Genomic DNA, 72089 nt, shown 5'->3' with positions numbered 1-72089 from the left:
CTGGTCAGGCTGGGATTTGAGAACAGAGGCTCCTCTGGTCTCAAGCACCAATGCTTTACCACTAGGACCATCACTTCCCACCTCATCCTCTTGAGCTCCTCTCTGTCTCCACTCCTGAATGCAGCCTTCTTCCTCTTCAGTGTCATCTTGATGTCCTTGGTCACCCACAGTTTGTTGTGGGGTAATGGCACACACAGTTATGTCAGTTTGTAATATTCGTCCAGTGCAGTCTATAAAATCTGCCAGAATATCTTCAAATAAGAGACTGTTCTGTGCCTTTCCGTCGTAAAGGCTTTTAGTCAGTCAGCTTTTCTCTGTGAAAGCCATGGACTCAGTGGAATGCTCTCCCGGACAGCATCTAACAGCAACAGCAACTCTGATTCTATTTGAAGCTTCAAGAACAAACTGAATAATTTACTGAAAGATACTCAATTCTGTAACCACTGATTTTAGAAATATTGTGTAAATATGAGTGTGGTGAATGTGTTTGTGTGGATGTGAGTGTACAGTGAGGAAATAAGTATTTGAACACCCTGCGATTTTGCAAGTTCTCCCACTTAGAAATCATGGAGGGGTCTGAAATTTTCATCTTAGGTGCATGTCCACTGTGAAAGACATATCTAAAAAAAAAAAAAAAAAAAAAAAATATATATATATATATATATATATATATATATATATATATATATATATATATATATATCCAGAAATCACAATGTATGATTTTTTTTAATAATTATTTGTATGTTACTGCTGCAAATAAGTATTTGAACACCTGTGAAAGCAATGTTAATATTTGTACAGTAGCCTTGTTTGCAATTACAGAGGTGAAATGTTTCCTGTAGTTTTTCACCAGGTTTTCACACACTGCAGCAGGGATTTTGGTCCACTCCTCCATACAGATCTTCTCTAGATCTTTCAGGTTTGGAGTTTCAGCTCCCTCAAGATTTTCTATTGAGTTGAGGTCTGGAGACTGGCCAGGCCACTCCAGGACCTTGAAATGTTTCTTACGGAGCTCCTCCTTAGGTTGCCCTGGCTGTGTGTTTGGGGTCATTGTCGTGCTGGAAGACCCAGCCATGATCTTCAATGCTCTTACTGAGGGAAGGAGGTTGTTTGCCAAAATCTCGCAGTACATGACCCCATCCATCCTCCCTTCAATACGGCGCAGGCGTCCTGTCCCCTTTGCAGAAGAGCACCCCCAGAAGTATGATGTTTCCACCCCCATACTTCACAGTTGGGATGGTTTTCTTGGGGTTGTTCTCATCCTCTAAACATGGTAAGTGGATTTGATTCCAAAAAGCTCTATTCTGGTCTCATTTGACCACATGACCTTCTCCCATGCCTCCTCTGGATCACCCAGATGGTCACTGGTGAACTTCAAACGGGCCTGGACTTGTGCTGGGACTTTGCTGCCCCTGCAGGATTTTAAACATGACAGCATCATGTGTTACTAATGTAGTCTTTGTGACTGTGGTCCCAGCTCTCCTTCAGGTCATTTGACCAGGTCCTCCTGTGTAGTTCTGAGCTTTCTCAGAATCATCCTTACCCCACAAAGTGAGATCTTGCATGGAATCCCAGACCGAGGGAGACTGACAGTCATCTTGTGTTTCTTCCACTTTCTAATAAATAATCATAACAGTTGTTGTCTTCTATCAAGCTGCTTTCCTGTTGTCCTGTAGTCCAGGGGTGTCCAAACATTTTGCTGACCAATTCAGCCTGACATTCTTTGAACCATTAATATTAAACACACATTAACTATTTTATGGAATTTTTATTGCGAATGGCATACTTTTCATTTCTTCACACACAGCACAAATAATTCTACATAAGTTTTTAACCAAAATGACTCTGCTTTTCAGATTTGAAGTCCACATAAAATGAAGAAAAAGTCTGTCTCCAAAAAAAAAAAAAAAAAAAAATCTGTCAGGAAGATTAAACATTTCTCGGTTTGATTTGAACATTACACTACATTTACTAATAAATTCTCACTGCAAACTTCGAAATTCAAAACATGAACAGGAAAATAATGCTAACAGTTGTCTTATTCAGAAGTACAAAACACTGAGGGCCATTTTGTATTCTTTTGGTTTTCAACTGACCATCAAAAATAAAAAATAAAAAATATGCTATGCTATCTGATTACAAATCAGATATCAAAAACAAAAAGGCTGTGTTTTTCATTATTTCAATTTTAGACGCAGCTCAAAAATATGAAATGGAAAAACAGGCTGCTCGCCCCGAATTTGATTTTAATATTTAATTTGTCGGGTTTACAGGACCCGCTTTGATTGTCAATGGCATGACTCAGTGCATATTCATGACTGTGGTTTTGATAATCACACACACACACAAAAAATCAGTTTCGCTGAGATTTTAGAATTATTCACATCAGAAGACTACAATAACTTGTCTTACCTGCTCTAATGTGACGGGTGATGCTGAGATCTGGACTGCAGTAAATAGGCCAGGTCTGGCTCAAAAACAGTGGTTTTGATGCGCAAGATGTCATGCAGGTGAGAGTCACTTAGCCTCATCCCTCAGGGCGGTTTTTGTTAATGTTCATAATCGAGAATGTCTTCTCGCACAAGTATGTCGAGCCAAACAAGCTCAGCATTTTCTTTGCAAATTTTTGAATCTCTTGGAACCTGGAACCTTTATCCAACTGGCGGTAAAAGTTCACAAGCGTGAGCTGTTGGGGCCGACTGCGACACTCTGCATCACACTGCAGCTCAATGAGCTCCAGCTGCAGGTGGTCCGGAGCGTCATCGGGGTCCACGGAGAAAGGAGAGGAAAAAAGTGTGATCTCCTTTTCTATAGCGGCAAAATCCCGAAAGCGCTGTTGAAACTCCTCAGCCAGAGATGAGATGTCTGCTACATCCCTCCTCATTTGCCCACTGATATTGTTCTGTGGAAAATTGGTCATTATTTCCTGCAGTGATGGGAAATGTGTGGTATTGGGCTGTATTTGTGACTGGTACCTTTTGAAAAGGTGTAACTTGGTCCCAAAGGCTTTGATGTGTGAATTACAGTTGGCTTACGACTGCATTTTGCCCCTGAAGGCTCATGTTCAGCACGTTCAGATGTCATGTTATGTCAACTAAAAATCCAAAATCAAACAGCCAAACAGGATCAGATAGTTCTGGCATTGGTTGTCCCTTTTTTGCCAAGAATTGTCTGATTTCCTCCCTAAGACAGTAGAAGCGCTGCAGTGCAGACCCCCGACTGAGCCATCTTACATTGTTGTGATACACAACATCTCTGTATTCAGCCTGGATGTCGAATAGAAACTGTTGAAACTGGTGGTGGCACAGGGCTTTGGAGCGAATATAATTAACTGCCGTTATCACCGGTTTCATAACATGATCATATTTCAGATGTTTGGCACAGAGAACTTGTTGGTGAATAATACAGTGGCGTTTTATAGCTTTGCGTCCTTCTTCGCTGACCATCAGTAATAATCCCAGTGACTTTATTCCACGGTAATTTCATGTCATCTACAGCGGAGCAAACACAAGCAAATAACTCTGTTCCTCTGTGCCTCCTTAAGGCTCTGGAGGTCAAGAAACTCTTCACTCATGTTCATTTCATTGTCCACTTCTCATTCATTCGTTCATTTCATTGCCCAGTCTCTAGGGGCGGGCGTTGGAGTTTAACCGCTCGGGGCAGTCGTTTGCCATATGCTCACTCGAGCCACAAACATAACAAGCTCCGTGGGCCCACCTCCTTTGTGCTCCAGGTGCCCTAAATGTTGCCCTGCTCGTGTCCATAGCTTCGTCAGCAGGGGGAGCCATAGGCGCACGGAGCGCAGGAACAGAGGAGCGTGGGGAGGGCGGAGCTCGATCGGACCCGGAAGGGAGAGGGACGACGCGTGCCTGGCCACGCCCTTTGCCTCGTTCCCGACGGCGTTCTTCTAACCGGTTGTCGAGTCGTATGACTAGATCGATAAGCCCATCTAAATCCCGCGGTTCGTCCTTAGCCACCAGGTGCTCTTTTAGGACCAGTGACAGTCCGTTTATAAAGGCAGCGCGGAGGGCAGTGCTATTCCAGCCGGATCTCGCCGCCGCGATGCGGAAGGCGACTGCATAGGCAGCTGCGCTCCGGCGTCCCTGTCGAATGGACAGTAGTGCGGTTGAAGCGGACTCTCCTCTATTGGGATGATCGAACACCGTTCTGAGCTCCCGTACAAACCCATCGTATGTATGAAGGAGCCGTGAGTTCTGCTCCCAGAGCACTGTAGCCCAAGCGCGTGCCTCCCCACGAAGCAGATTTATCACATAAGCTACTCTGCTAGCGTCAGTCGCGTACATCACGGGACGCTGAGCGAAGACGAGCGAACACTGCATAAGAAAGTCCGCGCACGTCTCCACACAGCCTCCGTACGGTTCTGGAGGGCTTATGTAAGCTTCTGGGGACGGAGGAAGGGACCGTTGAACGACCAGTGGAACGTCACTTTCACGCGCAGGGTCCTCGGGAGGGAGAGCCGCAGCGGCGCCCGAAGGGCGTGCCTCCACTTGTGCGGCGAGAGCCTCCACCCTGCGGTTTAGGAGAACGTGCTGCTCGGTCATTAAATCGATCCGAGAGGTGAAAGCGGTGAGGATCCGCTGCAACTCACCGATTACCCCTCCCGAAGCCACCGCTGCGCCTTGGTCTTCCATTGGCCGTTCAACAGCCGGTTGACGCCCCTCGGGATCCATGACGCGGGCCGAGATATCCTGTTGTGAAAGTGTAGGAACACGGACCCACAACAGGGGGCGCAATGAATGGACAATGGAGGAAGTAAAAAACAAGATTTACTACTGAAACAAGCACGAGTAGTATAACAAACACAATGTTTAGGGTCGAATCCGCTGGTGTCGTGTGGGCAGGCTCGAAGATAGGAGACGTCCGTCTCAGTCGAACCGGAACCACCCAGATCTCCACTGCCACCGAACCCCGGAAATACTGGAACCGCCAAGTCCCGAATTCCCAGGTGGCCACTGCCTCCGCTCGTCGGATCCGGTACTGCTGGCAGGAGAGAGCAAGAACACACAGGAGTGGATGAACGCACCCAGTACAGAGAGGGGAGAAGCCGCCTCCACCTCTTGGCAAAGTTCAGCAGGAAGGTGAGTACTTATCCAAAGAAGGAGGGTCTCAGTAGTCACCAGTCCTGAAAGGTTTAACAAGTTTATCAATCACAGAATATGCTGCAGAGAATGTTACCTTGGTCTTAGGCGATATCTCGGCACTGAGGTGGAGACGCCGTCCTCCTGATATACCTCGGTGCTGAGTAGAAACAGCTGTGTTTGGTGATGGGTGACAGCTGTCACCCAGATTACTCCCATGATGCGGTAGCGCCCTCTGGTGCCTGGAGCCCGCACTCCAGGCAGGGCGCCCTCTGGTGGTGGTGGGCCAGCAGTACCTCCTCTTCAGCGGCCCACACAACAGGACCCCCCCCTCAACGGGCGCCTCCTGGCGCACGACCGGGCTTGTCCGGATGGCGTCGGTAGAAGTCGGCCAGGAGGGCCGGGTCCAGGATGAAGCCCTTCTTCACCCAGGAGCGCTCCTCGGGGCCGTACCCCTCCCAGTCCACCAGATACTGAAAACCCCGGCCCATCCGACGGACGTCAAGGAGCCGGCGGACAGTCCAAGCCGGTGCTCCGTCGATGATCCGGGCAGGAGGCGGTGCCGGACCCAGGGTGCAGAGGGGTGAGGTGTGAAGAGGCTTGATCCGGGAAACATGGAAAACTGGATGGATCCGCAGTGAGGCCGGAAGCTGGAGCCTCACTGCGGCGGGTTGATGACCTTGAGGATTTTATACGGTCCGATGTATCGTTCTTGCAGTTTAGGTGAGTCAACCTGTAGGGGAATGTCCTTGGTGGATAACCAGACCTCCTGCCCAGGACGATACTTGGGGGCCGGGGCTCGTCGCCGGTCTGCATGTTTCTTCGCCCTCGTCCGGGCCTGCAACAAGGCAGAGCGGGCGGCCCGCCACACCCGACGGCACTTCCGTAGGTGGGCCTGGACCGAGGGCACGCCGACCTCTCCCTCAACCACCGGAAACAAGGGGGGCTGATACCCCAAGCACACCTCAAACGGGGAGAGGCCGGTGGCTGATGACACTTGACTGTTGTGGGCGTACTCGATCCAGGCCAGGTGGGTACTCCAGGCCGTCGGGTGCGTGGCTGTCACACAGCGAAGTGTCTGCTCCAGTTCTTGATTCGCCCGCTCTGCCTGCCCGTTGGTCTGGGGATGGTACCCAGACGAGAGGCTGACCGTGGCCCCCAGTTCCCGGCAGAAGCTCCTCCAGACATGCGAGGTGAACTGGGGACCGCGATCGGAGACGATGTCTGATGGTATGCCATGCAGACGGACGACGTGGTGGACCAGGAGGTCCGCTGTCTCCTGGGCCGTAGGGAGCTTCGGGAGGGCCACGAAGTGGGCCGCCTTGGAGAAACGGTCCACTATCGTGAAGATAACAGTGTTTCCCTGGGACGGCGGGAGACCCGTGACGAAATCCAGGCCGATGTGGGACCAGGGGCGATGAGGCACAGGCAATGGCTGTAGTTGCCCTGAGGTCTTTCTATGATCGGCCTTGCCCCTGGCGCAGGTGGTACAGGCCTGGACGTAGTCCCGGACGTCGGTCTCCAGGGATGCCCACCAGAAGCGTTGCCGGACGACTGCCACGGTCCTTCGCACCCCTGGGTGACAGGAGAGCTTAGAACCGTGACAGAAGTCCAGGACTGTGGCCCTAGCTTCTGGTGGGACGTACAGTCTGTTCTTTGGTCCGTTTCCGGGGTCCGGGACACGGGTCAGGGCCTCCCGGACGGTCTTCTCCACGTCCCAGGTGAGGGCGGCCACGATAGCGGACTCCGGGATGATGGGATCCGGGGGATCCGACGGTTCCGTTTTGACCTCATCTTCGTGCACCCGGGACAATGCATCCGATCTCTGATTCTTGGTCCCGGGGCGGTAGGTAATCCGGAAGTCAAAACGGCCAAAGAACAGTGACCAGCGGGCTTGCCTGGGGTTCAGACGCTTGGCGGTTCTGATGTACTCCAGGTTCCGATGGTCAGTGAAAACCGTGAATGGCACGGCTGTTCCCTCCAACAGATGTCTCCACTCTTCGAGGGCCTCTTTCACAGCAAGGAGTTCCCGATTGCCGACGTCATAATTCCGTTCAGCGGGGGTCAACATGCGAGAAAAATAGGCACACGGGTGAAGGACCTTATCGGTCTTCCCGCTCTGGGAGAGCACCGCTCCTATCCCTGAGTCCGAGGCATCCACTTCAACCACTAACTGGCGGCTAGGATCGGGCTGCACCAGAACTGGTGCAGACGAGAAGCGCCGTTTCAACTCCTTGAACGCGGCCTCGCACCGGTCCGACCAGGTGAAGGGAACTTTTGGAGAGGTCAGGGCTGTCAGGGGGCTAACTACCTGACTGTAGCCCTTGATGAACCTCCTATAGAAATTAGCAAAACCGAGGAACTGTTGCAGCTTCCTACGGCTTGTTGGTTGGGGTCAATCTCTCACCGCCGCAACCTTGGCCGGGTCCGGGGCGACGGAGTTGGAGGAGATGATAAACCCCAGGAAGGACAAAGAAGTGCGGTGGAACTCACACTTCTCGCCCTTCACAAACAGACGGTTCTCCAACAACCGCTGCAGAACCTGAAGGACATGCCGGACATGAGTCTCAGGATCCGGGGAAAAGATGAGTATATCGTCTAGATATACGAAGACGAACCGGTGCAGGAAGTCCCGCAAGACATCGTTTACCAACGCTTGAAAAGTCGCGGGAGCATTAGTGAGACAGAACGGCATGACCAGGTACTCAAAATGACCTAAGGGGGTGTTAAATGCCGTCTTCCATTCGTCTCCCTTCCGAATCCGAACCAAATGATACGCATTTCTAAGATCCAGCTTGGTGAAGATTTTGGCTCCATGCAAGGGAGTGAACACTGAATCCAACAAGGGCAACGGGTATCGGTTGCGAACCGTGATCTCGTTCAACCCCCTGTAATCAATGCATGGACGAAGCCCGCCATCTTTTTTACCCACAAAAAAAGAAACCTGCGCCCATCGGTGAGGTGGAATTCCGGATCAATCCGGCAGCTAATGAGTCCCGGATATAGGTCTCCATTGATTCGCGTTCCGGCCGTGAGAGGTTGTACAGCCTACGGGACGGGAACTCACTGCCTGGAACCAAATCAATGGCACAATCGTACGGACGGTGGGGAGGAAGCGCGAGAGCCAGATCCTTGCTGAACACGTCAGCGAGGTCATGATACTCCGCTGGCACCGCCTTCAGATTGGGCGGGACTCGGACCTCCTCCTTAGCTTGGGAGCCGGGAGGAACCGAGGAACCGAGACACTCCCGATGGCAGGTTTCGCTCCACTGAACCACTACCCCGGACGGCCAATCAATCCGGGGATTGTGCTTAAGCATCCATGGAAACCCTAAAACCACACGGGAGGTGGCCTGAGTCACAAAGAACTCGATCACCTCCCGGTGGTTACCTGACACCACCAGAGTTACTGGAGGTGTCTTGTGCGTGATTGGTGGGAGTAGGGAGCCATCTAGTGCCCGAACCTGCACAGGCGAGGTAAGAGCCACCAGAGGGAGCCCTATCTCCCTGGCCCATCTACTGTCAAGCAGATTCCCCTCAGAGCCCGTGTCCACCAGTGCTGGGGCCTTCAGGGTTGAGTCCTCGAACAGGATCGTGACTGGGAGTCGTGTAGCAATGTGGGTGTCTCCCACGTCGAATGTTTTTGCCCACCCCTGGCCCAGTCTCTAGGGGTGGGCGTTGGAGTTTAACCGCTCGGGGCAGTCGTTTGCCATATGCTCACTCGAGCCACAAACATAACAAGCTCCGTGGGCCCGCCTCCTTTGTGCTCCATGTGCCCTAAATGTTGCCCTGCTCGTGTCCATAGCTTCGTCAGCAGGGGGAGCCATAGGCGCACGGAGCGCAGGAACAGAGGAGCGTGGGGAGGGCGGAGCTCGATCGGACCCGGAAGGGAGAGGGACGACGCGTGCCTGGCCACGCCCTTCGCCTCGTTCCCGACGGCGTTCTTCTAACCGGTTGTCGAGTCGTATGACTAGATCGATAAGCCCATCTAAATCCCGCGGTTCGTCCTTAGCCACCAGGTGCTCTTTTAGGACCAGTGACAGTCCGTTTATAAAGGCAGCGCGGAGGGCAGTGCTATTCCAGCCGGATCTCGCCGCCGCGATGCGGAAGGCGACTGCATAGGCAGCTGCGCTCCGGCGTCCCTGTCGAATGGACAGTAGTGCGGTTGAAGCGGACTCTCCTCTATTGGGATGATCGAACACCATTCTGAGCTCCCGTACAAACCCATCGTATGTATGAAGGAGCCGTGAGTTCTGCTCCCAGAGCGCTGTAGCCCAAGCGCGTGCCTCCCCACGAAGCAGATTTATCACATAAGCTACTCTGCTAGCGTCAGTCGCGTACATCACGGGACGCTGAGCGAAGACGAGCGAACACTGCATAAGAAAGTCCGCGCACGTCTCCACACAGCCTCCGTACGGTTCTGGAGGGCTTATGTAAGCTTCTGGGGACGGAGGAAGGGACCGTTGAATGACCAGTGGAACGTCACTTTCACGCGCAGGGTCCTCGGGAGGGAGAGCCGCAGCGGCGCCCGAAGGGCGCGCCTCCACTTGTGCGGCGAGAGCCTCCACCCTGCGGTTTAGGAGAACGTGCTGCTCGGTCATTAAATCGATCCGAGAGGTGAAAGCGGTGAGGATCCGCTGCAACTCACCGATTACCCCTCCCGAAGCCTCCGCTGCGCCTTGGTCTTCCATTGGCCGTTCAACAGCCGGTTGACGCCCCTCGGGATCCATGACGCGGGCCGAGATATCCTGTTGTGAAAGTGTAGGAACACGGACCCACAACAGGGGGCGCAATGAATGGACAATGGAGGAAGTAAAAAACAAGATTTACTACTGAAACAAGCACGAGTAGTATAACAAACACAATGTTTAGGGTCGAATCCGCTGGTGTCGTGTGGGCAGGCTCGAAGATAGGAGACGTCCGTCTCAGTCGAACCGGAACCACCCAGATCTCCACTGCCACCGAACCCCGGAAATACTGGAACCGCCAAGTCCCGAATTCCCAGGTGGCCACTGCCTCCGCTCGTCGGATCCGGTACTGCTGGCAGGAGAGAGCAAGAACACACAGGAGTGGATGAACGCACCCAGTACAGAGAGGGGAGAAGCCGCCTCCACCTCTTGGCAAAGTTCAGCAGGAAGGTGAGTACTTATCCAAAGAAGGAGGGTCTCAGTAGTCACCAGTCCTGAAAGGTTTAACAAGTTTATCAATCACAGAATATGCTGCAGAGAATGTTACCTTGGTCTTAGGCGATATCTCGGCACTGAGGTGGAGACGCCGTCCTCCTGATATACCTCGGTGCTGAGTAGAAACAGCTGTGTTTGGTGATGGGTGACAGCTGTCACCCAGATTACTCCCATGATGCGGTAGCGCCCTCTGGTGCCTGGATCCCGCACTCCAGGCAGGGCGCCCTCTGGTGGTGGTGGGCCAGCAGTACCTCCTCTTCAGCGGCCCACACAACACATGGGCTCTTGCTGTGCTATTAAAACAGCTTCCAGTTGCTTCAGTTTTTGTGCGCGTTTGTTCACAGTTAGCTTGTCGTAGTTAGTATGTTTTGTATGGTAGTGCCTCTTGATATTGAATTCCTTAAAAACAGCCACAGTCTCTTGGCAAATTAGACAGACACAGGTGTTTTGTATTTCAGTGAAAAAATACTCCAATTTCCACTTGTCCTGGAAGCGGCGGCCCTCGCTGTCAACCTTCCTTTTTTTACTCACACTCACCATTTTTGAAGTGGGCAGGAAAGGATCACGCCAAGGGTCACTCAGCGAGAGTGCAGCCACAGGTCTACTGCCATCTTCTGGTGAAATATAAAATAGCTTTTTTGTGCACGTGTATTTTATACTGTGGTCGACAGTGCTATATATTGTTGATTTTAGGACAGAGGCTGCGGGCCAGTGGAAATTTAAACACGGGCCGGATTTGGCGCCCGGGCCGGACTTTGAACATGTCTGCTGTAGTCCATCCCAGCCTTGTGCAGGTCTACAGTTTTGTCCCTGGTGTCCTTAGACAGCTCTTTGGTCTTGGCTATGGTGGACAGGTTAAAGTGTGATTGATTGAGTGTGTGAACAGGTGTGTTTTATACAGGTAACAAGTTCAAACAGGTGCAATTAATACAGGTAAAGAGTGCAGAATAAGAGGGCTTCTTAAAGAAAAATAAACAGGTCTGTGAGAGACAGAATTCTTGCTGGTTGGCAGGTGTTCAAATACTTATTTGCAGCAGTAACATACAAATAAATTATTAAAAAAACATACATTGTGATTTCCGGATTTTTTTTTTTTTTTTTGGATTATGTCTCATGCCCACATATAGAGGGGGTTCAGGTTCAGGTCCCCCCCCGAGAATTATGCTGATTTTTTTCTGATCTGGATATCAACGTTATGTATTTTCTTTTCATTGATAATAAGCATCAAGCACTAACTGTTACACAGCTATTATCACACACCCTCAAGTTTCAATTTCCTCTGCCAGAGTAATCCCTTAAGTGATGAAAGGGGAAACTGCTAGATAAACTTTTCCCATAGGGGTTGAGAATTTTTGCTCCCTGGTCCCTATCCTCTGATATCAAACAGATTAGTAGGCTTGTAAATACCCATGTAGACACACAATTACACTTATCTGCTTTGTAAAAAACATGTTTGTATGTATAAGCTGAGAAATAAAGGGAGCTTCTCCTTCCTGTCGCAAATACTTTAAAGGTGCAAATATTCGCGTGGGATTTATTATGCAGATTTCGCAAGTTAAACAAGGTCGCCAAATTAAATACCGCTATTTTAATACATAACGTACATATACGTACATATTCATAATGTAAACACGAATATTAATACCACTAAATACGACCTTTTTATTTTTTGCAAAAACTATATGGATTTGAATCATGTGCGCTTGCATCAGCCAAGCTTGAACCTTCGTGTGCATGCGTGAGTTTTTTCACACGCAACTGACAGGCAGGTATAAAGTTTCCATTAATGTTATCTTGGTTCTTCCTGGGTGGTTCTTATGGCAACTGATCCAATCCCAAGCAAGGACTATTTGTATATAAAAATGTATTTCCTAAAATGATACATTTTGGGTTTCAAATGAAATTTAAGTAGCTTTTTACCACTCGAAATCCTCAAAAAGCTTCTGCTTCGGGGGGCTTCACCCCCCTGAGCCCCCCCACAAGGGCGTTGCCCCTCGACCCCACCAGGGACCCTGCGGCCCACTGGACCCCCAACTCAAGGATTTGAACCCCCCCTTTCACATTCCTATATACAGCCCTGTGTCTCTCACAGTGGACATGCACCTAAGATGAAAATTTCAGACCCCTCCATGATTTCTAAGTGGGAGAACTTGCAAAATTACAGGGTGTTCAAATACTTATTTTCCTCACTGTATATGTCTTTGTGGGTGATTTACAGCTCTGCAGCTTTGAGCTTATGTTTTTGTGATGTTTTATTATTTATGTTTTAATCGTGACCTACCAAGGGACTGTAGATGTAAATTAGCTTTAAGCTAACTCTGGTACACTGCATCAAATGGAAACATTTATATTCTTTATTGTACATGGTCCCTTTACAAAAAAAATGAATTTAAAAAGATTTGCTGGACATACAGCTTTTCACTGATGCAAGGCAATCTTCTAAGGATTTTATGTGGACGATATAACCAGCAGTTATTGGCATGCATAACTGAGTATCATCAGTATAGCAATGAAAGGCAATCCCAAAATGCCACAAGATGTGCCCAAGGGATGTTATATAAAGAGAAAAACGAGGGCTTAAGACAGACCCCTGTTGAACCTCAAATTTCATATCATGAAGGTTAGAGGTAGTGATGACAGGTTGCTGTCACACTGCAGGAATGTCGATTGTCCAATGCTACGGTCTCCTTTGCCGAGTGGGGGGAGGCCTGTGGTGCTGTATTAGTATACAGCAGGTTTATAGTCTGACTGTCTCTTGTTTTACAATCGACAAACTGCTTGAAAGTGGGAAGGGATGTCAAAAGGGTAACATGGTTAAAATCCCCAGAGATAGCAATAAAAGCACTGTGATGCAGCGTCTGCAGCCTCCCTGTCATGGAGGTGATGATGTCACTGGCCTGCAACGCATCTGCCATCGGTGGGATGTAAGCAATAAGGACACTGGTGTCAGAAAACTCCCTCAGCAAATAATAAGGGGGATGACTCACTGCCAACAGCTTAATGTCTGGGTTACACACACGCTCCTTCACCATAATGCGTCTAGGATTGCACCACTTATTGTTCACGTAGACAGAAACTCCCCTGCCTCTCTTTTGGCCACTGTCAGTGCAGCTCTGGTCCCCCTATACCAACTGAAAGCTGGAAAAACTCACTACAGAGTGTATATGTTGTCGTGCAGCCTTGTCTCCATGAAGCACAAGACTGAGCCCTCAAGAAACACACTGTCGCTCCTCACGAGTGATGATGATTCATCCATTTTGTTTGCCAATGATCTTACGTTCCCTCCCCATCACAGTGGAAAGAAGATACGGCCAACATCTCCTTTTCTTTTGTCACCATCATCTCCCAGCTCTACAGTCCCAGTGTGTATACGAGGTCTATTAGAAAAGTATCCGACCTTATTATTTTTTTCAAAAACCATATGGTGTGATTGCGTCAGCCAAGCTTGAACCTTTGTGCGCATGCGTGAGTTTTTTCACACCTGTCGGTTGCGTCAATCGCCTGTGAGCAGGCTTTGAGTGAGGAGTGTCTTCTCTACAAGAACAGTTGGTGGCAGTAATGTACCGTATTGGTTTGCAAACTGCCAGTAAACTCGAACGAAGAAGAAGACGACAACTGGGCACATTCAAAGGAGAAGAGACGTAAAGTTGACAACAAAATTAGAAGATTTAATAATGACTGGCCTGGTAAATATGTGCATGTAGAAAATGCCGAAGGCAATCCTATGTGCCTGCTGTGTTCTGACTGTTGCTCGGTGAATAAGGAATATAACATGCGGAGGCACTTCACTCCTGTTTTGACAATGAATATCCACCGGGTTCTGATGCTCATCAAATAAAAATAAAAGGACTTAATCTGAACTACAAGCGAAGCACTGCAATCTTCTCCCATAGCTGCACTCTGCAACAGAAGACAACTGCAGCATCCCTGCGTGTTGCGGGTTCTTGCTAAAAAGAAAATGCCGTTCACTGACTCCGAAACAGTGAAAGAATGTATATTAGCTGCCGTCGACGAGCTGGTAGCGCACAAGCTAAAACAGCAGGTAATGACTTCAATCAAGTCAATCCCTCTGTCAGATACAACAGCTGCAAGACGACTGGATGTTTTAGCCACAGATGTTTTCGAGACTCTTCTAAGTCAGTTGAAGAAAGCTGAATTCATGTCGCTGGCTGTGGATGAGTCAACTGACAGCTCTGATACAGCACAACTTTGTATGTGCGGTTTTTCAACGGTGACTGTTTGAAGGAGGATCTGTTGGGCCTAATTCCAATGGAAGGACAAACAACAGGGGAAATAATTTTCCAAAAGATTATTGCTCTTTTTTTAAGACAATGGACTGGACCTGGAGCGTATTAACCTGCTGGTTACAGATGGAGCTCCCTCAATGGCAGGAAGGGTCAAAGGACTGTCTGCACGACCATCTGCTGTTGCACCAAAACTACAGTCTGTCCACTGTCTCGTTCACCAGAGTGTCCTCTGCTCTCAGCTTAGTGCTGAGTTGAAAAGTACCATGGACTCTGTGATTGCTGCAGTGAACTTTATCAGAGCAACATCCAGTCTTCAGCACAGGTTGTTTCGCACACGACTTGTTGGTTTGTCAGCTGAGCACTCTGACCTACTGTTACACAACGTCAGGTGGTCTGTGAACTGAGGGAGGAAATGATCACCTTTCTACACTCAACAAAAATATAAACGCAACACTTTTGGTTTTGCTCCCATTTTGTATGAGATGAACTCAGGGGTGGTGGCCAAGTGGTTAATGCGCTTGGTTTCAGTTCAGAAGGTTCCGGGTTCAAATCCCACCCCTACCACATTTCTCCATGTAATGTGGAGTTGCGTCAGGAAGGGCATCCGGCGTAAAACTTGTGCCAATTCAACATGCAGATCCACCTTGGATTTGCTGTGGCGACCCCAAGTGCAAACAAGGGAGCAGCCGAAGGGACTTACTATTTTGTATGAGATGAACTCAAAGATCTAAAACTTTTTCCACATACACAATATCACCATTTCCCTCAAATATTGTTCACAAACCAGTCTAAATCTGTGATAGTGAGCACTTCCCCTTTGCTGAGATAATCCATCCCACCTCACAGGTGTGCCATATCAAGATGCTGATTAGACACCATGATTAGTGCACAGGTGTGCCTTAGACTGCCCACAATAAAAGGCCACTCTGAAAGGTGTAGTTTTGTTTTATTGGGGGGGATACCAGTTAGTATCTGGTGTGACCACCATCTGCCTCATGCAGTGCAACACATCTCCTTCGCATAGAGTTGATCAGGTTGTCAATTGTGGCCTGTGGAATGTTGGTCCACTCCTCTTCAATGGCTGTGTGAAGTTGCTGGATATTGGCAGGAACTTGTACACGCTGTCGTATACGCCGGTCCAGAGCATCCCAAACATGCTCAATGGGTGACATGCAAGAACTGGGACATTTACAGCTTCCAAGAATTGTGTACAGATCCTTGCAACATGGGGCCGTGCATTATCCTGCTGCAACATGAGGTGATGTTCTTGGATGTATGGCACAACAATGGGCCTCAGGATCTCGTCACGGTATCTCTGTGCATTCAAAATGCCATCAATAAAATGCACCTGTGTTCTTTGTCCATAACAGACGCCTGCCCATACCATAACCCCACCGCCACCATGGGCCACTCGATCCACTCACCCACACGACGCCACACACGCTGTCTGCCATCTGACCTGAACAGTGTGAACCGGGATTCATCCGTGAAGAGAACACCTCTCCAACATGCCAAACGCCAGCGAATGTGAGCATTTGCCCACTCAAGTCGGTTACGACGACGAACTGGAGTCAGGTCGAGACCCCGATGAGGACGATGAGCATGCAGATGAGCTCCCTGAGACGGTTTCTGACAGTTTGTGCAGAAATTCTTTGGTTATGCAAACCAATTGTTTCAGCAGCTGTCCGAGTGGCTGGTCTCAGACGATCTTGGAGGTGAACATGCTGGATGTGGAGGTCCTGGGCTGGTGTGGTTACACGTGGTCTGCAGTTGTGAGGCTGGTTGGATGTACTGCCAAATTCTCTGAAATGCCTTTGGAGACGGCTTATGGTAGAGAAATGAACATTCAATACACGAGCAACATCTCTGGTTGACATTCCTGCTGTCAGCATGCCAATTGCACGCTCCCTCAAATCTTGCGACATCTGTGGCATTGTGCTGTGTGATAAAACTGCACCTTTCAGAGTGGCCTTTTATTGTGGGCAGTCTAAGGCACACCTGTGCACTAATCATGGTGTCTAATCAGCATCTTGATATGGCACACCTGTGAGGTGGGATGGATTATCTCAGCAAAGGAGAAGTGCTCACTATCACAGATTTAGACTGGTTTGTGAACAATATTTGAGGGAAATGGTGATATTGTGTATGTGGAAAAAGTTGTAGATCTTTGAGTTCATCTCATACAAAATGGGAGCAAAACCAAAAGTGTTGCGTTTATATTTTTGTTGAGTGTATGTATATATATATATATATATATATATATATGTCTTGCTGACATTCAGCAGGTTGTTGTTTCTGCACCACGTGGTCAGAAGGTTGTCCTCTTCCCTGTAGTGAGTTTCATCGCCCTTGGTGATGAGCCCGAGAGTTGTGTCATCCGCAAACTTCACTGTGTGGTTTGTGCTGTGGGCTGTTGTGCAGTCATGTGTCAGTAATGTGAAGAGCAGTGGACTGAGCATGCAGCCTTGGGGAGCCCCTGTGTTCAATACAATGCTGCTTGAGGTGTTGTTGCCAACACGGACTGCTTGTGGCCTCTGGGTGAGGAATCCAACAGCCAGCTGAAAAGGCAAGTGCTGAGCCCCAGCTTGTCCAGTTTGCAGATGAGCTGTTAAGGTGTTATGGTGTTGAACTGAACTGAAATCTATGAACAGCATTCTCACATACGAGTCCTTCTTGTCCAGATGGGTGAGGGCTGGGTGCAGGGCTGAGCAGATTGCGTCCTCTGTAGATTGCTTGGCTCTGTATGTGAACTGGGAGGTGTCTAGGGTGGGGGGGGGGGATGGATTTGATGTGTGACATGACTAGCCATTCAAAGCACTTCATGATGATGGGTGTCAGTGCCACCGGACGTTTATCATTGAAGCAGGATAGAGCTGATTTTTTTTGACGCAGGTATGATGGTGGCAGCTTTGAAGCATGATGGAACAACAGTTTGCTTCAGGGAAGTGTCAAAGATGTCTGTGAAGACATCCTTAAGCTCCTCTGCCCAGTCCTTCAACACGCAACCAGGGATGTTGTCCGGACCTGTTGCTTTGCGGGTGTTGATGGCCACCAGTGTCTTCTTCATGCTGGCGACCGAGAGGCACAGGGTCTGGTCGTGGGGAGGGGGTGGGGTCTTCAATGGCTGTGTGGTGTTCAGTGCTTCAAAGCATGCAAAGAAGCGGTTCAGGTTGTTGAGCAGAAAGGTGTTGCTATCACAGTTCTGTGGTGCTAGCTTGTAGTCAGTGACGGCCTGAATGCCTGGCCATAGGCTCTGTGCGTCCTTATGTCTTTGAAGTGGACATTATCTTTTGTGTGTCGTCCTTTTTTGCCTCCCTGATGCCACGGGACAGGTCGGCTCTCGCTGTTCTCAAGCCACATTCATCCCCGGCTCTATGAATTTGCTCTTACAGAATATCTCAGGATGGAAAACCTGATGTGAAGAAAAAAATCCTAAGAAGGCTAAATAAAAACAGATAAATTGAGACTTATGAAAGTAAAACTGAAGTCATTACTTTACACAATATAGCCTGACACAAGAATAAATCATTTTCTAACCTTTATTCAGCAATTTTAATCATTTCCCCAAATCATTTATATTACATACTCGTATAATAGACACTTATGAAAGCTCACTCCACAATTTATTAGTTATATATTTATTTAACCTTTATTTAACCAGTCACTGCACCCAAACACTGCACAAAACAGCATTTTGAGATCACTTTAACTCAAGTTTAAGTCAGCACATCATAGATGTCTATTTAATCTAAGGGCCCTGTCCCACTGTCGTTTAGGAGGATTTGCATATGGATTGCGCACAAAATTGGCCCATATTCGCCAAAAATCCGCAATATCCATGTAACATGCCTGTATGAGTCGGCCGTCATCCGATCACGCAGGATCAATCCGCATCCAGGATTTTTGAGCTACTCAAAAATCCTGGATGTGGATGACATCCGCCTTACATACTCCATACATACTCAATTCATACACAATACATACTCACTCTATGCGCTGTATATCTGTCGTTAACCGCTGATATCCGCAACTGACGGGGATTTGCTTGGCTTGGCAGCGGACTGGGACAGTGTGTAAAACAGATATATATTGTGCCCATCATGTCCACATCACAAACTAAAATATGTTGTAGCGAATGCATACAGATTGGCCATGAATAAAGTGTTTTTATTACATCTGCTTTGCAGCTGATTTGCAGACAATCTGTGAATGCATAACAAACACGTCACGTAAACCCAAAGTACTATATGTGGCAGAAAGTGACATACCTGCCAGTCAGTGCCGGTCCAGCTGTGTAGATCCACAAAGACGTAGCTGCTGCAATCCAGGACTTTTATTTAACACCAACAAAAGGAAGAGTTGCTGTTTAGCCACAACTCACGCTGAAGTCTGTTTTCTGTGACACACTCAAAAAAAAAAGAAAAAAAAAAACACCGTCTCACACCCCGAGCGGCTTCCTCCTCCCGCTCCCCAAACTCATGAACCCTCGCATGACAAAATGAACATTAACTCTGTGATCAACTTGTCCAAGTCCAGCAAATGCTCCAGAGGCTGTATTGTTGGTGTGAATAGTGATGCCGAAAGGAGCGAGTGCCCTTCTTTTATGACCGCAATGCAGATGCCGTGCACGCGCAACATGTGCGCGATGCATTCATAATACACCCGTAATGCTGCCGTGATAATCTCAATGTGTCGGATCAGTTTCCTCACTACATGCATTATATAACTGTGACTGTTCATCATATATTCACTATATATTATTAATATATCCGTAATTCATACTGGGACATTTGTCATTTTTGGCCATTTTTGTTGCGGACGACAACGAACACCCGCAATTTGTGTACTCAATTCATGTGCAATTAATCCTCTCCCCAGTGGGACAGGGCCCTAATGTCTGACGACATGTAATGTCGTTTTACATGTAATGTAAAAACACTAAGCAAGATGGCGGCTGCCTGGCAACAGCTCAAAGGCTGCATCTGCCATCTATTGGATTAAACAGAAATCGATGGCCGTAACAGACGCATACACCACAGAGCTAACTTAAAGAAATAATTGAAGCAATGCAAAGGTAAACAGGTTGAGTAATGCTGGGGTAACGCACTGCAAATTGGCACTTTCAATGGCGGTGCTGTGCACTTGGTAGCACATGATGATGAGTCAGCCCTCGAGTTCTTCTGTTTGTATGTTCTTTGTGTGCAGCCTTTTAAGCCCCCTCAGGCAGAGGACGTGAGCATCATGTTGTTGTGAAAGTGTCGTGACACGGACCAACAACAGGGGGCGTTAATGAACGGACAGTGGAATAGCCAAAAGGTAACAATTTAATGTTGTGAATCACACAACGATGTACAGACAATAACAATACAGTGACTGTCAATCATACACCAGGTGACGTGTGGGCAGGCTCGACGATAGAAGACGCCTGGCGAGAGAAAAGCCGGATCCACACAGCTTCCACCGCCAACGGAGCTGAAGAACACCGGAGCTGCCAAGCCCTGCGCCCCAGGTGGCCACTGTCTTCAGCAGTCAGACCCGGTACTGCTGGCAGAGAACAGAGACAGTCCAGATGAGTGTGAGGTCGCACTGATTATATTATGGACTGTACATGATGGAATCCCTAAATTCCTTGCAATTGAACATTGAGAAACTGTGTTCTTAAACTGTTCAAGTATTTTTTCACACAGTTGTTCACAAAGTTGTGATCCTCACCCCATCTTTGCTTGTGAATGGCTAAGCCTTTTGGGGATGCGCCTTTTATACCCAATCATGACACTCACCTGTTTCCAATTAGGTGTTCTTTGAGCATTCATCAACATTCCCAGTCTTTTGTTGCTCCGTCCCAACTTTTTTAAAATGTGTTGCAGGCATCCATTTCAAAATCAGCAAATATTTGCACAAAAACAATAAAGTTTATCAGTTTGAACATTAAATATCTTGTCTTTGTGGTGTATTCAGTTGAATATAGGTTGAAGAGGATTTGCAAATCATTGTAGGTAGAGTAGGTAGATAGATAGAGCAGAATAGAATAGCTGTTTGTTGTCATTGTACACTGGGGATACAACAAAATTAGCATCTTCCTTCCAGTACAAGATTAAAACACTTCTAGAACAGAATAAATAAAATAGAATATATATATATATATATATATATATATATATATATATATATATATATATATATATATATACCATGTCAGTGAAATAAAAAAATATATACAAACATGTCAGTGAAAGACATCACAATGTTAAGTATAAATATTGCAGTTGGTTGAATTGTTCTTTGGATTTGGAACCCATGGGGGTCACATTTCTGCATTCAAGAGACTGTTCACCCACGGGTAAAAGCGGTCTTTGAGACGATTTGTCTGGTACCTGTGGCTTCTGAATCTTTTGTCAGAGGGTCAGAGACAGAAGAGATCCTAGACCAGATGTGACTGATCCGAGCTGATATTTGCTGAGGCCATGGGAGATGGCAGTATCTTCCAAGAAGGGCAGAGGGCAGCCGATGATATTCTGGGCTGCTTTATTTACTCACTGCAGCGTTCTCCTGTCCTCTGTGCAGCTTGCAAACCACACCGTGCTGCAGTATAACAAGGTGCCTTCCTCTTGGCACTTCCTCTTTGTTTGATCTATGGTGTTGCTAAGATTTACTTTCACTGGAGTTTTAAAGGGAACAATTTTAGAAATTTTTGGACCAAGCATGATTTTTTTAAAATAAGATGACATCAAAAAATAATTGTGTTAAAGCTCAAGGGGATGAAAATGTTTTCCGAGCATGACGTTTGATTTGCAAAAGAAGTATTTTACGTTGCTCCTGTGCAGCTGAAATATAACTTTAAGTAGCAATGTTAAATAATAATATATATTTTCATCAGTCACCGTCTGACAATTATCCTATCATCTGATATTCCTCTTATAAAAGTAAAGAAACTGCAGTCATTTAATGGAGCGATCAACAAAAATCGCGAGCTTTACTGTTTGCATCTTGCAAAGACAGTCTGCTGAATGACATGTTCAGGTTCAGGTTATAGCCCAGTCACACGGCACTGAACAAAGGGCAACGAAGCCCAAATGAAACAAGAAATCTGGACTTTCGTTGACATTGTTTAACTTTCACGCAGCTTCGTTCTTGCAGCTGGTGCTTCGTTTTTCGCTTTGTTCAGGAATCGTCGTATGCCATGTGACTGGACCTTTACTTCTTTGAGCAGACTGGCAGATTTTGTTTGCAGTTAAAAAAAAAAGTCCACTGACATAATAAACATCACAGACAGCAGATCCTGCAGGATGAAAACACACCAAAGTGTCATGTGTGTGCTTTTTCAGCTTCTTTTAAAACAAGGCCTGACTCTGACTGAAAGAATGGTTTATTTGTTTGGCTGGTTGTGTTCACAGATTGTTTGCAGTCGGTTCGCTACACTGCAGATAGATGAAGGATACTTTAATAAGTGGTGTTTGTCTAAACTGAAGTAGTATAAAGCTCAAAGGAGGCTCAGAGAACCGCATGGGTCAAGAGTTGGAGGAGTCCTCGTCCTGTGATCAAACGCTTTTCTGGGAGCTCCGTTCCTTCACTTATGGTTTTGCGTGAATTCAGAAGATCTTGTGGCTTTGTTAATTCCTTCTTCCTCCTCAGCCTGCAGCTGAATCTCCTGGTTTGGTGCTTTGTCTCCACCCACGTCTGATGAGGCGTGCCAGTGTACAGCGCCATCAGTCTGCTCCTGCAGAATAATGAAGGCCTCGGGAACACTCTCATTTTACATGGCAGCCATCTGCTCGCCTAACTAATGACTTCCTGCAGAACGGGACACGTGCACGCAGTGCGGCTCACATGGAGATGATAAGTGATGTTTGGACACCACTTCCCAGAAGGCACAGGGAGCGAGCTGATGAGGCTGAAACAGGAAGAATAATGCATCGTAGTGTTTGTGTGTGCCTGAGGCTAAAGAGGAGACATTGCCTTGACATTAGACCAGGGAAAAAAACATCAACTTAATCCTGATTTACATGAAAAACAAAGGATTCTGGGAGATATTTCACAACCACTTCCCTGCACTTTTACAAAAAGTAGAGCGAGAGAATGGTACAGAAGATAAAGAACGGCAGAGACAAGTGCAAATCTCTAGAGATTGTCTGCTTGAAGGCAACTGACTTCAAAGTCTGAGATGATGTACAACTGTAAAAGTTTGCATGTCTTGTTCTCAACAGGAATGAAGCGGAAGAATCCTGTCACACTGCAAGGCATCAAAACACTGATGGCTTGGATGGTGTCTTAGTCTGACAACTGCTTTTGGTATAATTACAGTTATGGTCAGAAGTTTACATATGGGCATGAAAGTCATTGTAATCTTGGGCTTTTAATGATGTCTTTCAACTTTTCTTTTGTCAGGGAGGGATGATTGTACAGCAATCATTAGTGGCTTTAAAAACAAGAACTCGGTGAACAAGTCTGAAAGACTGACCAGTAGATCAAGAGTTTTGCCTTTTGGCTCAGCTCCCTTTTTGTCACAACAGTACAGTCGAGTGCATGCAACACCGTCCTTGCTGTACCAGTTCTCTGGCCAATCTCACACCCCATTGACCTCTAGGTACTTGAACTCCTTCACTTGGGGCAAGGCCTCATTCCCTACCCAGAGTAGGCAATCCATCGGTTTCCTGCTGAGAACTGAAGCTATATTACAGTTGTGGATGGCATTACCCTGACCTCTAGTAATACTGTGAGAAATCTTGGAGTCATTTTTGATCAGTATATGTCATTCAAAGCGCATATTAAACAAATATGTAGGACTGCTTTTTTGCATTTACGCAATATCTCTAAAATCAGAAAGGTCTTGTCTCAGAGTGATGCTGAAAAACTAATTCATGCATTTATTTCCTCTAGGCTGGACTATTGTAATTCATTATTATCAGGTTGTCCTAAAAGTTCCCTAAAAAGCCTTCAGTTAATTCAAAATGCTGCAGCTAGAGTACTGACGGGGACTAGAAGGAGAGAGCATATCTCACCCATATTGGCCTCTCTTCATTGGCTTCCTGTTAATTCTAGAATAGAATTTAAAATTCTTCTTCTTACTTATAAGGTTTTGAATAATCAGGTCCCATCTTATCTTAGGGACCTCATAGTACCATATCACCCCAATAGAGCGCTTCGCTCTCAGACTGCAGGCTTACTTGTAGTTCCTAGGGTTTGTAAGAGTAGAATGGGAGGCAGAGCCTTCAGCTTTCAGGCTCCTCTCCTGTGGAACCAGCTCCCAATTCAGATCAGGGAGACAGACACCCTCTCTACTTTTAAGATTAGGCTTAAAACTTTCCTTTTTGCTAAAGCTTATAGTTAGGGCTGGATCAGGTGACCCTGAACCATCCCTTAGTTATGCTGCTATAGACGTAGACTGCTAGGGGGTTCCCATGATGCACTGTTTCTTTCTCTTTTTGCTCTGTATGCACCACTCTGCATTTAATCATTAGTGATTGATCTCTGCTCCCCTCTACAGCATGTCTTTTTCCTGGTTCTCTCCCTCAGCCCCAACCAGTCCCAGCAGAAGACTGCCCCTCCCTGAGCCTGGTTCTGCTGGAGGTTTCTTCCTGTTAAAAGGGAGTTTTTCCTTCCCACTGTAGCCAAGTGCTTGCTCACAGGGGGTCGTTTTGACCGTTGGGGTTTTACATAATTATTGTATGGCCTTGCCTTACAATATAAAGCGCCTTGGGGCAACTGTTTGTTGTGATTTGGCGCTATATAAAAAAATTGATTGATTAATTGATTGATAGTCACATAGCACTACTATTATTCTGAACACTACTGTATGTTTTTTTTTTCTATTTTTTCTATATGACCGTTATTGAAGTGCTGTGACCTGATGTGACCTTTATTGCTGTTGCCATGTGGTTGCTGCTGTTTCTAAGTAGATATGCTGAAAGAACAGTTTATTGTGTAAAAATATGTTTGTTACAGGGATGTGAAAATTGTTGGTTTCAGTTAGCAAGGTCAGATAAAATCGCAGGTCATGTGAACATCTTGAGTGCACACTTTTTTCTTAGGTAATGCCTAAGAAAAAGATGATGATGAAAGATGGGAAAATAGCGCTTGTCAAGAAGGTGGCCCAGATGACAAATCAGACTGAGGACAACATCTAACATAGTCATGCTATGTCAAGAATTGTACAAAAGAAAGGTAGAAGCGATAAGCAAGGTTCTTTACTATAGATATACAGCCCCTGGCAAAAATTATGGAATCACCGGCCTCGGAGGATGTTCATTCAGTTGTTTAATTTTGTAGACAAAAAAGCAGATCACAGACATGACACAAAACTAAAGTAATTTCAAATGGCAACTTTCTGGCTTTAAGAAACACTATAAGAAATCAGGAAAAAAAAAATTGTGGCAGTCAGTAACGGTTACTTTTTTAGACCAAGCAGAGGGAAAAAATATGGAATCAATCAATTATGAGGAAAAAATTATGGAATCATGAAAAACAAAAGAACGCTCCAACACATCACTAGTATTTTGTTGCACCACCTCTGGCTTTTATAACAGCTTGCAGTCTCTGAGGCATGGACTTAATGAGTGACAAACAGTACTCTTCATCAATCCGGCTCCAACTTTCCCTGATTGCTGTTGCCAGATCAGCTTTGCAGGTTGGAGCCTTGTCATGGACCATTTTCTTCAACTTCCACCAAAGATTTTCAATTGGATTAAGATCTGGACTATTTGCAGGCCATGACATTGACCCTATGCCATGACATTGACCCTATGTGTCTTTTGGCAAGGAATGTTTTCACAGTTTTTGCTCTATGGCAAGAAGCATTATCATCTTGAAAAATGATTTCATCATCCCCAAACATCCTTTCAATTGATGGGATAAGAAAAGTGTCCAAAATATCAATGTAAACTTGTGCATTTATTGATGATGTAATGACAGCCATCTCCCCAGTGCCTTTACCTGACATGCAGCCCCATATCATCAATGACTGTGGAAATTTACATGTTCTCTTCAGGCAGTCATCTTTATAAATCTCATTGGAACGGCACCAAACAAAAGTTCCAGCATCATCACCTTGCCCAATGCAGATTCGAGATTCATCACTGAATATGACTTTCATCCAGTCATCCACAGTCCACGATTGCTTTTCCTTAGCCCATTGTAACCTTGTTTTTTTCTGTTTAGGTGTTAATGATGGCTTTCGTTTAGCTTTTCTGTATGTAAATCCCATTTCCTTTAGGCGGTTTCTTACAGTTCGGTCACAGACGTTGACTCCAGTTTCCTCCCATTCATTCCTCATTTGTTTTATTGTGCATTTTCGATTTTTGAGACATATTGCTTTAAGTTTTCTGTCTTGACGCTTTGATGTCTTCCTTGGTCTACCAGTATGTTTGCCTTTAACAACCTTCCCATGTTTGTATTTGGTCCAGAGTTTAGACACAGCTGACTGTGAACAACCAACATCTTTTGCAACACTGCATGATGATTTACCCTCTTTTAAGAGTTTGATAATCCTCTCCTTTGTTTCAATTGACATCTCTCGTGTTGGAGCCATGATTCATGTCATTCCACTTGGTACAACAGCTCTCCAAGGTGTGATCACTCCTTTTTAGATGCAGACTAACGAGCAGATCTGATTTGATGCAGGTGTTAGTTTTGGGGATGAAAATTTACAGGGTGATTCCATCATTTATTCCTCAGAATTGAGTGAGTCCATATTTTTTTCCCTCTGCTTGGTCTAAAAAAGTAACCGTTACTGACTGCCACAATTTTCTTTCTTGATTTCTTATAGTGTTTCCTAAAGCCAGAACGTTGCCATTTGAAATGACTTTAGTTTTGTGTCATGTCTGTGATCTGCTTTTTTTCTACAAAATTAAACAACTGAATGAACATCCTCCGAGGCCGGTGATTCCATAATTATTGCCAGGGGTTGTAGTAGGCTATAGATTTACTTTGTCAGGCCTGTATTGAACCAAGCAGAACTTCTGTTAATTAAAACTGTGATGAGGTCAAGCTGAGAAATGGTCTGAGTCCTAGTCTTCTCTTCTCATTAAAGGAACGTGCAGAGGCAACCAAGATACATTGTTTGATATTTACATGTTGATGTTTTGGGTTCACAGTTATGTGATACTATGGTAAAAAGGTCAGCTCCAACAAAACTTGGCAACCGCGATGTGATGACACGAGGGTATAAAGGGACTGGTTGATTCAGATAGTTGTGACGTAAGATCCTAATATCTTTTTTCTTTTCTCTCCAAGACCGAGATTCGAGGAGGATCAATTCATCAGACAAAGAAAACAACCGGACAGCACCCTAATCCTCTCAGACATGAGCGGGTGTCATGCCCAGCCCTGATCCAGGCTTTGATCCCTTTTTTGCCCCTTTCTTTGCCTCATCTTCTGTTCCCACTTTGATTTATTAGTTGTTTATTTTCATCATGTGTTTATTCTATGTTCTGTTTTGCTTTGCCACTTTGTTTCTTTGTTACTTTTATGCTTTAGCCATTGTCCAGTTCTGTTCTTGTTTTGTTCAGCTAGTATGTGTTTTCATTGTTTATCCCTTGTTTATTTTGTTCTTCTCATTTGTTATATTATCTGTTGTGCTTTAGTGTCAGGTTTTGTCAGTCAGTTAGTTAGTCAGTTCCAGTTTAGTTTTCTCTCAGTGTTTATTTTCTTTCAGTTCTCATGTTCATGCCTGAGTTGTAGTTGTATTATATTCTGCCCTCAATTCCCGTTTTAGCTCTGTTATGTTTTTTCTCATTGCCATTTGTTTGTTTCCACTCCACACCCCTGCAGCTGCCATCATGTCTTCGTCCCTCACTCATATTTTATTGTGTTCATTGTACCTGCCTGTATCTTTCACTCACACTCTTGGCACCAGCTCACATGTCTTTATCTATTACATCACTCCACTTTGTGCACTCCCCTCCTCAAAATCTTGCCTGTGTATAATCTTTGTTCACTAGGCACTCCCCTTTCTAGATCTTTCCTCACGTGCACCTTGTTAACGCCACCTGTTCCTCATCTCACATCCTGATTAGTCCACCTGCATTTAAACCTCACAGTCCTTCAGTTCCCTGCAGGATTGTTGTCTCTGTACACTTTCCAGCACCCATTTATCAGTCCTGAGATTGTCAAGATGTGTATCGAACTACTGCTCTGTGTTACCTCGACCATGCCTCTTGCCTCTCGGATGTCTGTGTTTGCTCGTGCCATTGAACCCTGCTCGTCCATGACTGCGTCTTAGTCTAACCCTGCTAGTACCTTTGCTCCGCTGACTGACCACATGTGTACCGTACCTGAGCCTGAATTAAAGACCATGTTTTCTCTTACACCAAAGCCTTGTCTGGGAGTTTGCATTGCGGGTCCTACCACTCCAGGGGCATCACCAGATGCTGCTGCTTCCTGACATGACACCTTCAGCTCCATCTGAACATGCTGAGATCTATTGGGGTTTGCTGGAACCTGAGACACAGTAAAAAGAAGAACTTTTGTCTTTGTTCTTGGAATGGAAACCTTGGATCAATACCCTTCAACCGTATGCCCCTCCTCCGGACCCATTTCATGTCACTCTAAATTATACACAACAACCTGATTTTGTCTCTCTGTCTCTCTTTCTCCCTGGCTTTACATCTTGACCATCAGGCAAAAGAATTAGGCCCTATGACTAAACATCTTTTAACAACAGACTGGCAAATTACAGAATGGCCTCAAGTGATGTACTCTCCATCTCAGAAAGCTTACAAAATCTGCCATCACATTTGTGATGTGGTGACCTTGGAAAAACATTTTTTGGAAAGACATCATGGTGGAGAACAGACTGACCATGAACACACTCCCATTTTACTGGCCTCCTTACCACAGAGTCTGTGGTCCGAGGGCATACTTTTGAATTAGCTCCTACTTTACCAATTTGGCGTGCTCAGTATCCTGTGTCCCCGGTGGCCCATGATGTTAAAAGTCCCTGTAACAATACAGGGACTTTTAACAACAAGATGAGCAAGACGCCCTGTTGCCCCCAGCCCTACTGTTTGATGATATGGATCCGGATACTGCCCTATAGTGTTGACCTCAGATAGCTGAGGTCAAAAGGGGGAATTGAAAATATATTATGGTTATGATTATACTTGCTTGTGCTAAGGCTAGTGGTTTATTTTCATGATATGCTGTTTGAACTAGTTTTGTTATGTTTCTCTCATTTTTCTATGTGACCACTGTTGTGCTGTGCTGTGACCTGATGTGACCTTTATTGCTGTTGCCATGCGGTTGCTATGCTGTTGCTAAGTAGATATGCTGAAGGAACAGTTCAATGTGTAAAAATATGTTTGTGTTACAGGAATGTGAAACTCAGGCATGGGAGAGTAGATTAGAGAATTGTTGGTTTCAGTTAGCAAGGTCAGATAAAACATGTCATGTGAATATCTTGAGTGCACACATAACTTTTTTCTTAGGTAATGCTGGAGAAAGATGGGAAAATGCGCTTGTCAAGAAGGTGGCCCAGATGACCAGTCAGACTGAGGACCACGTCTAAGATAGTCACGCAATGTCAGTTTAGGGAGGGATCAAGCATTGTACAAAAAAAGGTAGAAGGTACAAAGCGATAAGCGAGGTTCTTTACTGGGCTATAGATTTACTCTGTCAGGCCTGTATTGAACCAAGCAGAACTTGTTTGATAAATTGTTTGATATTTACATGTTGATGTTTTGGGTGCAATACTGTGGTTAAAAAGGTCCGCTCCAACAGAGCCATGGCCTCAAATTTAGAAGTACAGATCCTCATCCCAGCCACTTCACACTCAGCTGTATGGAGGAGTGGACCAAAATACCTTGCTGCAGTGTGCAAATTGATCAAGAACTACATGAAACAGGAACAGGAAACTCTGTAATTGCAAACAAAGGTTTCTGTACCAAATATTAAGGTCTGATTTTCTATTGTATCAAATACTTATTTCATGCAATAAAATGCAAATTAATTATTTAAAAATCATACAATGTGAATTTCTGTGTTTTGCGTCTCTCACAGTTGAAGTGTACCAACGATAAAAATTACAGACCCCTCATTCTCTCCCTTCCGGGTTCGAAAAGGGGCCGCCCTCCCCACGCTCCACAGCCGCAGTGCTCCGTGGGGCAACAGCTCCCCCTGCTGACATTGCTAGGGAAACGCACAGGGCCAAACCGAGAACAGATGACAGAATGAGGAGGCTGGTCCGCGGGGAGTGTTTTCTCTGCAGCTCAAAGGCGCACATACAGAAAAACTGCCCCAAACGGCCACAGCGACAACAAACGCCCTTAGAGACTGGACTAAGGGGGGGTCATAACTTTCACGTGGGACACACACAGATTGCCACACGACTCCCAGTTACAATCCTGAGTGGGGATTTAACCCTTCAAGCCCCAGCACTGGTGGACACGGGGTCAGAAGGGAATCTGCTAGACAGAAGATGGGCAAGGGAGGTAGGGCTCCCTCTGGTGGCGCTTCCTTCGCCATTGCAGGTGCGGGCACTAGATGGCACCCTCCTCCCTTTAATCACACACAAGACACAACCAGTAACTCTGGTGGTGTCTGGAAACCATCAGGAGGAGATTGAGTTTTTTGTAACTCCTTCTACCTCCCGCGTGATTTTGGGCTTCCCATGGATGTTGAAACACAATCCCCGGATTGATTGGCCGTCTGGGGTAGTGGTTCAGTGGAGCGAAACCTGCCATCGGGTGTGTTTAGGATCCTCGGTTCCTCCCGGTTTGCATGCTAAGGAGGAGGTCAAAGTCCCTCCCAATCTGACGGCAGTGCCAGTTGAGTACCACGATCTTGCTGACGTCTTCAGCAAGGATCTGGCACTCACCCTTCCCCCGCACCGTCCGTACGATTGTGCCATTGATTTGGTTCCAGGCGTTGAGTTCCCGTCCAGCAGGCTGTACAACCTCTCACGACCTGAGCGCGAATCAATGGAGACCTACATCCGGGACTCATTAGCTGCCAGGCTGATCCGGAACTCCACCTCCCCGATGGGGGCAGGTTTCTCTTTTGTGGGCAAGAAAGATGGCGGACTCCGTCCATGCATTGATTACAGGGGGCTGAATGAGATTACGGTTCGCAACCGATACCCGTTGCCATTGTTGGATTCCGTGTTCACCCCCCTGCATGGAGCCAAAATCTTTACTAAGCTGGATCTTAGAAATGCGTATCACCTGGTTCGGATCCGGAAGGGAGACGAATGGAAGACGGCATTTAACACCCCGTTAGGTCACTTTGAGTACCTGGTCATGCCGTTCGGCCTCACCAACGCCCCTGTGACATTCCAAGCCTTCGTTAACGACGTCTTGCGGGACTTCCTGCACCGATTCATCTTTGTATATCTGGACGATATTCTCATTTTTTCTCCGGATCCTGAGACCCATGTCCAGCATGTACATCAGGTCCTGCAGCGGTTGTTAGACAACCGACTGTTTGTGAAGGGCGAGAAGTGCGAGTTTCACCGCACGTCTTTGTCCTTCCTGGGGTTTATCATCTCCTCTAACTCCGTCGCCCCTGATCCGGCCAAGGTTGCGGCGGTGAGAGATTGGCCCCAACCAACAAGCCGTAGGAAGCTGCAACAGTTCCTCGGCTTCGCTAATTTCTATAGGAGGTTCATTAAGGGCTACAGTCAGGTAGTTAGCCCCCTGACAGCCCTGACCTCTCCAAAAGTCCCCTTCACCTGGTCGGATCGGTGCGAAGCCGCGTTCAAGGAGTTGAAATGACGGCTCTCTACTGCACCGGTTTTGGTGCAGCCCGACCCTAGCCGCCAGTTCGTGGTTGAAGTGGACGCCTCTGACTCAGGGATAGGAGCCGTGCTATCCCAGAGCGGAGAGACCGATAAGGTTCTTCACCCGTGTGCCTACTTTTCTCGCAGGTTGACCCCGGCTGAACGGAACAATGACGTCGGCAATCGAGAACTCCTTGCGGTGAAAGAGGCTCTTGAGGAGTGGAGACACCTGTTGGAGGGAGCGTCTGTGCCGTTCATGGTTTTCACTGACCATCGGAACCTGGAGTATATCAGGACCGCCAAGTGGCTGAACCCCAGGCAAGCCCGCTGGTCACTGTTCTTCGGACGTTTTGACTTCCGGATCACCTATCGCCCCGGGACCAAGAACCAGAGATCGGATGCCTTGTCCTGGGTACACGAAGATGAAGTCAAAACTGTGCTGTCGGATCCACCGGAGCCCATCATTCTGGAGTCCACTATCGTGGCCAGCCTCACCTGGGACGTGGAGAAGACTGTCCGGGAGGCCCTGGCACAGAGCCCGGACCCCGGAGCTGGTCCGAAGAATCGTCTGTACGTCCCACCAGAGGCCAGAGCTGCAGTCTTGGACTTCTGTCACGGTTCCAAGCTCTCCTGTCATCCAGGGGTGTGAAGGACCGTGGCAGTTGTCCGGCAGCGCTTCTGGTGGGCGTCTATGGAGGCCGACGTCCGGGAGTACATCCAGGCCTGCACCACCTGTGCCAGGGGCAAGGCAGACCACAAGAGGTCCCAAGGGCTTCTCCAGCCGCTTCCTGTGCCTCATCGCCCCTGGTCCCATATCGGCCTGGATTTCGTCACGGGCCTCCCTCCGTCCCAGGGCAACACCACCATCTTCACGATAGTGGACCGATTCTCCAAGGCGGCCCACTTCGTGGCCCTCCCGAAGCTCCCAACAGCCCAGGAGACAGCAGACCTCCTGGTCCACCACGTCGTCCGTCTGCATGGGATACCTACCGATATCGTGTCTGATCGTGGTCCCAGTTCTCCTCACACGTCTGGAGGAGCTTCTGCCGGGAACTGGGGGCCACTGTGAGCCTCTCGTCCGGATATCACCCGCAGACCAATGGACAGGCAGAACGGGCCAATCAGGAATTGGAGCAAGCCCTGCGCTGTGTGACGTCCGCACACCCGACGGCCTGGAGTGAACATCTGGCCTGGATCGAGTATGCGCATAACAGCCAGGTGTCCTCTGCCACCGGCCTCTCCCCGTTTGAGGTGTGTTTGGGGTATCAGCCCCCATTGTTTCCCGTGGTGGAGGGAGAGGTCGGTGTGCCCTCGGTCCAGGCCCACCTGCGGAAGTGCCGTCGGGTGTGGCGCTCTGCCCGTTCTGCCTTGTTGAAGGTCCGGACGAGGGCGAAGACCCATGCGGACCGCCGGCGATCCCCGGCCCCTGCTTACCAGGAGGTGTGGCTATCCACGAAGGACATCCCCCTCCAGGTGGACTCCCTGAAACTCAAGGACAGGTATATTGGGCCATACAGAATCCTCAAAATCCTCAGTCCTGCCACAGTGAAGCTCCAACTCCCGGCTTCACTGCGGATCCACCCAGTCTTTCATGTGTCCAGGATCAAGCCTCACCACACCTCACCCCTCTGTGCTCCCGGTCCGGCGCTGCCTCCTGCCCGGATCATTGACGGGGAGCCGGCTTGGACAGTGCGCCGGCTCCTGGACGTCCGTCGAATGGGCCGGGGGTTCCAATATCTGGTGGACTGGGAGGGGTATGGACCCAAAGAACGCTCCTTGGTGAAGAGGAGCTTCATCCTGGATCCGGCCCTCCTGGCCGATTTCTACCGTCGGCACCCCGATAAGCCTGGTCGGGCGCCAGGAGACGCCCGTTGAGGGGGGGGGGTCCTGTTGTGTGGGCCGCCAGAAGAGGAGGTACTGCTGGCCCACCACCAGAGGGCGCCCTGCCTGAAGTGCGGGCTTCAGGCACGAGAGGGCGCTGCCGCCACGGACACAGCCGGGAGTGACAGCTGTCACTCAATATTTCCTGACAGCTGTCACTCATTCTTCATCATCTCACTCCATAAAACCCAGACGTCATCTCCACCTCATCGCCGAGATATCGTACTTCTATGGAGGTAACTTTCTCTGCCTGTATTGATTGATTCCAAGAGCTATTGTGTTGCAGCTGTCTAACCAGAGGACCGGCGTGGGTCGCGACTGTTTCGTCCTACTTCCCGTCAGATAAGTGGTTACACAGACGCTGCACGAGTGTGTATTAGAGGTGGAGGTGGCATTCCCACCGTTGTTGTTACTGGGTGTACACACACCCACACTTGACTGTCTTTGCTCTTCGCCAGCAGTACCAGATCCGACAGTCGGGGACGGTGATCACCTGGGAATTCGGGACTTGGCGGCTCCAGTATTCACCAGGTTTGGTGGCGGTGGAAATCGTGTGGTTCCGGCTCTTCTCAGGACAGACGTCTTCTATCCTCGAGCCTGCCCACACGTCACCTTTGTGGATTGACTGTTATCAAATTCTGAGATTGTCTGTATATTCGTTGTGCACCTTCACAACATTAAATTGTTACTTTTTTGGCTCATCTATTGACCATTCATTTGCGCCCCCTGTTGTGGGTCCGTGTCACTACACTTTCACAACACATCTGTAACCAATGGGATTAATATGTTTTGTAACAATAAGGTTGTGAAGATCTTGAGAAAGCTCTTTGCTTTAGCCCATCATGAGATGTTTCCTGTCACACCTGCGTAATGAGACACCTTTTATAGGCCATCAGTTGAGAATGAACTAGCTGATCTTAATTTGCACAGACTAGGGACAAGATTGCTTTCTAATTAGTGATAGATTTCAGATGGTGTCTTGGCTTTCCATGGCTTTTTGCACCTGCCTTTCGTCAGGTGTTCAACACTTTTCCCTTTTTTAATTTTTTAAATTTATTTTTATTTATATAGCGCCAAATCACAACAAAGTTGCCTCAAGGCACGACACACAAGTAAGGTCGAACCCTACCAACCCCCAGAGCAAGCACACAGGCGACAGTGGTAAGGAAAAACTCCCTCTGATGATTTGAGGAAGAAACCTCAAGCAGACCAGACTCAAAGGGGTAGCATGGGCCATGCTACTGACAGAAATTACAAAACAATTCACAAAACAAATATACAGGAAATGTTGCCCGTTGCACAGGAGAGGAGATTTACAGAAACAGACATCACACACATCTCTGGATGGAGCTGCACCTCAAACAGAGAGAAAAGAAAAAGCAGAATCAGGCATCAGAAAGACAACAAATACAGTATAATTTGTCAGCATTAAGCAACAAGAAACACAAAAGAAATACTAAGGTGATCGCCGGCCACAGCCTAAGCTTCACTAAAAAACCCAGACTTTAGATAAAGTTGATGCCGCAGCCTGCTCCGTTTCCTAATAAAATTAGTTTAAAAGAGCAAAAAGCACAGTAGCATACTATGCCAGTATGCTAGCAAGGCGAAAGGGAAAATAAGTGCGTCTTAAGTCTGGAGTTTAAAGTCTCTACAGAATCTGACTGTTTTATTGATGCAAGGGCACGATAAGAGAAAGCTCTATGACCCACAGACTTTTTATTCACCCTAGGGACACAAAGTAGTCCTACACCCTGAGAATGTAAAGCTTTATTGCTGGTAAGTAAGGTTTAATTAGGTCAGCTAAGTAGGGAGGTGCCAGTCTGTGAACAATTTTATAGGTCAGTAGTAGACCCTTAAAATCTGATCTCACTGGGACAGGAAGACAGTGAAGAGAGGGCAAAATGGGTGCAATGTGGTAAAACTTTCTGCTTTGTGTCAAAGGTCTGGCAGCAGCATTTGAACCAATTGGAGACCCCTAATGCTGGACTGCAGTAAATCAGAAAATAAAGCATTGCAGTATTCCAAACTAGAAGAGACAAACACATGAATCAGGGTCTCAGCATCAACTATAGACAGGATAGGATGAATCTTCACTATATTTCGCAGGTGGAAGAAAACTTAACTCTAATGTGGAGGTCAAAGGACAGCGCAGGATCAAAAATTACCCCAAGGTTCCTCATTTTGTCAGTGTGATGTATGACACTCAGTGTTAGCTGGTCAAATTGATGCAGATGTCTCACTGGACCAAGAACCATCATTTCAGTCTTTCCAGAGTTTAAAAGTAGGAAGTTGCTAAACATCCAGCTTCTCACTGCTGCAAGGCAATCTTCTAAGGATTTTATGTGGACAAGATTACCAGCAGTTATCGGCATGTATAACTGAGTATCATCAGCATAGCAGTGAAAGGTAATCCCAAAACGCCGCAATATGTGCCCAAGGAGTGCTACAAAAAAGGGAGAAAAGCAGCGGGCCTAAGACGGATCCCTGTGGAACCCCAAATTCCATGTCACTAAGAGGGAGTGTTATTGTACAAAACACAGTGAGAACAACTGGTCAGGTATGATGTCAACCATGCAAGGTCATTCCCAGTAATCCCAAAAGGGTTCTCCAGCCTAGGATAGAATATGATGATCCACGGTATCAAACGCAGCACTGAGATCTAACAGCACCAGAACCGTAGTGGTGTCTGAATCCATTGCAAGCATAAGACCACTTTAGTGAGAGCTGTCTCTGTATAATATTTTCTAAAAGCAGACTGAAGTGGCTCAAAAAGATACAGGTGCTCAATGAGCTGCTGTGAAACCACTTTTTCCAGAATTTTAGAGCAAAATGATAGATTTGATATCGGCCTATAGTTTTTCAATACACTAGAAACAAGATTAGATTTCTTCAGTAATGGTTTAATCACTGTAGATTTGTAACGTTTAGGAACAAATTCAGAGGTTAATGAGAGATTAATAATTTCCACCACAGTCGGCCCAAGAGGGGGCCACAGGTCCCCTCAGAAACCTCAAGCAGATCAGACTCAAAGGTGTGACCCACTTAGGCCATTCTAACAGTTACAAGGTTTTTATAATTTTTTTAACAACCTGAAGAAACAGGACATTAGGCACAATATAAAAATAGTTTTATGTTGCGATGTTAATGGTGTTGTCCGTGTGCAGCATTTAAAGTGCAGCCCGATCAGAGCGTCTCAATGCAGTTCTCAATGTTACTGAGATCTCGCAGCGCGGCGACCTCTTCGAAGTTTTGCGGGGTTTGAAACCTTAATAGGGCAAATGCTAAAATTTTTCAGCACATGCCAACATGTGACTCATGCTGGACATAAGTTGTAGGTAAGTTGTGTAGTTGTTGGCACACGTTTCTTATAATTTACTCATAAGTCTAAATACGTTCATCAGTGCTGGCCAGTGATTGGCTGAAACCTGCAGTCCTCATGCAGATTGACTGTTTCATTCACACACTGAGTAAATATAAGGTCTGACCTGTTCGTTTCATTCCAATTCACCATCACAGACAGACATGAATCCACATAAAGCTCCTGATTTTTGAAAATGATGTCTGAAAATACTTTAATTTGTGGCTGGAAATGTAGCATTTTAAAGCAAGTCCCTTTGTGGTTTTTCTGCTCCACTCTGAACACAGAGAAGCGGTGTGATGATTTAAACTTTAAAAGCGCTGTCACTGTCGGTGTGATCATCAGATGACCTGATCGATCAATCAGGGTGATCACACCTGATTAATATGCTGTAAGTCTTTAAAGCGCTGTCACTGTGGTGTGATCATCAGATGACCTGATTGATTGATCAAGGTGATCATGCCTGATTAATGCACTGAATAAACATTTAAAGCACCATCACTGTCTGTGATCACTGCACCGACAGATCAGCAATTTGTTCAGATCACACCTGATCGCGGTCAACTGGGGCTTTAAAAGTTAAAATCATCACAGCGTTTCATTATTCAGGTCTGTGATGACCTGATCAGATGACAGCAAAGGCGCTTTAAACATTTAAGTAGACAGCACTCCATTCATTCATGGCAGCGTTTTCCACAGCCAGTCCACTCATCAGCATTCTGTACACAATGAAAATGGTCCACCAAGATAAAAATAAATAAAATAATGTTAAATTACTCTGTTTCGACCCACACCACACCGCACAGTACCGACCCGAACCACTGGGTGGAAACGGGGCTGTCGGCATATGCTGGCTAATCGTCAAGGTGTGACAGCTGCATTAATTTATTAGACATTTGACAGAAGGTCAAGGTGAAATTGTAGCATGGGAAAGAGAAGTTGAGAAACGAAAGAAGGGCCTTAGAGAAGCAAAGGAAAGACAGAAAGAAACAGTAAATGATAAGAAGGAGCAGGGGAACGTCATGTTTCACAGACAAGAAGATAATGAGACAGGGCCTGCGGCTCCAAAAGTAGAAATGGTAGTAAAATTGGATACTACAAAACACAGTCAGCCAGAAGCTGAAATAAAGGAGAATAAACTCTATCCAGATTTACCACAGGGACAACCCCCATCATATGTAGACCCTACACAACACATCATGAGAACACGATCCAAAACACCAAAAGATGAAGAAAAACAACCTGGACCATCAGCACCACCGGCTGATCAGGAATCAGGTGGATCAGGAGTCTATCCAATGATTCATGTGGCAAATCCACATACATCAGGACCAAGAACTATTCTTGTGTACCGAACTTGGACACAAGCAGACGTTAAGGCAGCTGTGGAAGGTATAACTCCCCCACGAGAAGATGTATCCCAGTACATTATTGATGTAACCGCTTTGGTTAAATCCTACAATCTTAGAGGGGATGAAGTTCAACAAGTCATAATGGCAACTGTGACAAAGGATTGGGCTGATGTAAAAGGAGATTGGGATCCTGCAGAGGCAGACCACACTCCATTAGCCCATGATAGTCAGGAATTGGAAGATCGATTGGCCGCACTATTGCTGAGAATTAAGCAGAAATACCAGCAGAAGTCAAATTACACAGAAATAAATCGCACAAAACAGAAAGATGATGAACCATTCGAAGACTATCGACATCGAATGGAAAAAGTTTTTAAAGTGCACAGTGGTCTTCTACCACTGAAAAATGATAGCGTGTATGAACAACAATTGAAAAATGCACTCCATGCCAACTCCAGATCAGATATCCGAGCATGGGTAGACAAACACATGATAACGCTCCCAACAGCTGGGTTACAAGAGTATGTAGACCACGCCATACACGCAGAAAGAAATCTGAAAACAAAAAAGGCAGCCCGCTACTGTATATCCAAATTTGGCCCAGGCCTGGCAGTACTCTTTGGATCTGTCGGAATTGAGACAAACTGAACAATTATTGGAGGAAGGTCTGATGACCTGTGAAAACAGAGAACATGTAGTAATGATGTCACCTAAAGATCTACACATAACTATGCTATTCACTCCACGAAAGGATGAAAGGTATGGAGCAGGATTTCTGAAAATTCCATCAGAATTACAGACAGTAGCACATCTATACACAGACAGAAAAACCACCTCTGTGTGTAGTGTAGTGCTGACCCAAAGTGCAGACAAATGGTACAGAGGAAAACCTGAGGCTGTGCCGCATATTTCACTGACAAGGGCAGACACTCAGTCCTGGAAGGACCTTGGAAGAATTGTTAAAATAGCTGAGGAAGTAACTGATTGGCACGAAGCAGATGCAGTGTCGGTGTGGGATTTCAGTCCATCCACAGGCTTGTATCGGAAATACAAGTTTGTAAGTGCTTGGACGACACCGGTGATACATGAAGTAGATCTGGATGATTGAAATTTAACAACATCTGTGTTGTTGACACAGGAAGATGAGACTTTATTGGCCAAACTGCCTCCTCATCTCTGGGTGAATACACCCACAGATGTAGGACTGTTGAAAAATATTCCGCCAGTCAAAATTAAGCCACGATCTGATTGGAGACCACGGATTAAACAATATCCGTTAAAACCTGAAGCAGAAAAAGGAAATGATGACTTTCTTAGGTATCTGTAATTATTGCAGAGCCTGGATTCCATGTTATGCAGAGAAGGTGCAGAAATTGCAGGATTTAATACACTCTATACCAATGGATATGACTGACAAAATACAGTGGAATAAAGAAGCTGAAGAACAGTTTACAGCTCTTAAACAAGAACTTGTGAGTTCCACAGTATTATCTCTGCCCAATTATGCCAAGCCATTCACTCTCATGGTGGACACAAAACAGGGATTCATGTGTGCAGTCTTGCTACAACAACATGGTAATAAAAATAAACCAGTTGGCTATTATTCCAAACGTTTGGATACATTCTTATCGCCTGCCAGACAGACAATGAACCATTAATAGATTCTGACCTTTTATTGGATATGCAAAAACAGGCACCAGCGCAGGAACGACATTTGTGGTTGAAAAATGGGGCAACCCCAAACCCCAAAGGACTTTATTGTATACATAACAAACCCATCCTACCCAAAAGCTTATTCAAAGCAGCTGCAATTGCGACACATGGGTGTGTCGACAGGGGGGATGGTATATATGGTAGACCAATACTTTACTACCTATGGATTTAATTTATACTCAAAACATTTTTGTAAAGCCTGTGTTACCTGATTGAAACACAACCCACAGGGAAGTATAAGACCCCGGAGAGGGCAATTCCCAAAACCACAGTCAAATTGTTCATATGGACTTTATTGAACTAAATCGATGTGGACCTTATCAATACTGTCTAGTATTAATTGATGCCCCAGTCTTTGTCGGGTTTAGAATACTGTATCTTTGATAAGAGGAAGAGACAACCAGGCAATTAAACAAGTGAGAGATAGAATTCAATTTTAAGCTCGCGAGGAGTGCAGTCAGGCTGTACACCAAAGCTACACTCAAGTCTGGCCTGCGCTCCCGCTCTTTTTATTTAGGACTTCCCTACATACATGGGCGGTACAGCTCCTAAGGGGAAGAGTGATAGCACGTGAGCTGTTGCCGCAGAACCGCTGATTGCACAATACATTCAGGACGTTCAGAACCTTTTTAATCTTGGACTCGATTAAGATGTGTTTAAGACATCTAACGATTAATCACACTTCTTCTGACACAAGGACTAATGTATCATAATCACACTGTGGTTGGAACATTCAGTTCTCTATTCTTTATCTCACTGCTCCGCTTACGGCTGCATCCTGCCTGAGTCATCTTCACATGTCCTGAAAAAGAGCTTAGCGTGCACACAGAGATACCACAACTTGCAGAAACACGTCATGTCACATATCTTAAGTAACCTTCACCCATCACATCAGTACAATACACTTTATCAGAGCAGAGAGAACTACATTCTACCAGAGCAGAGAACACAAAACATGCATGATAAAATAAAACAGTGTATCTACAGAATAACTCCAACAGTACCCAGGTATCTGTACTCCTCCACCAACTCCACCGGCTTCCCATGAATTGAAATGACGGATGCTGCACCCAGCTCGCTGTGTTAGAAAAAGTCACCACAATCTTTTTGGTCTTACATTTAGCTCAAGACATGAGCTATCACACCACTCCACAAACTCCTGTAGAGCTCCTCCACACTGCTGTGAGGGACCTGAGAGCAGGGAGAGGAGAGCTGTATCATCAGCACACTGCATTCGGTGGCACTCAGGCAGTGCACATCTGCAGTCATCAGTGTAAAGGATGAAGAGCAGAGGTGAGAGCACACACAGCCCTGGTGGAACCCGTCGAGGTGTACCGGAGGTCGGAGAAGGAGTTATTAACCTGAACTCTCTGTAACCTCTTGGTTAGAAAATCCAGTATCCACAGGATGACCTTATCGTCCAGATGAACAAAGGAGATAAGTTTATGAGCTAGGATATGAGACTGCATTGTGTTGAATGCAGATGAGAAGTCTGCAAACAAAAGTCTGGCTGATGTATTCGGCTTCTTCAGATGTTTATGTACAGTGTCAATCCTCATCCTGCACGGTAAGCGTACTGTAATGAATCCATCAGGTTATCAGTCACTGTGAGGATGTGTTGTTTTACGACACTTTGTTCCCCCCTCCCCCTGTCTGCATATCTAGTAATGGTAAATGCCACGCTGGCAGAACCATTTATGAATATTAATACACATATATGCAATTTATTCTTGCAAGACAGAAGGTATGTATGTGCATGAGTGAATGTGGTGTGCGTGTGTGACCCCCATCCACCCTTCCCGATCAGCCTACACCATCCTACACAAAGCCAACCGACAGCTTCTATCAGGAAAGGCTGACCACCAAAACATCACAAAGACAAACAAGAACAAAAGACAAGTGGTGAAGGCAATAACTGTGAAGTGATGAGAAGTGAGATACCAAGCAGATGGGACCCCAACAATACAAATGCCAGGACAAACAACCAGACATGAACAAACAGTGACAGCAACAGTCTGTTGTCTAATTAGTGAGCATGCATACCCTAATCTAGGACACCAGAGTCTTGATCCCCTTGAGAGCACGCAAAACCGAATTTTGGTGATGGCCACAAACACTGCCATCCACACACAGAGACCCAGATCACAACTAAATATCTGGTCACTACTGTGGCTGGTGTGTTGAGACAAGACAAAAGTACAGAACCTTACCATATGACGTGGACCACTCCAGCAAACCAGAAGCCATCGGCCGACTACAGGCAATGATGGAAATGGGTCCAGGATGCAGGGCCCCAGGAGAAACCAGGAGAAGAAGGGCAGCGGAAGGGCACGACGAACCACCAGGGGAACGACCAGGTGGTGCCGGAACGTACACCCAGCCGCGGCAGCGGGGGCGGGAGGCAAAGGAGCCACTGCAACCAAACCCAAGGTGTGGGCAGGGACCACCAAAACATATGAGGGTGGGGCCTGGCCCCCAGACAAGAGGCAAGACCCAATCCCCACCCGGGGCCAGCCCCACATGCCACACTCACCTATCTACCAACCCCACCATAGTTGTTATACTTAATCTCCCTTGCCGTGTGTGACCCCCCTAAGTGAGCAAAGCTAAAGTTTCAATTTCAATTTATTTTCATTTATATAGCACCAAATCACAACAGAGTTGCCTCAAGGTGCTTCACACAAGTAAGGTCTAACCTTACTAACCCCCAGAGCAACAGCGGTAAGGAAAAACTCGCTCTGAGGAAGAAACCTCAAGCAGACCAGACTCAAAGGGGTGACCCTCTGCTTGGGCCATGATACAGACATAGATTACAGAACAATTCACAAAACGAATATACAGGAAAAGCTGTTGGTGCACAGGACAGGAGCACATTTACCACACCCATCTTTGGATGAAGCTGCACCTTAAACAGAGAGAAAAAAACAGAATCAAGCATCAGAAAGACAAGAAATACTGTATAATTTGTCAGCATTAAACAACAAGAAAAACAGGAAAATACTAAGGTGATCGCCGGCCACTAACCCTGAGCTTTACTAAAAAAAACAGAATTTAGGTAAAGTTGAGGCTACGGCACACTCCATTTCCAAATAAAATGAATTAAAAGAGTGAAAAGTGTAGAACTATACTATGCCAGTATGCTAACCATACGAAAGGGAAAATAAGTTTGTCAAATCTGGACTTAAAGTCTCCACAGAATCTCACTGTTTTGTTGACGCAGGGAGCTTAAAGTGTTGCATTAAAAGCAGTGCAGGAGACAGCAGGTGGAAGACTGCCATTTGAGGCTGTGGCAAACCGCTGCACCACAGCCTGCCCTACAATTCCACACCCGCCGAGTGACCCCGACTCTGAATTAGTGAATATGTTTACTAAATGGAGATCGCCATGGGAGGCTGCAGTACACACTGCACCACAGACTGCCCTGCAAACCCATCCCCAACACCTGACCGCAAAATGATTTGAACCCTATAATGTGCTACTTAAAACCCAATATGATGTGCGTGCATGTGCTGAGCTGGTGAAGTGCATTAAAAGGGTGTGACATGTGAGGCCTAACCCCAAGCAGCAGGCGGAAAGGAGAGGCGCAGTGCAGGGAGCGGGCCACACACACCGGCCCCACCAGGCCCCACGGCCCATGCACAGACCCAGTGGAGGCACCAGGGAAACCACGAGATGGGGGGAGGTGGGCAGTCCCGGAAGCCCAGTGGAAGCACAAACCAACCGTGGGCCATGGGGCCAGGCAGCCGGAGATGGATGAGCCACTCCGCCCGGTGGTCCCAAACTAAGGAAGGCGCGAGATGAGACCCAAGAATGGCAGGGGCAGCTGAGGAGCCAAAGAGAAACAGGCAGGCCCCACAAACCTGGAGGGAGAGGCAGAGGCATGGGGGAACACATATGACCGGACCTCAGCCCACCAGACCCAACATGAAAAGGACCAATGACCGCCCCCCCCCCCCCCCCCCCCCCCCGTCACCACCACCCACACCCCCAATTGGACCAGAAGCCCTGTGATGCAGCACCGGGGCCCCAACAGGCAGGCCGGCCAACCCCCCCAGGCACAGAGGCGCACCCACACCCGCAAGGGATTAGCTGGAAGGGAGCGTGGGCCAGCACCCGACCCAATCCCCCCGGAAAGCAAACACCCCCAGACCCCCGAAGCACCACCCGCAACCCCAAATCCCCAAGCAAGCCCAGAACTGCACTCCCGGACGCCAAACCATCCCCGGACTCATGAGTTGCACTGCCACACCATACCTGAGGGGCCACACACTCTAAAAGACACAAGCTCTCTCCTCCACCAATTCAATCATTTTCACGAGAAAAAAAAACAAGAAAACACACACAGTCTCTGACAGCAAGAGTACCCCAAAGAGCTGCAACCTGGATCTGCAGCACAAGAAAGAAAAGTCAGTAGGTCAGCAATAACAGGAGCAAGTCATAATCTAATATTAATACAGTACTTTAACAGGTGCAAGAGTGGCATTCCCTAACAGGCAAAAAAAGAGAAAAAAAATAGACCTCCAAATTTCAATTCATATTTAATAAGTTGATAAATAAGGACCATGTTTCATTAAATAGTGGTAATTGGTTTCTTAATTTAGCAGATTTTTTTTTCCATTGATATATAATCGAAAAGGAGGTTTGACCAGTGGTTAATATTGACTGATTGCTTATTTTTCCAGTTCAGCAAATTAGTTTTTTTTTTTTTTTTTTTAGTCAGTGCTATAAGTATAGTTTTAGATTGTTTAGTTGGCAGTTCAATAATTGTAGTGTCTCCAAGTAAATATAAATTACGAGATTAGGGAATTCTATATCCCGAGATGGAAGACAATTTTTCAGTGACTTTTGACCAAAAACACTGGACAGGTGAGCAGAGCCAAGGGGCATGAAAATAGTTGTCAGTGGTGTTTAGTTCCCACTGTGAACAAACAGCAGAGTCTGAGAAGCCCATTTTATACATCTTATATTATGTAATGTGTGTTCTATGAAGAACTTTGTATTGAATGAGTTGTAAGTTGGTATTTTTTTGTCATTGAAAATGTGTTTTTACAAATTTTTGTCCAGTGGTTAGGGTCAGAGGTGAGGAGGACGTCCACCCCCATTTTAAATGGGGTAAATGTAAAGCAGTGTCCACGCATAATATTAATTTAGATATATACCTTAGACGAGGTTTTCTTTACAGGGAGGAGTTTCTTGACGTCTGTCACTAATGTGGATGGTTCTGGTGGGCACTGTCATGTCTGAAATTTTGACATCACTGCATGTTTTACTTGATGGTAATGAATAAAATTTCCTCCTATGATTCCAAACCTCTGCATCAAGTTATTAAATTACACAAACCTATGCTATGTTGAAAGAGATGATGGTGTGATTCCTTTCTGTTCCCATGTGCCGATATGAAGAGTTGCTTTATTGGAAAAAGACTGAAACCATTTAACTGTGGGTTTGAATGGAATCATTGAAAAGAGGTAATTAATTTGTGGTAATATTTTCATTTTGATAGTTGCTATTTGTCCTAATAAGGAGATGGGGAGGTTGTTCCATCGTTTCAAATTGTTACAGATTTTGTCAGTGAGTGGGGTGAAGTTCAAATGGGTCAGCTCTCCTAATTTCAAAGAGATGTTTATGCCTAGGTACTTAATATTGCCAGTGGAAAAGGTATAGTGTGGATCTTGGGGTGAAGGATTAAATGAATCCTCGGTTAAAAGAAGTATCATTGATTTTGACCAGTTAATAGAGTAATCTGATACTTGTGAGAAAGTAGTGATCAGTTTAAATACTTCTTCTAGTGATGTTGAGGGTTCTTGGTGATATAGTATGATATCATCAGCATATAAATTGATTTTGTAGTCAGGTGTTGAAGAGTTGATACCCTTGATGTTAGCGTTCGGACATTTTGCAGCTGCAAGTGGTTCGATAAATATTGCGAATAATAGTGGTGAGAGTGGGCAGCCTTGTCTTGTCTCTCTTTGCAAAGTGAAACTTTGAGAGGTAATCTCAAAGTTTGACTTTGTTGTGACTAGTTGTGACTGCGGCCTTTGGTGAGTTATATAGAGTTGTGATCCAATGAATGATTCTGCTAAACCAAATTTATGAAAGACTCTAATAAGAAACTCCAGCTGACTCTATCAAAGGCTTTTTCTGCATCCAATGACACCACTATTACCTTTATATTGCTACGCTGTGATTTGTCAATGAGATTGAGAAGTCTTCTGACGTTATTGGTAGAATGTCGACCCTTAATAAACCCAGTTTGGTCATTATGTATTATTGATGGCAATATTTTTTCTAAGCGGGATGCCAATGACTTAGCCATGATTTTTACGTCAGTATTTATTAATGATAGCGGACGTAATTAGAGGTCAGAGTAGGGTCTTTTTCTGGTTTCAATATAAGTTTTACTGCTGCAGTATTCATATGAGTGGGAATCTGACCTTTAGTCCAAATTTCTGAAACAGTCCTAAAGAATAGTGGAGCCAGTATCTGCCAAAAATGTTTCGGGAATTCAGGAGGAAAGCCATCTGGGCCTGGAGCCCTACCATTAGGCATTTTGTTCAAAGCTGCATGTAGTTCTATGATAGTTACAGGTGTGTCTAATATATCTGTGTGCTCTTTAAATAGCTGAGTTAGGTTTAGATTGTCGCAAAATGACTGGAAATCTACTGGTTTAGATTGTCGCGAAATGACTGGAAATCTACTGGATTAGGTTTATTCTCCAGTGAATATAGAATGCTGTAGTAGTTCTTAAAAATCTGATTAATTTCCTGTGGCGACTGCGTATACAGTAGTTTCCAGCTTGATCCCTGATAGATGTTATTCTTGATTTTTCTTTATTGCCTTGTAGTTGATTTGCCAGAAACTTTCCTGATTTATTATTATGTTTGAAAGGAGACAACATATTTATTTATTAAATGCTTAATTTTTTCTTCAAGGTCATGTTCTAATGTATGTTCCATTTTATTTTTATGAGAAGAATATGAGGTCAAGTCAAGTCAATTCTAAATTGAGACTGTTATACGGGAGAGAAAAATGTGTATTCCTTTGTCAGTGTACTTTTTATTCTCCAACTATCCACCAGACCAAAGTCATCCATATACTTCTTTATAGTTTTAGCAGCCTGAAACCGTGCGGGCAGCCAGTTTTTTTTCTTTGTTTACATGTGCCCAAGCAGAGGGTCACCCTTTGAGTCTGGTCTGCTTGAGGTTTCTTCCTCAGTGGGAGTTTTTCCTTACCACTGTTGCTGTGGGGGTTGGTAAGGTTAGACCTTACCTGTGTGAAGCACCTTGAGGCAACTCTGTTATGATTTGGTGCTATATAAATGAAAATAAATTGAAAATTGAAATTGAAATGTGCCAGCACGAACAGGACAGGAGGTCCTCCAACTGGGTCATGGAGAGGCAGAAGTACCGCTGAAAGTGGTCGTCATCCAGACGCAGCAAATGATGAAACTCCTTGAATTGGGAACGTCTCATGAGGATATTGTGAACCCAGCGACGGCGCAACAACAAATACAGCACAGCAACTTGCTCCGTGTGATCAAGGTCCGCCATGTTGACTTGACAGCGAGCAGAATGGAAGCTCCTCCTATTTGATGATGCAGGCGAATTTTCCCAGCAAAGGTTTCCGCCCAAGCAGAGCGACACACCGGGTGACGGTGGCGCATCCATCGCCAGGCGAAGGAAGCAAATTTGTGGCGTTGTGTCGCATGCGGTGTGAACGTAGTGTGAAAAAGCCTTAAGCTGCGTTCACACCACACGTGGCGCGAGCGATGGAGGTGACAGGTTGCCATGTAATCCCTATAGAAGGACGTGTTGTGGCGCCACAAAAGTTCAAGCCACACAACGCGACGCGATGGACATAAATGAAGCAGTTTTGAGCAATTGGCACATTTGTGGCATGATGTCGCGTCACGTCGCCCTCTTCCGCAAGTTGAAAAATCTAAACTTTTTCGTCTTGTCACGCCACGATGACCAATCAGGGACTGGATATGTAGTGACGTGAAGATGTCTGGAGTTTATACTTGATGTGGACATGTCCTCTGTCTGGCAGCTAGCCTGTGAGGAGGACTTATGACAGAGTTTGAGGGGCGAGTGAGCAGCACCGCAGCAGCAGCTAGTTTTTTTTCAGGTGCGCGAATTGTCTGTGAAGAACATTTTATTAACTACACAGATGTATGATAAAACAAATGGTGACTGGTTTATAACCCAATGATGACAGAGTTTGAGGGGAGAGTGTGCAGTACTTCAGCAGCAGTAGCAGCAGCAGCAGGTAGGTTTTTTTTTTTTTTCACGTGCGCGCGGGAACGAATCGTCCGTGAAGATAATTTTACACAGATGTATGATAAAACAAATGGTGACTGGTGGATGGTTGATGATGAGAGTTTGAGGGGAGAGAGAGTGAGGAACTGCAGGAACAGCCAGTTTTTTTCTTTGTTTACATGTGCCCGCGCAAATGAATCATCCGTGAAGATCATTTTATTAACTGCTCAGATGCTTAATAAAACAAATGGTGACTGGTTTATAACACAATGATGACAGAGTTTGAGGGGAGAGAGAGCGAGAAAAATGTGTATTCCTTTGTCAGTGTACTTTTTATTCTCCAACTATCCACCAGACCAAAGTCATCCATATACTTCTTTATAGTTTTAGCAGCCTGAAACCGTGCGGGCAGCCAGTTTTTTTTTCTTTGTTCATATGTGTGCGCACGAACGGGACAGGAGGTCCTCAAACTGGGTCCTGGAGAAGCAGAAGTACCGTCATCCAATGCAGCTCCTGCAGCAAATGATGAAACTCCCCGAATTGGGAATGTCTCATGAGGATGTTGTGAACCCAGGGACGGCGCTGCTGGCGACGTTTGTCGGCTTTCCACAGCAAATAGATCAAGTTCCGTGTGATGTCATGGTGGACCGTGTGATCAAGGTCCACCATGTTGACTTGACGCTGAGGGGAATGGAAGCTCCTCCTATTTGATGATGCATTGGAGCAAATTTTCACAGCGAAAGTTCCACCCAAGCAGAGCGACACACCGGCGCTCTTTAGAACTGGACAATCTAAAGATGGGTTTAAAGCAACGTTAAATTCCCCTCCAATGATGACTGCCAAATTGGCCATTAAATTAGATATCTGTGAAAACAATGTATGAAAAAAGGTTGGGTCATCATTGTTGAGAGCATATAAAGTAACAACTGTAAATATTTGAGTAGAAATTGTTGCCTGGGTTATTATATACTGACCTTCAGGATCCGTCACAGAGTTATTAAGAATGAATGGAACTCTTCTATGAACTAATATACTTACTCCTCTGTCTGCTGTTATAACAAGCTGAGAAACACTGACTAAATATTGGGCCAGTCAGTAAATTTTTCTCTGCTTTAGATAGTTGTGTTTCTTGTAAAAGACAAATATCTGCATTTAGTTTTGTAATGTGATTCATGATTTTTACCTTCTTTGCCTGTGAGCGAATGCCACCTATCTGTACATCCCATGATACCAATTTTAGAAGATGCATATTAAAGAAAAAAAGAGTTGTGATACTACATATTGAAAAGGGTCTCCAGAAAGACAAACAGACACAAGTACGACATACATAAAACATAAATTACACCTGTGCATATTGAGTAACGAGTGTAAGTGAGTTAAGGTGCACGTGTAGTTTAAGGAGAGACTGTGCATGCGGTGGAAGCGTGTATATTATCCATCTTCTTAACACTGCGGACATCCTCAGAAGAGCCAAGGGGCTGTGGATGGATCCCGAAACAGCTGACCATCTATATACAGTTTATCTACAACCAAGTATGCGCATTCGTTATTCTGCCTGTGCTGTTTCATGATTGGGTAAAGAATCTTTCTGCGGTCATTGATTTCTTTCGGAAACTGGTCATTTATTCCAAAGTTGGTCCTTCTGAGCTCTCTGGCTTTGCTTTTAATGAGGTCTTTATGCTTGTAATGTTCCAGTTTGACAATGATAGGTTGAGGTCTTCTGTTCTTGGGTCCACCAAGTCTGTGCACATGATGACAAGTGATGTTGTCAACAGTAGCAGACGGAAGTTTGAGCTTGGAAACCATGAATTCTTTTAAGAGGGTCTCTGGATCATCTGAGGCGGGGTTTTCTTTTATGTCTGAGAAAATTAAGTTGTCACACATGCTCCTAGACTGAATATCCAGTATTATTTCATTTGCATTCTTGTTTTCTTTGGTTAGTGTGTCATTTTTTTGGTTAGTAACTCCACCGATGCTTTGAGTGATTTATTTTCAGACTCCAGCTGTTCAATTTTTTCATATGGAAAATTGAGGCTTACCTGAATGTCTTTAATCTTCGTGTGTAATGCCATGAGCGAATCCAGCTTCATGTTGATGGAACGGAGCACACTTACCTCCACTTCCGTTGTCTGGAGATCCTCTGTGTCTGTAGAGGAATCATTTATCTTACGTTTACACGGGTTGTTGTTGTCTTTGTGCACCGGAGAAGCCATGTCCGAGCAGCAGGCCTGGTAACAGTGATCAATATAGTTTTCTAAATCTGCGATGCAATCTACCATTGTCAGTTCCGGATATCCACGTCCGCCAAGAGCTGTTGTCGTTAAGGTTTTCTTTCATTGTTATTTGTAGATATGACATTAAATCCCCCTCCTGTGGGTTCACCACCTGCAGAGGGGGCCATGGGGGTTGGGTACAGAGAGGATTGGGTGGCGGTCGAGGGCGGGTGGCATGGCGGCCCGGTCCATGCTCACAGCCCCTGGCTGTTGGGACGTGGAATGTCACCTCGCTGGGGGGGTAGGAGCCTGAGCTTGTGTGGGAGGTTGAGAGATACTGACTAGAGATAGTATCACCTCCACGCACAGCTTGGGCTCTGGTACCCAACTCCTGGAGAGGGGCTGGACGCTTCATTTTTCTGGCATTGCCCATGGGGAGAGGCGGAGAGCTGGGGTCACATTGCTTATTGCTCCCCAGCTCAGTCACCATGTGTTGGAGTTCACTCCAATGAACGAGAGGGTCGCGTCCCTATGCCTTCGGGTCGGGGACAGGTCTCTCACTGTTGTCTCGGCCTACGGGGCCAAGCAGCAGTGCAGAGTACCCGACTTTCCTGGAGTCCCTGGGAGGGGTACTAGATAGCGCTCCAATTGGGGACTCCATTGTTCTACTGGGGGATTTCAACTCCCACGTGGGCGGCGACAGTGAGACCTGGAGGGGGGTGATTGGGAAGCCCGATCTGAACCCGAGTGGTGTTCAGTTGTTGGACTTCTGTGCTAGTCACAGTTTGTCCATCACAAACACCATGTTCGAGCACAAGGGTGTCCATAAGTGCACGTGGCACCAGGACACCCTGAGCTGGAGGTCGATGATCGACTTTGTAGTCGTATCATCTGACCTTCGGCCATGTGTCTCAGACACTCGAGTGAAGAGAGGGGCAGAGTTGTCGACCGATCACCACCTGGTGGTGAGTTGGATCTGCTGGGAGGGGAGGAAGCCGGTCAGACCTGGCAGGCCCAAACGTATCATGAGGGTCTGCTGGGAACGACTGGCAGAACCCTCTGTCAGCGAGGTCTTCAACTCCCACCTCCGGGAGAGCTTCTCCCAGATCGCAGGGGAGGTTGGAGACATGGAGTCCGAATGGACCATGTTCTCCACCTCCATTGTCGATTTGGCCGCTCGTAGCTGTGGTCGCAGGGTCTCTGGTGCCTTTTCCCTGAACCCGGTGGTGGACACCGGAAGTAAGGGATGCCGTCAAGCTGAAGAAGGAGTCCTACTTATCTTTGTTGGTAGGTGGGACCCCGGAGGCAGCTGACAGGTACCGGCAGGCCAAACGTGCCGCAGCCCGTGCGGTCGCAGAGGCAAAAACTTGGGTCTGGGAGGAGTTCGGGGAGGAGTTTGGTCGGCCTCGAAGAGATTCTGGCAAACTGTCCGATGCCTCAGAAGACGGAAGCACCTCTCCACCAGCCCTGTTTACGGTGCGTGTGGGGAGCTGTTGACCCTGACTGGGGATGTTGTCAGGCGGTGGAAGGAATACTTCGAGGATCTCCTCAATCTCATCGTCACGTCTTCCGAAGAGGAAGCAGATACTGGGGACTCAGAGGCGGACTCATCCATTACCCAGGCTGAAGTCACCGAGGTGGTTAGAAAGCTCCTCGGTGGCAAGGCTCCTGGGGTGGATGAAATCCATCCTGAGTACCTTAAGTCTCTGATGTTGTGGGACTGTCTTGGCTGACACGCCTCTGCAACATCACGTGGCGATCGGGGACAGTGCCTCTGGATTGGCAGACTGGGGTGGTGGTCCCTCTGTTTAAGAAGGGGGACCGGAGGGTGTGTTCCAACTATACACTCCTCAGCCTCCCCGGTAAGGTCTATTCCAGAGTACTGGAGAGGAGAATTCGACCGATGGTCGAACGTTGGATTCAGGAGGAGCAGTGTGGTTTTCGTCCTGGTCGCAGCACACTAGACCAGCTCTACATGCTCCATTGGGTGCTCGAGGGTTCATGGGAGTTCGCCCAACCAGTCCACATGTGTTTTGTGGATCTGGAGAAGGCGTTCGTCCGTGTCCCTCGGGGCACCCTGTGGGGGGTGCTCTGGGAGTACGGGGTCCTTTGCTAAGGGCTATCCGGTCCCTGTACGACCGCAGCAGGACCTTGGTTCACATTGCCGGTAGTAAGTCAAACCTGTTTCCAGTGCACGTTGACCTCCGCCAGGGCTGCTCTTTGTCACCAGTTCTGTTCATTATTTTTATGGACAGAATTTCTAGGCGCAGCCAGGGTGTAGAGGAGGTCTGGTTTGGGACCCACAGAATCTTGTCTCTGCTGTTTGCGGACGATGTGGTTCTGTTGGCTTTGTCAAATCAGGACCTTCAGCGTGCACTAGGGCTGTTTGCAGCTGAGTGTGAAGCATCCAGGATGAAAATCCAGTGAGTCTTCTTCTCTGATGTACCCACATGTGGCCCCAGGGATAAGGTCTGCATCACTAATGACCACGATGCACAGACGTAGACAGACTACTGGAGTGAGGTGCTTGAGGGGCTGCGACGGGACGGCCAGGCATGTTCATGGTGGATTGATCAAAGCGTGAGAAATGTGCTGTAGTAAAGAAAGTTATGCTGTGCAAAAGCAAAAAGAACTCCTCTTTTTTCTGTCAATCATGCCCGGGTGCTCTGGGAACCCCTGAGCAAACCAAAAGGAATACTAGGAGGACAGTTAAACAGTCTGATCTCCAAAAGCGATCAGATCTCTGCACTTCTCCTGGATTCAAACTTCTGTCTCTGCTTAACGGAATCCTGGCTGCATGATGGCATACCAACAAACATGATAGATGTTTCCGGATATCAATGCTTTAGAAAGGACAGAAACTCTGGGAAGGGGGGAAGTGTGTTAATCTACATTAAAAATAAATTTAAATGTCATTTTGTAGAACTGAACACCCCGCTGGAATGTCTTGCTCTGAATGTAATTTTATCGCCTTCAATGAACTTTACCAGGATTCTTTATAACCCACCTTCATATAGTGTTGTCTTTTTATGACGAGCTAAATCATGTAGTGAAACAGCTTGAGGTTCATAGAGAGACGATTTGGTACGGCAATTTTAATATAAATTGGTTAGATAAAGGTATTAAGCAAAAGCTACAAACAATAATGAGTAAATTTAATTACCAACAAATGGTTAAAGGGCCAACTAGGATTATGGAAAACAAAATATAGAACAAAGTTTTCAAATACACTGACAGAATACAAATATACAATCTGTAACCAAATTTAAACATCTTGGGCTGGTCCTTGAACCCAAATTGAAATTTGATAAACATATTAAGAAAATGTCTAAAACCATACAAAGAAATCTTAACTGTTTTAAATTAATTAGACCTTTCATTCCAAAACAGGCAGCACTCCTGTACATGCATGCTATGATATTCTCACATATATCATACTGCATGACAGTGTGGGCCCAGGTCACGCCCTCAGTCACGAAGCGCATTGCTTCACTGTGCAATCAAACAATAAAAAATATGGATAAAAAGCCAATTCATTACCATCACTGTACTATTCTTGAGAAGTACAGACTGCTAAGCTTTGAAAGCTTTCGTAGTCTGTGCTTCCTCAAACCATTATATAAATGTATTAATAATCAAGCACCCGAACCACTCAGTTCATTTGTTCAGAGACCAAGCGGAGGTAGAGCCACCAGAGGTTCTATAAACAAGAATTGTAACATTCCACAGTGTAGGACTTCATTTGATCAGTCTGCCTTTTCTTTTAAAAGCATAAAGTTGTGGAACTCATTGCCGCCCAAGCTCAAGAATATATCTGAGTTTAGGATGTTCACTTCCAGGCTCAGTTTTGGCTTAAAAGTCACCAATGTTGCCCCCATGTGCAGACATAGCATTGTGAGTTAAAACGTGGGTCAAAGAAGGATTGAATGGAGGACTGAGTGTGCTAACTCACAGAAATTCAGTTCTTAAGTTTTTGTAAATTATGGATGTGTGTTGGAAGGTGTGGAAATGTAAGAAATTTTTACATGTGAGAAGGTGGATTGATGATCTAACAAAATGATGAATGAGGTTGTTTATTATTTAATTAAATTTTAGAATTATGAATTACATAAATTGTACAATTATGAATTATGTAAATTGTAGAATTATGAATCATGTAATTTGTAGAAAGGCCCAACCAGGGACAAGAGCTGTGAATTAGTTGAAGCTATAAACTCTTTGTGCATCCCATCGGTCGCAGATATTGCTCGATCTATGTTGACTGCATTGTCCCTGTCAAATAAACAAATAAATGAAATGAAATGAAATGATGTTGTCTGGGCCAGCTGAACGGTTCCCCCTGGTCTTCCTGAGTGCTTTCACCACCTCCAATTTTTTTTTTTTAAATGAGTGTGGAGTCACCAGGTTTCAGTGATGACATTACCTCTGTGAAATGGGTGGAGTAATCCAACACAAGCCTGGTGTAAAAGGAGTTAAGGTCACAGGGAGAGATACTGAACTACTACTGGATGGTTTTAAAATTGGTGGCAGTGACATCCACAGCAGCCATGGTTTTAAAGCCCTGCCAGCCAGGCTGAGTGGACATTCCTCTGAGTGAAATTTTTCTCCACCTTGTTTTTATATTTCAGCTTCGCCGTTTTTATGGCACACTTAACTTTCCTATTGACCTCTGTTGGGATGGTCCTTTTCACCACACTATCACACAAGTGTAAACACTAAGACCTGAGACAACCAACCAGTGATATCACACAATTACCTTTTAGGCACCACCCTGCACGATTGTTGATGGAAGAAGGATGACCAGGACCAGTCCAGTTCTCAGACTGACCTCGCCTTTGTTACAGAGAATGAGCCAAAGTAGCAATAACAGAGAGTCTATGGGTTCACGCTTAGTTTGCCCGAGCAAGCAGACATAGTCTGGAGAGCTGTCAGGGGCTCTAAGCAGGAACCCTGTCTAACTAAACCTGAACCCTTTTGTAATAAAAAATAAAACCCTACCCCAGACAATGCAAAAACTACTCTTAGGTGTTGTCCTGTCTTCTTATTGGTCCACTTCCATTCCCTGTGCAGTGCAGTCAAGTTTTTTTCTTGTGTCCAAGCGCTGATCATGACCTAAAAAGGAAATATCACACAAAACCCCCACCATCCTGACTGAGCTGCACGTGTCATCCCTGTCTCAATGAGAAAAACAATTTGCCCTCTTCCCCTGATTGCCCACAAGAAAAACAACTTGGCCTCATCTCAGTTACATGAATCACCAGAAAAACAGAAAAACATGTTTTCACATCCTGTTTCAATACTGGTTTATCAGCACATTTTAGCACACAAAGGCACAGTGGTTTTATTAGGTCACAATAGAAAGACAAGCTAGCATAAGAAAAAGAAAATGTAACTAATAAAAAATAAAATCAACATAATATATTTTTACCTGCTTCTTTTCAATCTCTGAACCAGTGAATCCTGTTGATCTTTGCTATGTTATGAAGGTGGAAGAAAGCAGTCCTGGTGGTTTCTCTGATGTGTAGGACAAAGGACAACGTGGGCTGAAAAACCCCAGGGTTCCTCACTTTGTCAGTGTGATGTACGGCACACAAGCCTAGGTTAAGCCTTAGCTGATCAAACTGATGTTGATGTCTTGCTGGACCAAGGACCATCATTTCATTAGTCATAAATATTACTAAGGGGTGTATGTATACGAGGGCTGTCCGTAAAGTATAGGTCCTTTTTATTTTTTTCAAAAACTATATGGATTTCATTCATATGTTTTTATGTCAGACATGCTTGAACCCTCGTGCGCATGCGTGAGTTTTTCCACGCCTGTCGGTGATGTCATTCGCCTGTGAGCACTCCTTGTGGGAGGAGTCGTCCAGCCCCTCGTCGGAATTCCTTTGTCTGAGAAGTTGCTGAGAGACTGGCGCTTTGTTTGATCAAAATTTTTTCTAAACCTGTGAGACACATCGAAGTGGACACGGTTCAAAAAATTAAACTGGTTTTCAGTGAAAATTTTAACAGCTGATGAGAGATTTTGAGGTGATTCTGTTGCTTTAAGGACTTTTCACGGTGCGAGACGTCGCGCAGCGCTCTCAGGCAGCGTCATCAGCCTGTTTCAAGCTTAAAACCTCCACATTTCAGGCTCTATTGATCCAGGACGTCGTGAGAGAACAGAGAAGTTTCAGAAGAAGTCGGTTTCAGCATTTTATCCGGATATTCCACTGTTAAAGGAGATTTTTTTAATGAAAGACGTGCGGACGGGTCCGCGCGTCGGGACGCAGCCGACGCGGCGCGGCGGCACAGGAAAAACACCTCCGTGTTGATAACCATTTGTAAAATCCAGGCGGCTTTTGATGGCTTTCAGTGGAGTGAGTATATGAGAATTGTTTAACAGCTGGACATGTTCCAACTTGTCCTTAAGGCTTTCAACAGAGGTGTTTTTCCTGTGGCGGAGCGTCGCGGCGGCTGCGAGCCGACGCTGCAATCCGCCCGCACGTCTTTCATTAAAAAAATCTCCTTTAACAGTGGAATATCCGGATAAAATGCTGAAACCGACTTCTTCTGAAACTTCTCTGTTCTCTCACGACGTCCTGGATCAATAGAGCCTGAAATGTGGAGGTTTTAAGCTTGAAACAGGCTGATGACGCTGCCTGAGAGCGCTGCGCGACGTCTCGCACCGTGAAAAGTCCTTAAAGCGACAGAATCACCTCAAAATCTCTCATCAGCTGTTAAAATTTTCACTGAAGACCAGCTTAATTTTTCGAACCATGTCCACTTCGATGTGTCTCACAGGTTTAGAAAAAATTTTGATCAAACAAAGCGCCAGTCTCTCAGCAACTTCTCAGACAAAGGAATTCCGACGAGGGGCTGGACGACTCCTCCCACAAGGAGTGCTCACAGGCGAATGACGTCACCGACAGGCGTGGAAAAACTCACGCATGCGCACGAGGGTTCAAGCATGTCTGACGTAAAAACATATGAATGAAATCCATATAGTTTTTGAAAAAAATAAAAAGGACCTATACTTTACGGACAGACCTTGTATTTTTGTACCTGTTATCTATAATTTTGACTCTTTGCAGATTTGAGAAGATCCAAAAATAAGTTCTTTAGAGTCACCAAAGATGTTTGCTGTACAATCATGTCACCCTGTCAAAAGAATAGTTCAAAGCCATCATTTAAAGCCCAGAATTACCATGATGAGTGGATGTAAACTTCCAACCACAATTGTGTCAACAATAGTTGTGTTATTTTTCGATTCAAATCCAGGTTACAAGTCAATGGAAAATTCCTTTTTGTTTCAAAATATTTTTTGATTCAAAAACTGATTTTCAATTCTAAATTTAATCAGGATATAGAGCTCCTAATTTCAGTAGGTACTCCACTGTGGTGCAGTGTGTGCTTAGAAAGGTGGCAAATCATCCACACATCCTGCTGTGTGCATGCATGGTCAGAACAGCTCATTCTAACCACTTTGTGTGCAGCAGACTGGATCTTTTGATCACCTGCTGCGCGTGTGTGTGCACACACATCATCTGATTACTTTATCACTCGTGTGTGAAAATGTCTGGTCAGCAGGGCGTCTGCCTGTCTGATAAACAGCTGATGTCCAGAGAGAGGGTGCGAGTGCAACGGAGGGGGAAGGCTTCCACCCATAAACCGACATGTAATCAGTTCATGGGTTGGATGTTATTCAACATCCAGCAGTGGGACACGGCAAGTCTTCAGAAGAGTGGACCACAGCACTCACTGTGCCACGCCCCTCCCCTTGCTTGAATTCCACCCAGACCCTGGGTTGCACATCGGAGGTGCATTCTGCATATTCCTGCTGCATTCTGGGGTTCTGTACTGTGTTCTTTTATTCTTTGTATTTTTTGGTTTATTGTGCTTTTACTTTGTCTTGTTCCATGCTGTGTTGTGTCCACATTCGACCTGCACTCTGGGTTGTCGACCTGGATTCGGAAGCTGCTGTTATGGATGGGACCGGACCGGTACAGACGATGAAATCAAATGCTGGGAGCAAGGATCAGAACTGGTTGTGAACAAAAAGATATTTATTTTTAATAACTGGACAAATAATCATGTTGCATTGGGGGTTCCTGCACAGTGGATAGTCAGCCCGCTTGTAGAGGTGCAAATTAGGGAGCTGCAGGTTCCTGAGCCAGTCTTGTAAGAGAACTGAAATCCTGGAATATATGGTACTGGAGCCGGGGCCAAGTGGTACCACAGAGCTGAGAACAGGAACTAGGAGAACAGAGGAGAGGAGATGTGAGTGATTGCACTCGTAACACTAAAACCTTTAACAACAGACAGTTCACAGAAGGCTTAAAGCAGGAATGTTCACAGTTCTAGGAAAACAGTTCTTGGAAATAGTTCTTGGTACTAGTTTTTGGAACAGTTCTTGGAGTCAGTTCTTGGAAACAGTTCTTAGTCAAGCACAGGAACAATGTGAAAGTGGGATGTCAGAACATAAAGGAACTTAACTGAAGCATGGCAGAGCTACGTGCTCTGTAGCTGAGAGCCAGAGAGTTCCAACGTGACGTGGTGCAGATAGTCATGGACCCAGGAGCATAAGCAACAGTGATCACGCTGGAGAGTGTCTGGAAACACCAGCAATATCATCTAGCTCTACGTAATATGGAAATTACAGAAGGCCAGGTTACCTTGGAACGAGCTGTGGAGAGCTCAGATGTCACAGCACGTGGAAGTGGCAGAAAAGATGAGGTCAGGGTCATGGTAGCTTCATGATCAGGATGCAGTGCAAGAATCCAGCTTGGCTCTTCACATCAAGGAAGAACCTGGTAGTAAATGAGCTGAAAGCCTGGGTTTAAGTAACCCACTGCTGATGAGCCACTCATGAACGCCACATGTGTGTTGATGATGAGCAGCAGGTGTTCCTTGGCTCTGAGTGCACCATCGGGAGGAAAAATAGACAAACAAGACACAAGAGGCGAAAAAGGCTGGCCACAACAGCTGCTGCACACCAAATGTGTGCAAATCATCTGAGGTGGCTTCGAAACACATTCTTGGTATTCGTACGCCATTCATACACGGCTAGACGAATGTCTACCCCTCATGAATGTGGGTCAAATTTTGGCTGTTTTTCCCATTTGGGCTGATTTGTGCTTCATTTGTGCTCATCCATGCTAAGTGTAGCGGGACCCTTATGAATGCATGATTTTGTCAAGCATGACAAATTTTAAAGTTTGTGTCTGATTGCTTGCAGTTTGAAAGCTGAGGTTTCTTTCTTGATTTGTCTTCATTTTCTGAAGCCCACTTTCCTGTCATGAATGTGAGGCCTCCAGCTGAATCAGGTGTTCTGTAAAAAAAAAAAGACGACACATTGGCCCACAGCTATGTGTGCAGCGCTTCATCAGCGTTGAGGAATATTTCAAAGCTGAACTGTTAAATTCTTTTATGAGATCTCTGTCAGATGTTACATCACCTCAGCACATTTTTTCTTTTTTTAACAGGTGTTATTCCTGTGTGCTGACAGGTACTTAACAGCCTGCAGAAACTCCGCTCTGGACTTCTGTCACAGTTTTGATGTGGAGATGTGGACATGGTTTTTACTCCAGTTTGAGAACAGAAGTGACGACACAGGGAATTGCAACCTCCCCCCCAAAAAAAACAAAACAAAAGAATAAAAACTCAGTAGTAATTCTTCCATTTATTGTGGCTTTTATATCTTTTCAGACAAGATCATTCTTGTTTTGTTTGGTCATTTGCTAATATGCATCCATTCCTGCATTTAAGGCCTGAAGCATATTCTAAAAAATGCTGAGATGCTAATGGCCCATTCACAGTCTGACAACTGGCCCAGCATTTGCCAACAAAGAGTGAAAAGAAGATTAACATGGACCAACACTGGGGTCTGCCAGACGTCCCAGGAGCTAAGTTGACATCAGATGGACAACACTGATGTTCAATGTGGCACTGCAAAAATTTTCAACATGCTTCAAATCTTCAATGTTCTTGGTAAAATGCCAGTGAGTTTAGCTTGACCACTGCTACATCACCTCTGTTCTCTCACCATTGCAGCTCTGCTTGGCTCCGACAGTCTCAACTGGGCAGCGTGTGAGGCTTCACTGGCTGCCCCACTTCCTCTGGATCCCTTTCACATGAAGAAATATGCAGAAACATGATGAAATGTGAAGTAACAAATAGAACCTGTGTCAACAATTGTACATTTTAATTTGACTCTTTAGAATTTTTTTTTTAAACAAGTGCTCAATGCTTCAGGCTCACCCTGTGCAGAATGTAGACATGACTCCACAAACAATGAAAACAGTTGGCAGGTCATCTGAAGTGAAACGTGTGCAGTGCACAATGTGTGCAGTCGTTTTGAATAAGAAAAACTTAAAACAACACATGAGGAGACGCAACCCGATTCTCAAAGACAATATACGAGGTCTGTTAGAAAAGTATCTGACCTTTTTATTTTTTCAAAAACCTGATGGATTTGAATCACGTGTGCTTGCATGAGCCAACCTTGAACCTTCATGCACATGCGTGATTTTTTTCATGCCTGTCGGTTGCATCATTTGCTTGTAAGCAACCTTTGTGTGAGGACATGTGCAGTGGCAGCAAAATTCATCGGCAAGAAGCTGATGGCGCAGCAACAGTGCATCTGTGATGAAGCCTCACAGGACATGTTGTAACATGCCCTGACATGTCCAGCTTGTCCACAATTTATCGGATAGTCACATGACTGAAAAGCCAACGAAAGCCATCTGAATCTTCTGAATGGTTGATGAGCTGGGCATGTCACAACATGTCCTGTGAGGCTTCATCACGGAGGCACTGTTGTTGCACCATCAGCTTCGTGCCGACGAATTTCGCCGCCACTCTTTTCATGGCAAAATCTTCTGTCACAGTGGAATGTGCCAAAAAAGTGCTGATGTCCACCTCTCCTGCAATTTCTCTGATAGTCACACGACGGTCCCACATCACCATAGCATTCACTTTGGAAATGATCTGGTCATTTCAGCGTGTTGATGCTGATCGGAGCGAGGCGCGCCCTCCACCATTGTGCGGCCGTCTTTAAACCGGTTGTACGGCTCCTTAATCTGTGTGATGCCCAGAGGATCGTCACCGAAAGCTGTCTGAATAATCTGAATGGTTTCCACCTGGCTGTCACCCAGTTTGTGGCAAAATTTGATGCAGTCATGCTGCTCCAGTCGTTCCGTCATTTCCTTGAAATGAAAATCCACCGAGCACACTGCACATGTCCTCACACAAAGGCTGCTTACAAGCAAATGATGCAACCGACAGGCATGAAAAAATTCATGCATGTGCACGAAGGTTCAAGGTTGGCTCATGCAAGCACACATGATTCAAATCCATCAGGTTTTTGAAAAAATAAAAAGGTCGGATACTTTTCTAACAGACCTCGTAAGACTGGATCGCCATTTACCGTGTGAGTGTCTGGACGGCATATATGCTGTTTTAAATCATTTAACAGCAACAGTGGGCCTATTCACGTCCAGAAAAAAACATTTGGCTTGAACCACCAAATTAGATGCACAGTGGACGACTGTATACTGGTTTCATTACATATGACTGTGCCCACATACAGACACTGGAGTACTGTCCACCTGCTCTCCCCTCTAAAATCCATCTGAAGGAAGATCTCCTTAAAGAAATAGTGAGTGGCAAGTGGTTTAGTGAAGAGAAGAAAAAAAAATGTCTTCAGAAACAAGCCGCAGCAAGAGAGGAAGGCCTCCCCTTCAGCATTCATGTTGAAGTGGGAAGTTCTTCCACACGGACATTTGTGTCTGTGTATGAGCCCCACCTGTCCTACAGCAACCACTTTGGCAGAATTATGGTGATGTTCAACTTAGTCAAAAATACATGGCACTGCCATTCTGCGATAGGAAACCAAGCATGTATCCGTAAGTGCATTGTCAAGATTTGCAAATATACTTATCAATTACTAATGTCTAAAATTCTGTCTTTCATATATATATATATATATATATATATATATATATATATATATATATATATATATATATATATTCTTTCATATATATATATATATATATATATATATATATATATATATATATATATATATAAAAGCAGTTCATAAGCAGTTAATGTTGAAGGAGATACTTTGTTTTTTAACATTAGCCAAACCTGGACTTTGAAAGACAACTGGATTTTCAATGGTATAGTCAAGCCATCAGGAATGCCCGAGCTAACCAATGCCAACAAACATTTTGGGTATGGGAAATATGCCATTGCCGCTACATTCATTCATCCATACCTCTTTAATTCAGCAAAGAGGTGTTCAAAAACTGTTCTCAAACCACAACAAAGCCTCGCACTTGTCATCATGATCTGTCTCATGCTGTCCGGCGACATCCACCAATGTCCTGGACCTGGTTCGATCAACAACACAACAATAGACAGATCCCACGCTAACAACACCGCTAACAGAAGGAGCACCGCTGGAAACTTACAGGTACTCTCTTTAAGTATGCCATATTATACATCTAGTCTACAAACTTACCCTGATTCCATCTTTCCGGCGAGCACCGGGGCAACACCGATCGCCAGCCATGATGGGATGACAAACAGACCGAGATCGGGGACACCTTGCTCCTGGAGCGGCGTGGATTCGCTGTGCGTGCAGATGCCCGGTCCACAGCGGGTACACCAGAGACCGAGGGGTCGTCCGGAGGGAGCGGACCTCTCCGGAGACATCTGCAGACCAGGGGCTCAACAGAATCCACGGAATAATCCAAAGAGGGCACGCAGACCAGCAGTGTGGGTCGCGCGTGGCAAACCCTCGCAGCAAACTATCGATGACATCAGTGCTCAGCTACCTGGCCTGCGACGTGAGCGTACTGCTGACCAGCAGTCACAGACCAGATCCAGTGTAAAGATGAGTAACACTACCTCGACTACGGCCAGTATTAAGCAGCGAGCCACAAAAATGTTTCAAACTGTAAATCATTCAAAAGTACTTTGGGGAGAAAAAATGAAACCAAAGGGAGTATTTGGAGGGCATCTTAATATAAGAAGTGTTGCACAAAAAAGTGAACACATCCAGCAGCTACTAACAGACTCTAACCTGGACTATCTCTGCCTATCTGAGACCTGGCTAACACCCACTACACCCTCTGCTATAATCAATGTCCCGGGGTTTAAAATCTATAGGAAGGATAGAGTAAGAGGGAGAGGGGGAGGTGTTATGATATATGTAAGGGAAAATATTAAGAGTGAAGAGATGGAAATTGAAGATGTTAACATTGAGTGTGCTGGAGTGAAAATTACGTTATCTCCAGAGATGCATTTTAACCTTATTGTTGTGTATAGACCTCCCAATGCTAAAGACATATTTTTTAATTCACTGTCAGATATACTCAAAAAGTACAGCGCTAAAGAATTAATAGTAATGGGGGATCTGAACTTGGACTGGCTGAATAAAATACGTAGGAAGAAACTTAAAGAAATTATGAATAGCTTCCACATGACTCAAATGGTGAGCAGTCCTACTAGGATAACCAATTCCACTCAAACACTATTGGATTTAATTTTCACCACTAAACCTGACCGCATAACCAAAACATACAACTTGATAACAGGTTTATCAGACCATAACATCACATTGATAGCATGAAAGATGACAAAATCACGGCATAAAAACCAAAAAGGTGTTCTGAGTCATAAATTCTTACCCCATATACCTAAAAAAAACTATGAACTTTTAAACAGTGAGCTCAAGAATGTCCCTTGGAGTGACAAAAATCAATTGGACAAACACTGAACAGGCTTGTGATGAACTAATAATGACAATCAAACAAATAATTTCCAAATTCACCATAACTCAGCCCAACAAAAAAAAGGTTAAAGTGAGTGTCCAATGGTTAAATGAGATAAGCTGGGGACTCATGAAAAAAAAGGGACTCAGCTCTTAAAAGAGACATTAAAACTGGCCTTAATACTGACCATATGATTTTTATAAGCCTTAGAAACAAAGTTACAATGCAGTTACGAAAGTCTAGAGCAGATTTTTTTCTAGACATCATTAAAGCTGCTAAAGGGAATACTAGAGAACTCTGGAAATCCATTGATAAACTTATAGGTAAAGGACAAGCAATGAAGGAAAATATAACATTAAAAATGAATGGCTCTATCCTCTATGATAATTTGGAAATTGGCCACTGTTTTAATCAGAACTTTATTCAATCAGTGGAAACAATTAACAAGAATTTCCCCCCAAAAATGTACAATGAAATAGTGGTGAACAATCAAAATGAATTAAATCTAGAGCCAACAAATGAAGTAAAAGTAAACAAAATCCTATCTTCATTATCAAGCTCCCGGGCTAAGTATATCTATGGCTTTGATACAGTTTTTTTAAAAAACACACAAAGACACCTTATCTGCTCCAATAACTAGGTTAATAAATCAGTCTATGGCAGAAATGAATTTTCCTTCTGCCTTGAAAATGGCAATTGTGACGCCAGTTCACAAAGCTGGCAATAGGCAAGACATCAATAATTACAGACCAATCAGTATCCTCCCTGTAATAGCTAAGATCCTTGAGAAAGTGGTAGGGGAACAACTCACCCAACATCTGGAGGATGAGCAACTATTACATCCCATGCAGTTTGGGTTTCGTGCAAATCACTCGACTCACCTGCTGCTTACTCATTGAAACAATAAAATCAAACCTAGACAATGGAGGGGTTGTAGGAGCTATTTTTTTAGATCTCCGTAAGGCATTTCACACCATTAGCCACCCCATACTACTGTCAAAACTAACACAATATAAACTGTCTTCAAATACTCTGGCCTGGATTAAGTCCTATCTGTCCGACCGTTCTCAGTGTGTCCGCATCAATAACATCAGTTCATCTATAGAAAATATCCATTTTGGTTTACCACAGGGCTCTAATATCGGCCCTCTCCTTTTCTCACTCTATATAAATGACCTTCCATCTGTGTGCGAAGATGTACACATCCAGATGTACGCAGATGACACGGTCGTTTATGCCTGGGGGAAGGATGCAGAACAGGTAGCCGATAAACTCACCGTGGCCATGGAGAAGGTAGCCAGGTGGCTACATGACTCATGCCTCACTCTAAACACAAAGAAAACTGCTACAATGTGTTTCACTAATAAATGCAAAAAGTCACCCTTTCCCAATATTACAGTAAATGGAGAAACAATTCAGAATGTGACAGAGTACAAATATTTAGGTATCATGTTAGACCCCACACTCACCTTCAAAAAACATGTTAAACAACTGTGTCAAAGCCTCAAATACAATATTAAAACTTTTAAATGCATTAGAAACTCACTCACACAAGAAGCGGCACAAATCTTCTTTAATGCCATGATAATGTCCCGTGTTTACTACTGCATAACCTGCTGGTCCCAGGCAGGAAAAACCACCCTCAGGCCATTAGAATCACTTCACAAGCAAGCCCTAAAAGTACTGGACAGGAAACCAAGACAATACCATCATTGTCATATTCTAGAAAAACATGGACTCCTCAATTTTGACAATATCCAGAGATTTGCCTCAATTCGTCTGGTCTTCAGAATCTTAAATAACTCTGCACCTGCACCACTTAAGGATTTTGTTCACTTCACATCTACAGTCACTACCAGAGCCACACGAGCCTCCACCAGGGGGAAGTGTGCCATCCCAAAGTGCAAAACTTCATTTGCACAAACTGCTTTTTCTTATAATGCCATAAAAGAATGGAATAATCTTCCAAACGAACTAAAACATCAGACAAGCTATATCACCTTAAACAGTGGCTAGGGAATAACCAAACCTGCCAGCACTAATATTACTGTGTAGAAGTGGTTATTTCTTATTTATGTCTTGATATAAAATTATAGATATATTAGGTAGGTCATTATGTATTTATTTATTTATTTTTTTAAAGATAAGGACTTGTCTGTAATTGCAATCATTGTTGAAATCTGTAATTTATTTTGTATATGTGTGAAAGTTGGAGCGGTTGTGGGAGTGTGTGTGTCTGACAGTGTCGGACTGTATGTGTGGTATTGTTTGACTGAGTATTCCTTCACTGTATTTTATTATGTAATGGGGACTGCAGATGGAAACTAGCTATTTAGCTACAACCTGGTACAGATCATCTTTGTTTTATGAGCTTAATGTCTCTATACATTGTCCCTTTTCAAATAAAGGCGAGTAATAATAATAATAATAATTATATATATATATATAGTGTGTTCGTGTGATTTTACTTGATATTACTTTCCAAGTTAACCACTGAACTACTCACACAGTAAAATAACCTTTTGCTGACTTGAGGAGTGTGAGAGTGAGTGTGAGAATGTAAATCTGCAGGAGCGTAATTCTTGTTTACTGAGTACATTTTAATTAACAGATCGGCCTTGAGCAGGAAAGTTGCGCCTGTTCACACCAGCTCAAGGCTGGTCCTGTTTTGTCTCTGTTTTGTTTCTGTTTAAGAATAGTGCTATATCTATGTGAGAACAGACTGTGTGGCTCCAAGATGTTGTGTGCTGTTTTCTGCATTTGCCTGTATTCATTTTTGCTTGAATAAATGCAGGAGATGAGTCGGCGGTCCCTTCAGAGCTGACTGTCGAGTGGAGAAGAGGGGTCATGCCGTCGGGCTCTCTCCGTGTTTCCGTGTGGTCATTCTCTGTGATAATTTGAGCTGTCTCTTTTATCAGGTTCAACTCTGACACACCTATTTCAAATCATGAGAAGGAGTTTGCAAATGCCAGTGCTTCTCTCACCTGATCACTAAATTTCACACAACAGTCTTCCTCCTTCAGCTTCCACCGTCTGATCCTTTGTTGAGCTCTCATTCTCTTCTTCTTCTTTACCTCTAAAGTCATTCTACAAACAACCATCCTATGCTGTCTGTCAAACATTCTCCTGCCACCACCTTACAGTCTCTGATTTCTTTCAGCTTGAATCTCCTATAAAGAATGTAGTCCACCTGTGTGCACCTTCCTCCACTCTTATATGTTACCCTGTGCTCCTCCCTTTTCTTAAAGTAGGTATTCACCACAGCCATTTCCATCCTTTTTGCAAAATCAACTACCATCTGTCCTTCCCCATTCCTATCCTTGATACCATATCTACCCATTACTTCCTCATCACCTCTGTTCCCTTCACCAACATGCCCATTGAAGTCTGCTCCTATCACCACTCTTTCATGCTTGGGCACAATCTCCATCACCTCATCTAACACACTCCAGAAATCTTCTTTCTCCTTCATCTCACAACCTACCTGTGGGGCATATGCACTGATGATATTCATCATCACCCCTTCAATTTCCAACTTCACACTCATCACCCTGTCAGACACTCAGTTAACCTCCAACACACTCTTAACATACTCTTCCTTTAAAATGACCCCAACATCATTTCTCTTCCTATCCTCACCATGGTACAACAACTTGTACCCACTGCCGATGCTCCTGCTCTTACTTCCCTTCCATTTGGTCTCTTGCACACACAATATGTCTACCTTTCTCCTCTCCATCATATCAGCCAGCTCTCTCCCTTTACCAGTCATACAACCAACATTTAAAGTCCCCAGTCTCATTTCCACCCTTCTAGTTTTCCTCTTCTCCCGCTGTTTGTGGAAATGTTCTCCTCCTCGTCTTTGTCGTCTTCGCCCAGCAGTAGCCCAGTTTCCACTGGCACCCTGTTGGGCAACAGCACCGGTGGCGGACGTTGTTAACCCGGGTCTCGACTGATCTGGTATGGAAATTCTATTCTTAGTCTGCATAGTTGGTTTGTATGTGTGTGTTGAGGTCTGGTCTGTTTTTATGTGTGTGGGGGAATGTGGTCTGTTTGTGCATGTGTGGGGGAGTCTGGTCTGTTTGTATGTGTGTGGGGGGAGTCTGGTCTGTTTGTGCATGTGTTTGGGGAGTCTCGTCTGTTTGTGCGTGTGTTGGTGGAGTCTGGTCTGTTTGTATGTGTGTGGGGGGGTCTGGTCTGTTTGTGTGTGTTGGGGGTCTGGTTTGTTTGTGTGCGTTGGGGGTCTTGTCTGTTTGTATGTGTGTGGGGAGGTCTGGTCTGTTTTTATGTGTGTGTGGAGAGGGATCTGTGCCTGTGTTGGGCGAGTCTGGTCTGTTTGGGAGTGAGGTGGTTTGGTCTGTTTCTGTATGTGTGGGGTGGTTTGGTCTGTTTTTGTGTGTGTGTTGGGGGAGTCTGGTCTGTTTGTGTGTGTTGGGGGTCTGGTTTGTTTGTGTGTGTGTGTTGGGGGTCTGGTCTGTTTGTATGTGTGTGGGGAGGTCTGTTCTGGTTTGTCCGTGTGTTGGGGTAGTCTGGTCTGTTTGTATGTCTGTGGGGGTCTGGTCAGTTTGTGCATGTGTTAGGGGAGTCTGGTCTGTTTGGGTGTGGGGGGTTTGGTCTGTTTGTGTATATGTGAGGAGGTCTGGTCTGTTTTTATGTGTGTGTTGGGGGAGTCTGGTGTGGGGGGGGTTTGGTCTGTTTGCGTATGTGTTGGGGGTCTGGTTTGTTGTGTGTGTGTTGGGAGTCTGGTCTGTTTGTATGTGTGTGGGGAGGTCTGGTCTGTTTGTATGTGTGTGAGGGGTGTCTGGTCTGTTTGTGTGTGTTGGGGGTCTGGTTTGTTTGTGTGTGTGTTGGGGGGCAGGTCTGTTTGTATGTGTGTGTTGAGGTCTGGTCTGTTTTTATGTGTGTGGGGGAATGTGGTCTGTTTGTGCATGTGTGGGGGAGTCTGGTCTGTTTGTATGTGTGTGGGGGGAGTCTGGTCTGTTTGTGCATGTGTTTGGGGAGTCTCGTCTGTTTGTGCATGTGTTGGTGGAGTCTGGTCTGTTTGTATGTGTGTGGGGGGGTCTGGTCTGTTTGTGTGTGTTGGGGGTCTGGTTTGTTTGTGTGTGTTGGGGGTCTTGTCTGTTTGTATGTGTGTGGGGAGGTCTGGTCTGTTTTTATGTGTGTGTGGAGAGGGATCTGTGCCTGTGTTGGGCGAGTCTGGTCTGTTTGGGAGTGAGGTGGTTTGGTCTGTTTCTGTATGTGTGGGGTGGTCTGGTCTGTTTTTGTGTGTGTGTTGGGGGAGTCTGGGCTGTTTGTGTGTGTTGGGGTCTGGTTTGTTTGTGTGTGTGTTGGGGGTCTGGTCTGTTTGTATGTGTGTGGGGAGGTCTGGTCTGTTTTTGCGTGTTTTGGAGTAGTCTGGTCTGTTTGTATGTGTGTGGGGGTCTGGTCAGTTTGTGCGTGTGTTGGGGGAATCTGGTCTGTTTGTGTGTGTGGGGGGAGGTCTGGTCTGTTTGTATGTGTGTGGGGGGAGTCTGGTCTGTTTGTGCATGTGTTGGGGGAGTCTGGTCTGTTTGTATGTGTGGGGGAGTTTGGTCATTTTGTGCATGTGTTTGGGGAGTCTGGTCTTTTTCTGCCTGTGTTGGGGGAGTCTGGTCTATTTGTATATGTGTGTGGGGAGAGGGGTCTGGTCGGTTAGTTCTCTGTGTTGGGGGAGTCTGGTCTGTTTGTGTGTGGGGGGAGTCTGCTATGTTTGTGTGTGTGGGGAGGTCTGGTCTGTTTGTGTGTGTGTTGGGGAAGTCTGGTTTGTTTGTATGTGTGTGGGGAAAGGGGTCTAGTCAGTGTCTGTGTGTGTTGGGGAGTCTGGTCTGTTTGTATGTGGGGGGAGTCTGGTCTGTTTGTATGTGGGGGGAGTCTGGTCTGTTTGTGTGTGGGGGGAGTCTGGTCTGTTTGTACATGTGTGGGAGGGGGGTCTGGTCTGTTTGTGTATGTGGGAAGTCTGGTCTGTTTGTGCATGTATGTGGGGGGCTGGTCTGTGTGTGTGTGTGGGCGAGGTCTGGTCTGTTTATGCGTGTGGGGAGTCTGGTCTGTTTGTGCATGTGTGTGGGGGGTCTGGTCTTTTTGTGTGTGTGTTTGGGGAGTCTGGTCTGTTTGTGCATGTGTGTGGGGGAGTCTGGTCTGTTTGTGCGTGTGTTACGGTAATCTGGTCTGTTTGTATATGTGTGTGGGGGTCTGGTCAGTTTGTGCGTGTGTTGGCGAGTCTGGTCTGTTTGGGTGTGAGGGGGTTTGGTCTGTTGTGTATGCGTGGGGTGGTCTGGTCTGTTTTGTATGTGTGTTGGGGAAGTCTGGTTTGTTTGTGTGTGTTGTAGGTCTGGCTTGCTTGTGTGTGTGTTGGGGGTCTGGTCTGTTTGTGTGTGTGTTGGGGATCTGGTCTGTTTGTATGTGTGTGGGGAGGTCTGGTCTGTTTGTGGGTGATTCTTTAACTACGGGCACTATTGGCCTTGTAAATGTAATTTCCACCACACCATTGCCTTACAATATAAAGCGCCTTGGGGCAACTGTTTGTTGTGATTTGGCGCTATATACATGTGCTCTGATGTTACTGTTTATCTCCATAGAAACTACCAACACAATCTTTCATACAAACTTTTTAAAGGGACATTATTGTTGTGGTGGAAATTACGGCAATAGTGTGGGACAACTACATTTCGTTTAAAAAAATCACAACAGTTGTATGACATTGAATACCCCAATTATGTTTTGATTATTTTACTGATATTTTATTCAGAGATATTTTAAAACATTAGAAAAAATGTTTGTTTACTATTCATTTTTATCATTGAAGATCATAAGTCTGGGTGTGGGACAAGCACAAAACAGCAATATCTGCATATAATGATGCTGAAAAAAAGGTGAAAAAGTCATCATAGACTACTAGGACAAATTTCTTAAAACACTTTCATTGTAAAGATAACTATAAAAGTGTGAAATTTCCCCTTTTTTCTTTTTTTCATAAAATATGATCAAGGGACATAAAAGTGCCCGTAGTCTAAGAATCACCCTTGTATGTGTGTGGGGGGAGTCTGGTCTGTTTGTGTGTGTGTTGGGGGAGTCTGGTCGGTTTGTGCATGTGTTGGAGGAGTCTGGTCTGTTTGTGTATGCGTGGGGTGGTCTGGTCTGTTTTGTATGTGTGTTGGGGAAGTCTGGTGTGTTTGTGTGTGTTGTAGGTCTGGCTTGCTTGTGTGTGTGTTGGGGGTCTGGTCTGTTTGTGTATGCGTGGGGTGGTCTGGTCTGTTTTGTATGTGTGTTGGGGAAGTCTGGTGTGTTTGTGTGTGTTGTAGGTCTGGCTTGCTTGTGTGTGTGTTGGGGGTCTGGTCTGTTTGTGTGTGTGTTGGGGGTCTGGTCTGTTTGTATGTGTGTGGGGAGGTCTGGTCTGTTTGTATGTGTGTGGGGGGAGTCTGGTCTGTTTGTGCGTGTGTTGGGGGAGTCTGGTCGGTTTGTGCATGTGTTGGGGGGTCTGGTCTGTTTGTGTGTGTGGGGAGGGCTGGTCTGTTTCTGTGTGTGGGGAGTCTGGTCTGTTTATGCATGTGTGGGGAGGTCCAGTCTGTTTGTGTGTGTTGGGGGAGTCTGGTGTCTTTGTGCATGCATTGGGGTAGTCTGGTCTGTTTGTATGTGTGTGAGTGGGGGGGGGGGGTCTGGTTGGTTTTGCGTGTGCTGGGAGAGTCTGGCCTGTTTGTGTGTGTGGGGGGTGGTGGTCTGTTTGTGTCTGGGGGGAGAGTCTGCTCTGTTTGTGTATGTGTTTGGGAGGTCTGGTCTTTTTGTGTGTGTTGGGGGAGTCTGGTCTGTTTCTGCATGTGTTTTGGGAGTCTGGTCTGTTTGTGTGTGGGGGGGTTGGTCTGTTTGTTGGCCCAGAGTTCTTCTTGCTCCAACTGTAGCATGGCCTGAGGGGAGTCAGTATTCTCCCTACCATGGGTACGAGGCAAGAGTTTTTTTCTCATAGCTTTGAGGGACCTGAATGCAGACAGCATGTATATGATACATGTCCAACTCATGGCAGTAGACCAGGGTATGTTTCTCCTGTTCAGGGGTCCACCAGTTGGCCTTGTCCACCGCTTATTTAACCATGGGTCCCAGGTTCTTCGCCTGGCCTCCTGTGGCAACCAAAAGGGTGACATGTGGTTTGGCACGGTCCCCCAGACCATACAATGTTCTCATTGTATGGTCTGGGGGACACTTAGTACAACTACTGTCGCCACTCCTTCCTTGCCTGCATAAATGTAATCAGTGTTGATCCACTCTTACCCCTGTCTGGCCTGTTCATACAACATTTGTCTCC

At 45.6% G+C, this 72089-nt stretch overlaps 1 long non-coding RNA gene across 1 annotated transcript; it reads right to left on the bottom strand.

The window, feature by feature from the left end:
- Positions 1-36738: 36738 nt before the first annotated feature.
- LOC117519778 lies at positions 36739-54803 on the bottom strand. Its single transcript, XR_004563414.1, has 3 exons — positions 54683-54803; positions 39861-39870; positions 36739-36749 (listed from the first exon to the last, which is right to left on the bottom strand). It is a non-coding gene; the product is annotated as an uncharacterized LOC117519778 (long non-coding RNA).
- Between the last annotated feature and the right edge of the window lie 17286 nt (positions 54804-72089).

Source organism: Thalassophryne amazonica, chromosome 11 (assembly GCF_902500255.1).
Source record: "Thalassophryne amazonica chromosome 11, fThaAma1.1, whole genome shotgun sequence".
In the NCBI taxonomy this organism is placed as follows: domain Eukaryota; kingdom Metazoa; phylum Chordata; class Actinopteri; order Batrachoidiformes; family Batrachoididae; genus Thalassophryne; species Thalassophryne amazonica.
This window is presented reverse-complemented; position numbering and strand designations above follow the sequence as displayed.